The 61,489-nt window shown below is 40.0% G+C and overlaps 5 protein-coding genes and 1 non-coding gene across 6 annotated transcripts; 3 read left to right on the forward strand and 3 right to left on the reverse strand.

The window, feature by feature from the left end:
- Positions 1-2,340: 2,340 nt before the first annotated feature.
- On the forward strand, positions 2,341-4,626 carry LOC106378448. The gene is made up of 3 exons (XM_013818573.1): positions 2,341-2,433; positions 2,519-3,758; positions 3,824-4,626. Exons 1-3 carry the CDS (start codon positions 2,341-2,343, stop codon positions 4,624-4,626), a joined length of 2,136 nt encoding a protein of 711 aa, XP_013674027.1.
- Positions 4,627-15,613: 10,987 nt separating this feature from the next.
- LOC106408647 lies at positions 15,614-16,580 on the reverse strand. The gene is made up of 2 exons (XM_048749138.1): positions 16,321-16,580; positions 15,614-16,226 (listed from the first exon to the last, which is right to left on the reverse strand). Exons 1-2 carry the CDS (start codon positions 16,578-16,580, stop codon positions 15,614-15,616), a joined length of 873 nt encoding a protein of 290 aa, XP_048605095.1.
- A 4,076-nt stretch (positions 16,581-20,656) lies between these two features.
- LOC125582562 lies at positions 20,657-20,763 on the forward strand. The gene has a single exon (XR_007320019.1). It is a non-coding gene; the product is annotated as a small nucleolar RNA R71 (small nucleolar RNA).
- Positions 20,764-39,283: 18,520 nt separating this feature from the next.
- LOC106378445 lies at positions 39,284-44,695 on the reverse strand. Its single transcript, XM_048747893.1, has 7 exons — positions 43,484-44,695; positions 42,787-43,402; positions 42,558-42,699; positions 42,044-42,509; positions 41,158-41,937; positions 40,861-41,121; positions 39,284-40,776 (listed from the first exon to the last, which is right to left on the reverse strand). Exons 1-7 carry the CDS (start codon positions 44,361-44,363, stop codon positions 40,187-40,189), a joined length of 3,735 nt encoding a protein of 1,244 aa, XP_048603850.1. The 5' UTR covers positions 44,364-44,695; the 3' UTR covers positions 39,284-40,186.
- Positions 44,696-44,938: 243 nt separating this feature from the next.
- On the forward strand, positions 44,939-57,031 carry LOC106378443 (disease resistance protein RPS6-like). Its single transcript, XM_048747894.1, has 5 exons — positions 44,939-52,042; positions 52,131-53,262; positions 53,349-53,654; positions 53,781-54,188; positions 54,600-57,031. The coding sequence occupies exons 2-5, from the start codon at positions 52,147-52,149 to the stop codon at positions 55,824-55,826; spliced, it is 3,057 nt and encodes a 1,018-aa protein (XP_048603851.1). The 5' UTR covers positions 44,939-52,042; positions 52,131-52,146; the 3' UTR covers positions 55,827-57,031.
- On the reverse strand, positions 46,895-49,077 carry LOC106378444. Its single transcript, XM_013818571.1, has 11 exons — positions 49,057-49,077; positions 48,876-48,984; positions 48,720-48,770; positions 48,536-48,632; positions 48,339-48,463; positions 48,170-48,254; positions 47,960-48,089; positions 47,676-47,857; positions 47,450-47,573; positions 47,148-47,348; positions 46,895-47,050 (listed from the first exon to the last, which is right to left on the reverse strand). Exons 1-11 carry the CDS (start codon positions 49,075-49,077, stop codon positions 46,895-46,897), a joined length of 1,281 nt encoding a protein of 426 aa, XP_013674025.1.
- Positions 57,032-61,489: the final 4,458 nt, after the last annotated feature.

A 61,489-nucleotide genomic window follows, 5' to 3' on the forward strand; every position in this document is an offset into this window, starting at 1 on the left:
TTCAAGGAATGACAAGAAATCAAAATGGTGTAATTTTTAAAGAATAAGTAGTAATTGACTATTCCCCTTAATTTCCTATATCACCATTTGGATCCATCCCCTGTATATTAATCCTGGAACAATACAACATATTTTTGTAGCTACGTGTCATCACGATGATGATTCTTAGAATTCTTAGAAAAATAAGTTGGTCCATATAAACATATACTATGCTTTTTATTAAACTAACTATCAAATTAATTAATTTTGTACAAAAGAATATTTTTTATTTCCTTAAATAGAAGCTACGGAATTACCTAATATGATTATCATATATATGACAATTAATGATTATGAATAATGCATATTTGATAACAATTTTTGTACCCTCTATTTTTTTTTGTTTAATTTTATATTATTAAAAGAAATTAAACAATTACATTAGCCATATAATAAAAAAATAGTTTTTTTCTTATATGTTATATTTTGAATTTTAAAAAACGACTATAAATTACTAAAAATGGTGAAAGTCTCACATTGAAAATTTTGTGATTAATGGTTTAAATTGTTTTTGTTCAAAGAAGATAAAAATGATCATATATCGTAGGGGTGGGCGTTCGGGTCCGTATCGGGTATTCAGAATTTTCGGGTATTTCATTATAAAGGTAAAGAAACCATTCGAGTATTTCTATACTTTGGATCGGGTTCGGGTATTTTATGTTCGGGTTCAGATATTTAAATTTTGAAGAAAAAATACATAAATAATTTACTGTTTAAGTTTTTTATATTTAAATTTTTTTTTGACAGCTTTTATATTTAAAATATACTTTTAACTTAGCTGGTTTTCTAATTTTTAGAAGATTAAACTATTAATAGGTTTGAAGATAAAACTTTAAAAATTAAAAGACACTAATTTAGTTGTTGTTTTAAAATTTTAGATTGCAACTTTTGTTAATGCAAAAAGCAAGAGCTTGATATGTATTTTAAGTGAATAGAAAATAATTTTGTTCATAACTATATGTATATTATCTATTTTGAGCAATGTGCATCATTAATATAAATATTTTGAATAAAATGAGAGAAGTTAAGTAGAAATATAGGGTTAAGTATACTAATATTTGGTTATCTCTGGATATTCATTCGGGTTCAGATATTATCCGTTCGGGTTTGGATATTACCCGTTTGGGTTCAAATATCCAGTCTCTCCAAATTCAATAATCGTACGAGTATTTTGCTACTTTGGTTCGGATTTTTGGATCAGATTCAGATACGGGTTCAGGTATCACATAAAATGCCCATTTTTAAATAAATCGTATGAATATGAAGTCTCATTAATAGATATTCATACTATATATATATATATATATACATTAATATCATTTGAAATAAATTATATACTATATAAATGAGACTTCATATATTGCTATATAAATATGTAAATTTCAAAATTTGTAGTGAAAAATTATTGAGATCTTAATATTTTAATTTTGAAATTTGTATTGAAAAATCTACATTAAAAGTTTTTTGATTAACGGTTTAAATTTTTGTTATAACAATATACAAATGTTAAAAAATCATATGAGTAGGAAGTGTCAATAATAAATATTTATATTAAAATATACTATGTATCTATATCAATATCACTAAATTTTAATTTATTCCATATAAAGTAAATAAAATAATTGTTTTGATTTATTTACCAAAAAACGTGATTGTAAATTAACAAAAAATATTGGTTTTGATTTATGTGCTTACTCTAATGTATATACTTTTATGCATACAAATTATTTTTTAAATAGGTGGTTTCTAATATCTTATTTGATCTTCACAATCCCAAAAACACACTTCTTCAAATCGAATTGATTTTTAATATTGGAAGCACTATATATATTATTTCATTCAGATTAAATAATTTAATCTTGATTTTTATTCCTAAAAAACTTTAAATGAAATATCATGACAAGATTTCAATCACCTCATTTTGAGTTTGTTTAAAAAATGAGAGATTTGATCATTCGTCTAATATTTGTTTCTCCTTATTATTGTATCTAGCTATTATAATTGTAAGAATGGAAGATTTGAACTATTTATTATAAGTTTTCTGATTTATTATTTAATAAATCAAATAGTTCTTAGTTTATACATAGTATACATATACTAAAAAGGTAAAGTATTATATATATTTTTATCTGTATATTTTAAGTAACTAAATTTCAAAAGAATAGGCTAATAAAATTGTATGGGATATATAAAATTTGGTGAAGCACAACCAATCGGCTTTTTTTAGGACACGTCAGCAAAGGGAGACACAAAAGGCGGGTTTTTTTAAGATTTTGGCTCACGTAACATCTTTTCCAGCCGATGCCGGCGCCGGAAACTCCTGTAGTTCCGGTGACGGATCCGCTGTTGAGTAAGGATGGTCCAGTGAAACAAGGAAAGGCTTCATGGGTGAAGGTAGCCGATTGATGGGAAGGAAGTAGTCAAGGTTCCAGACGACGTGATAGCAAACTCTGTTCCTTTTTGGGATGATCTGCTAGAGGGTCGTTTCCTCGCAAAGGCACCACATGTGGCGCGGATCCATTACATAGTGAATAGGATCTGGCCTCTTGGAGATAAATCGATTAAGATTGATGTCTATGAAGTTAATGAGGTCACTGTGAAATTCAGAATCAAAGATGAAGCAACAAGGAAACGAGTACTTCGTAGGGGGATGTGGAATATTGTGAATATTCCTTTGGTTCTCTCAAAATGGTCACCGGAAGATGAAGAAGAAGAGGAGGAAGAAATCACAACCATACCGATGTGGATCGTCATGAAGAATGTTCCTCGCAGAATGTTCTCTTGGAAAGGACTGGGTTTCGTTGCCAGTGCAGTGGGTAAACCTAAGAGATTGTATCTGGATACACTTCTGTGTAATAGCTTTGAAGAAGCGAAAGTTTTTGTTGAAGCAGATATGACAAAAGAGCTACCAACTCATCATCGTTTCAAGTCAAAGCTTTGCGTAGATGCGGAGGTGGAGTTTACCTACCCATGGTTACCGGACAGATGCACAATATGCTCTAAATGGGGACATTTGCATGCAGCTTGTAAGTCAAAAGTGAAAATCCTAACCAAAGACAAGCCACAACACGTGGAGAAGAATGGGCGGGAAATTACACAAGAAAGAGTTCTACACAATAAAGAGGCTGATACAGTACAAAGAAATGGTAAGGAAGTTGAGGTTGCGGTAAGTACTGAGAGTATGAAGGATTCTGAAGCTGCCATAGGATGCGCAGATGGAGAAAAGAAATCAGATGATCTTCCCACTACGGGAAACATGTCGTCAGACATAGAGATTGTTCACCCCGAAGTTGAGAAGTCTAATGGCAACATATCTGAGGGGGAGAACTCAGAATGGCTAAATGTATCACCTACTAAGACGGGAAGGTCGGGGAACAAGATTACTGCTCAGAATCATAATCTCAGCTCACCATCTCGATTTGCTATTTTATCTACGGCGGAGGATTCTGTAGAAGAGGTAGATGAAAATGAAGCCAATACTACTGGAAAGGAAACAGAGGAAGGGGAAATAATTCCTGAGAGTGTGGGGAATGAAACTGATGAAGGAAAAGTAGAAAGTGAAGTCAACTCTCAGGAAGTAAGAGAAAACAACACAATGAAGGAAAAAGTTGATGTGAGAGAAGAACGACTACTTCGCTCCACTATTCCTAGACCAACTCGTGGCTCCACTAAAGCTCAATCAGACACTCAAAGCACTAGTACTAAGGACACAATCCTAAGTACTGGTGGAAGAAAGAAAAACTCTAAAAAACATTAATTTCGGGTTTCTTCTGGAATATCCGAGGTTTTAATAAGAAGAAGAAGCATGCAGTTGTAAAGAAGTGGGTTGAAGATAAAGGGTTTCAATTTGGTGCTCTTTTTGAAACGAGGGTTACTGAGGGAAGAAGTAGGAGGATCTCTACATCAGTTTTCAATAGCTGGTCTATGATGTCCAATTATGAAGATAATTCTCTGGGTCGCATTTGGTTTGTATGGCGGTCTGACGTGCAGGTTACGCCTGTGTTTAAAAGTGATCAATTGATCACGGTGTCTATTGTTCTTGAAGGGGACGAAAAAGAGTTTTTCCTCTCTGTTGTCTATGCTCTTAATACAGAAACAGAGAGGCATGTATTGTGGGAGGATTTGAAGAATCATCAAAATTCTCCAATATTTCGAAGAAAACCATGGCTGGTGATGGGGGATTTTAACGAAACTCTTGACATAGCCGAGCATTACCTGTATGAAACGAGCCCAGTAGCCACACATGGGATGAGAGAGTTCCAGAGTGTCACACAAAATTGTTCTCTGCTTGATTTCCCTTCTCACGGTCCAGTTTATATGTGGAGTAATAAAAGGAGTGAGGGGATAATCTCAAAGAAGCTGGACCGTGTTTTGTTTAATGATTACCGGCTCAACTCTTTTCCTGGCTCGTTTAATGTGTTTGAAGAAGGAGGGTGTTCAGACCATTTACGGTGCAGGATACATTTGAGTTCAGAGCAGAATCGACCTAAGAGACCTTTCAAATTTGTTAATGCAGTGGCAAGTCTTGAAGGTTTTCTACCGATGATGGCGCAGTATTGGACAGCTTCGGTTCCCATATACTCATAGACCTCATCTTTATACAGATTCTCCAAAAAATTGAAAGACCTGAAGCCAAAGATCATAATTTTAGCGAAGGAGAGTATGGGGAACCTGACTAAAAAAACAAAGGAAGCGTATGCGGATCTCTGTTTAAAACAGGAACAATGTATGCATGATCCTTCAGAGAGAAATTCCGAAGAAGAAGCCAGAGCCTACGAAAGATGGGACAAAGTATCAGACCTAGAGGAGAGTTTCTTAAAGCAAAAGTCAAAGGTTCACTGGTTGAATGTGGGTGATAAGAATAATAAGGTGTTCCATCGAGCAGCCACTGTTCGAAACATTCAAAACTCGATAAAAGAAGTAGTCTGCTGAGATGGTAGAGTGGTACGAAAACCAGATGAGATCAAAGAGGAAGTAGAGGGTTTTTTAAGGAGTTTTTACAGCATAAGCCAGATGATTTTGAGGGCATTGAGGTGGAGGAGTTGAGGGATCTCTTGACATACCGCTGCTCTGACTCGGTGAACGAAATGTTATTAAAAGAGGTCACTGCAGAGGAGATAACCAAAGTACTCTTTGCAATGCCAAGTGATAAATCTCCAGGACCGGATGGTTACACGATTGAGTTTTTAAGTCTGCATGGCCAATCATTGGAAAGGAATTCATCATCTCCATTCAGTCTTTCTTTGAGAAAGGTTTCTTACCTAAAGGCATCAATTCCTCAATTTTGGCTCGGATACCTAAGAAGACTCCAGCCCGCGAGATGAGAGATTACCGTCTGATCTCTTGCTGTAATGTTATTTATAAACTCATCTCCAAACTCATCGCAAACAGATTGAAGAACACTCTTCCGGATTTCATTGCTTTGAACCAATCTGCGTTTGTAAAAGGCAGACTACTTATTGAGAATCTCCTACTAGCTACTGAGTTGGTGAAAGACTATCATAAGGACTCGATCTCTCGGCGGTGTACTTTGAAAATTGACATTTCAAAGGCCTTTGATACAGTTAAATAGAGTTTTCTCTTGAAAACTCTTGAGGCTATGAATTTTCCAGCACAATTTATTCATTGGATTTCTCTTTGTATCACCACGGCATCCCTTTCAGTTCAGGTGAATGGTGTAGAACCTAAAATCTACACAAAGTAGATAGTGATCGGGGTTTGATCTAGGGAAGACAAATGATGTAGGCAACGATATCTTTAGAACACAACGATGTTAAATAGTTTCCAGTAGGTGAAAATGGATTTTATTGTTGATTAAGATCGAATACACTGAATTGAACTAGATCGAGTGATACAAATGAGATCGGTCAAGAAAGAATCTAAGAATGGGAAGACAACAAGATCGATGTAAATGTGTAGCTCTCTCTAGGGTTTTCAACGTGTACTTCTTCCGTGTTTCTTCCTTCTCCTTTATAGTGAGTCGACTTCAAGATCCTTATGGTAGCTCCGAGATCTTTGCCTCTTGTTGCACGATCTCCACAACCTCGGTGACTCCTCCTCGAGCTCGCATTCTCGCTATGTGCTCAGGCACTTTAAGGCCCATGCCTTTGATCGCGGCCCATTATGTTATTGACCAAAATTTGGTCCAACATTTGTCCCCCAGCCCTTTTTGGTTTATTGGGAAACCGAAAAGGCGAGAAATGACCGTTACTTGGCGGTGTCGCGATCCTCGGGAAGTGGGATGCCACGCGCGTCATCTTGATTTGACTTGTCGGCCATTTTAGGATCGTGTGGTCGAGATTAAAAGTTCGTGGCCGGTTAGATCCTAGTGTTCTCGGGAACCGTTTTTCTTTCTATATATATTACCTATTACTGATTGGGTCGTCTTCTTCGTCACTTCGATCCTTATTCTTTCTTTGCTATCTTCTTCTTGGTTTTTCCTCTCCCTTTCGTGATACTTCTTCTCAGTCCTGAACTATGGCTGCCGAGAAATTTGGTCCTCATCTCAAGACGATTCTTAAAGGGAAGCATATCGACGCTATTTAAGAACTCTGGGGAGTCGATTACGCTGTAGAAATCAAACTTCCTGAGGACGGTGAGACTCCGGAGAACGTGAGGCCGGGGTATTGTGGGGCTTACGTGTCTCACTTCGAGGATGGGGGTTTATCGTTCCCTCTTCCTCGTTTCCTTCTCGAGGTGTTGGCTGAGATCAAGATGGCGTTTACCCAAATGGCGCCTAAATTTTTCCGATACTTCTTAGGTTGATGGGTTCGAGATCAGGAAGAAGGTCTCGAATTCGGTGTCAGGGAGTTAAGGCAATTGTTTGCCATAAAGCGAAACAGCGGGTTTCCTGGCACGATGATTCTCGCTCCTCGAGGTGGTCGTGGTATTATCGAAGGAATTCCTAATAGGGATGATCGATGGAGGGAGAAGAGGTGTTGCTCGATCGTCCCGACGAGTCTTCTGAGACCCGATCATCAGAGCGAACTCAGAAAGTCCATCGAGAGCGGGTCCTTAGACCGAGGTCGCAGGCTCAGTCTCCTGGTCTTCCTGCTAGGCCAGTGTCGGTCGTTATTCCGTCTGGTGGAGCTCGCAAGGCACCGGATACTTCAGCGAGTTCTGCTGGTGATCGTGCTCTTAATGACGAGATCGATTTGTCTTCTCGTCAATCTCGACGTCGGGTTTTGGAGGGGATTAACTCTGTGACTTCGGGATCGTCGAGCCCGAGACTTTCTCCGATGTTGCGTGCTTCTGGTGAGGGTACTTCGCAGGTTAACCCCGGTGTCCGTCCTTCGAGTGTGCCCGAAGCTCTTTCATGGCCGTTTGCGTATGACAGCGAGATCCCCATCCTTGAGAACCCCGAGTCACTTGCAACAATTTGGCGCAAGATCAGAGCAAAGGGGTGCGAGCTCCCCTCTTTGGAGCAAATGCGAGAGCGTGATGCCTATGTTCGGATGGCAGTTGCCAATGCCAAGGTACGTTGTCTTCGCTTGATTTTTATGGACTGGGATGCTTTGTTTTGATGCAACTGTTTTGCTTAGGCTATGGAGGCAAGCAATGATTATGCTGCTTTAATGGAGGGGCGCTTGACAAATTTTCCTAGTAAGGAGGAGACTGCCGGTCACCTTCTCATGATCCAACAGCTTCGGGGTGAGCTAGGTTCTGATCGGGAGGCAGAGAGACAGCGCAAAGTGGATTTTGAGGAATTGAGGAGGAAGATGGCGGCAGCTGAGGCAGAAAAGGTCGTTGCTCAGGGCGATCTTAACTCATTGGAGGAGAAGTATAGGCGGGAGATTGAAGGTCGGGATAGGAAAGCTCGCAAGGATCTCCATCTAGCTCGTGTCTCTCTCGCGAAGGAGCACGAGGGGGGTTTGGCTGTAGTCAGGAATAAATTGAGCAGAAGAAGAAGGAAACGGCCGCGGAGATTCTTTTGCAAGAAACGCGAGCTCGTATGAAGCTTTGATCGAGTATAGTGAAGGCGGCTTCGAGCTCGGGGAGGAGTTGGAGCGTCTCAAAGACCTGGAGGTTTCACTCGACGTCAATTATGGTCTTGCTGCGGTGTCGGACCTTTCTCTTGGTCGTCTCGATCTCCCAGAGATTTCCGGAGATTCGGTCAACCAGGATTGATGCAAGGATTATTTTGATTTGGTTTGAAGTTTGCTATGTTTTATATGTATGTTTCTTTTGTGTTGTGTTTTTTTTTTTGTTTGTTGTTGGAGAAACATATATATGTTTCCAACGGATTTATGGGATAATACCTCTTTAATCGTATGTTTCTGATTTGTTTTAAGCCTCATTGAGCTTGTTGTTTTACCCTTTAGAAGGCGTGAAACAGAGACTGATCAGTAATCTGTTTTATGGGCCTTTATTATGGCCTGATAGCAAGTTGGTAAATTGGCTATGCTTAGGAATTAGATGTTCAAAGTGATGAAAGAAAACTAAATACTGTTTGTTTGGTTGTTTGGGCTGCGCTCGGTGACGAGTTGCCTACGTACTCCTTTCGAGGGATCAAGCCTTATCGTAGTTCCATTTTTGACTGAGCTGTAGGTATCGAAGGCCCCCTAGCTCGAAGCTTTGATCGTTATGATTGAGGTTCGGTGTTTGCGTTATTTGTAGTATTTCTTTAAGTTGTAGGTGTTCCAAGGTCTCATTTCTGGGAGGCTTGTCTTGACTTTTTCTAGCTCGTATACTCCCGTTCGGATTTCTTTAGTTACTTTGTATGGTCCTTCCCATTTTGTTCCTAGCTTTCCTGCTCCTGGCTCTTTCGTTCCGTCGAACAATTTCCGGGGAACTAGGTCGCCTACAAAGAAGGCGCGGTTTCTTATGTTTGAATCATAATAACGTGCCGCGGCTTGTTGGTAATTTTGTACGCGTATTGCTGCTTTTTTGCGTCGTTCCTCAATCATATCCAGCTGATGGATTAGCAATTCTTCATTGAGTTTGGCGTCTTCTGGACATATTCCTCGTCGCTGACTCGAGACCTCAATTTCGGCTGGGATTACGGCCTCGATTCCATAAGATAGTGAAAATGGGGTTTCACCGGTTGCGGTGTGGGGGGGTTGTTCTGTAGGCCCATAGAACGCCATGCAGTTCTTCTCCCCACCTCTCCATGTTGAGGTCAAGCCTTTTCTTGAGGTTGTTCATGATAGTCTTATTTGCGGCTTCGGCATGACCGTTGCATTTTGGGTATCGGGGGCTTGCGGCCTTAATCTTGATTTCCCATTTCACGCAAAACTCGTCGAACATTTTGGAAATGAATTGTGGACCGTTGTCGGTTACTATTTCTTATGGTAGACCATGTCTACAGATGATGTTTTTCCAAATGAAGCTGATTACCGTCGTGGAAGTGACATTCGAGAAAGCTTCGGCCTCAATCCACTTGGTGAAATAGTCGGTTAATACCAGAAGAAATCGCAGCTGGGCTGGTCCGGAAGGTACTAGCGGGCCTACCACATCCATGGACCATTTCATGAAAGGGTATGGTGAGGATATCGTGGACATTTTTTGAGTCGGATGATGTATCATCGGCGCGTGCCTCTGGCATTTGTCGCATTTCAACGCGAATTGCTCGCTGTCATCGACGATTGTTGGCCAGAAGTAGCCTAGTTTCTTTATCCTGATTGCTAGGGATCATCCCCCGGAGTGGCTTCCGCACGCTCCCCCGTGAGTTTGTTTCAGGATTGTGAATGCGTCCTTAGGGGATACGCCTAACAGATAGGACTCGTCTAGACTTCTTTTGTACAGTCTTTCCTCCATGATACAATAACGCGAGCTCCGGGATTTTATTTTTCGAGCTTCCCATCTCTCGGCGGGGAGCTCGCCGTCCTTTATATATTTAAATATCGGGGTTCTCCAATCCGGCATGGCTTCTAACTCCTTCTTGAAGGCTTCGTGCGCCTCGTTGCTGGTTTCATGGACGGCTTCTTCGGGGACAGCTGCGGTGGTCGCTGTTCTTTTGGTCCTGGCACGCGATGTATTCGGGGCCGATTGACTGTCGGGCTCGTCGCCCTTTACGTTTTCGAGACCCTGGCTTTCTCTTCGTGCCCCACTTCGCGTAGTGATTGCATCAACGCGCGGGGGATTGTTTTCTGGAAGATCGATTTCTTTTGGTGGGAGACTTATGCTTGATTTATATATCCCTTCTACTGGTATTATTCTTTTCACCGCTGGATTGGAAGTTGAAGCCAGTGCGGCCAGCGCATCCGCTGATGTATTAACTCCCCTTGGGATTTTTGTTAGTTCGAACTTGTCGAACTACTGAGCGATTTCTTGCAGGACTGATAGGTATGCTTCCATTCTTTCGTTTTTGGCTTCGTATTCTCCGTGGAATTGGCTTGTGACTAATTGCGAGTCGCTGAAGGCACTGATTTCTCGGGCACCGATGCTTCTTGCGAGCTGTAGTCCCGCGGTCAGGGACTCGTATTCGGCGTCGTTGTTCGAAGCACTAAATCCTAGGCGAAATGATTGTTCGATCATTTCTCCTGTTGGGGATTCGAGCTGTATTCCGATTCCGGATCCTTGTTTCGATGACGTTCCGTCGACATGCAATCTCCATTTAGTATTCGAGCTCAAGCTGTCCTCCTTTGGGACGACTTCGATGACAAAATCTGCTAGTACTTGTGCTTTCGAGCTCGTTCGTGGTTTATATTTCAATGTCATATTCACTGAGCTCGATTGCCCACTTTGCGAGCCTGCCGGATTGGCTCGGACTATGGAGTATTTTTCGAAGGGGTTGTGATGTCATGACTATGATCGAATGAGACTGGAAATAAGGTCTCAGTTTTCTGGCGGCAGTTACTACTGCTAGTGCGAGTTTTTCAATTACGGGATATCTGGTTTCGGCGTCGACTAGCGACCTACTCACGTAATATATTGGTTTCTGTTTTCCGTTTTCTTCGCGGATCAGGACTCCGCTCACCGCATGTTCAGAGGTTGCAACGTAAAGGAAGAGGGTTTCTCCTACGATCGGTTTAGACAACCCGGGCGGTTCGCTGATGTACGCCTTTAGTTCTTTTAGGGCAGAATCGCATTCGATGTTCCATTCGAATTTCTTATTTCCTTTCAACAATTTGTAGAAAGGAAGGCATCTATCGGTCGATCTGGATATGAAACGGTTTAACGCGGCTATTTTCCCGGTGAGGCGTTGTACATCTCGGACTGATCTCGGGGGTAAGGTATCGACGAGTGCTACGATCTGCTTCGGGTTGGCTTCGATTCCTCTTTCGGTTACCAAGTAGCCGAGAAACTCCCCGGAGGCTACTCCGAACGTACATTTGGTTGGGTTTAGTTTCATTCCGAATTTGTTGAGGATGTTGAAACATTCTTGTAACTGGGGAACGTGGTTGCTTGCTTTTGATGATTTCACTAGCATGTCGTCTGTGTAAACTTCTATTGTTTCCCCGAGTTGCTTGGAGAACATCTTGTTTACTAATCTTTGGTAAGTAGGTCCGGCCTTCTTTAATCCGAATGGCATTACTTTATAGCAGTATGTTCCTCGCTCCGTAATGAAGCTCGTTTTTTCCTGGTCTTCGGAATTCATTAGGATTTGATTATAGCCTGAGAATGCATCCATGAAGGAGAGTAGTTCATGTCCGGCTGTGGCTTCTACTAGCCGGTCGATATGGGGTAGATGAAAGCTGTCTTTCGGGCATGCTTTGTTGAGGCCGGTGAAGTCGATACATACTCTCCATTTTCCGTTCTTCTTTTTAACCACGACCGGATTTGCGAGCCAGTCGGGGTATTGGACTTCGCGAATGGAGCCGATTTTCAGGAGCTTATCCACTTCGTCATTTACGGCTTTGGCTCGCTCGGGACCTAACTTCCTTCGCTTCTGTTTGATGCTTCTGTTTGATGGGTTTAAATGTGGGATCGACGTTTAGGTCATGGGAAGCAACATTAATATCGATTCCTGGCATGTCCGCCGCGGACCACGCAAACGTTTTGATATTTTGTTTGAGAAATGATAAGAGGTCGCGCCTTAATTCTGGAGGTAAACCGTTCCCGATGTTAACGATTTTTTCAGGGGAATTTTCGTCCAGAGGGACGGTACTGGATAGATCTTTGGCGGGGTCTTTGACCGAAAGGTCGCGCGTGAGTGGGATATTCTCCTCCTTCTGAGGTATTTTTCGGAATTCGGACATGTAGTAGGCTCGAGCATGTTTCTGGCTTCCGAGTATGGTCTTTTCTCCGGTTGGAGATATAAACTTTACGCATTGGTGATAAACCGAGGGAACTGCCCTCATCTGGAATAACCAGGGGCGCCCTACAATGGCATCAAAAAGCATGGGAAGGTCGACTAAAGTGAATTCTGTTTTTCGCTTCATGTCACAGGCTTTCGTAGTTAACATCACGACCCCGAGTGGAAGGATCGATCTTCCTTCGAAACTGGCGAGGGGGTTTGCTTCCCGTCTTATTTTTGGGGCTGGTTGTTCGAGCGACCGTAGTGTTTCTTGTGAAATGACGTTAACAGCACTTCCGGTATCGACGAGAATTTTCGAGAGGGCGATACCTCCTACTTCTAACGCAATCACTAAGGCGTCATCGTGGGGCATATCGAGCTTTACAGTTTCATGTTCGTGGAAAGTCAAGATTTCCCCTTTCTGTGGTGTATCTTCGAATGCGGTGATGGTTGGACTGTTAATCGTTCCCTGCAAGGTATGGGTGCGTTTATCGGAATTATCGACCTCCCTTGTCGTGATCGATTTATCCGATCTGGGGAGTTCGGGATCGGTAGATCCGATGCGATCAGGTTGAACTCGGTTGGGATCCATAGCCGCACTTAGGAAACTTAGATCGGTTTCTTAGAAAAGATGTTTTTCGTTTATCTTCCCCACAGTCGGCGCCAAAATGTAGAATCTAAAATCTACACAAAGTATTTGATAGTGATCGGTGTTTGATCTAGGAAAGACAAATGATGTAGGCAACGATATCTTTAGAACACAACGATGTTAAATAGTTTCCAGTAGGTGAAAATGGATTTTATTGATGATTAAGATCGAATACACTGAATTGAACTAGATCGAGTGATACAAATGAGATCGGTCAAGAAAAAATCTAAGAATGGGAAGACAACAAGATCGATGTAAATGTGTAGCTCTCTCTAGGTTTTTCAACGTGTCCTTCTTCCGTGTTTCTTCCTCCTCCTTTATAGTGAGCCGACTTCAAGTTCCTTATGGTAGCTCAGAGATTTTTGCCTCCTGTTGCACGATCTCCGCGACCTCGATGACTTCTCCTCGAGCTCGTATTCTCGCTATGTGCTCAGGCCCTTTAAGGCTCATGCCTTTGATCGCGGCCCATTATGGTATTGACCAAAATTGAGTCCAACAAATGGTGAGCTTGCTGGATATTTCAAAAGTGAGAGAGGCTTAAGACAAGGATGCGCTCTCTCACCATACCTCTTCGTCATATGCATGGACGTGTTGTCAAAGCTTCTCGACAGATCTGCCCAAAGACATCAACTCGGTTATCATCCTAAGTGTAAGAACTTGGGCCTCACGCACTTAAGTTTTGCGGACGATATCGTGGTCTTCACGGATGGGAGAGTAAGATCAATTGAAAGAATAGTGGATGTGTTTGATTATTTTGCGAAAATATCTGGCTTAAGGATAAGTATGGAGAAATCAACAATATATTATGCTGGAATATCTGAGGAAGAACGAGAGGAGCTGATAAATCAGTTTCAGTTTGCTTCGGGTAAACTACTGGTGCGTTATTTAGGTCTGCCTTGCTCACTAGACAGATGCGTGCGGCTGACTATCAAGTGCTTATTGAAAAGATCAAGATCCGTATTTCTTTGTGGACAAAACGGTTTCTCTCCATGGCTGGGAGATTGCAGCTCATTCGTTCAGTACTGATGAGTATTGTAAACTTCTGGATGACGGGTTTCAAGCTGCCGAGTCAATGTATCAAAGAGATTAATAGTCTCTGCTCAGCTTTCTTATGGTCGAGACCTGTTCTAATCACAACGAAAGCGAAAGTATTATAGGATGTTGTGTGTTTACCGAGGAAAGAAGGAGGTCTGGGCCTTAGAACACTCAAGGAAATTGATGTAAGATAAGTTTAATCCTCAAACTGATGTAGTATTTGAGGTGTCAATCCAGTCCTAAGATGATTCTAAGCAATGAGAATGCAAGACATTTACTTAATCTAAGTGCAATCAAAGATGTGTTGGAATGGTAACCAAGTAACAACAATGAAACTAAAATTAAGAACTAAAGTAACAGAGAACAGAGCAAGTTTTCAATCAATATTAAGGGAGAACCCATGGGTATAAGGCAATCGATCCAAGATGACTAGCTTCCAAGTCAAGGTGTTATCCAAACAATCTACTAGTTCTATAGATCTAGATCTCATTCAGATAGATTAATCCACTTCCGTGACAGAAACCTCTATGCTATCATGAATTAAACATCAACTACCGTTGGCCTAACGCAATCTAGCATGCATGAATTACAAGTCTAATAACCATCTAGCAGTCTTAACATCAACTTCTGTTGGCCAATCATGCAAGAACTTCACTAAGTTCGTTCAAGCATTTCAACGAACACCTTTCGGGTGTGAAATAGCTTAGAATCTAGATGTGAGAGATCAAGTCAGATCTAACATTAAGAACCCTTAGCAAGCATAGAAACAAGTAGATCTAGTAACAAACACCTTAACTCTTCAGTAATCAACTCGGATCTGCCTAACCCATAGATTCAAGATGAGTCTACTCACTAATTGTCATGATAGATCTTAAAATCATGTTATGTTCAAGACAAATCATGTTTAGAGAGAGTTCAAGACAAATCTAGAGAGATAGATGATCAAGTATCAAGAGCCCATAAGGTATCCATGATCAAGTATAAGGAGCCCATAAGAGAATTAAGTTCATTAGGCTCAAATAGATTGGAGTTCGAATCAAGGACAAGCAGTTTCAAACAAAGCAATGAGTTCAAGTGGAGTTTTCAAGGCTCGAAACTTGCAAGTCTTTCAAGAGATGGTCATGCTATTAGCTATGATTAAAACGGGGTCACACTGAGTTCTTAGCATGAGTTCTTTGCATGGCCTTTAATGCAGATGAATGCAACCTATATGCTTCTAGACTCGATCCTAACAATGAAAATGCAGCAAAATGAATCTAGATGCTCGTTTTGTTTTTCAAAATTTTAAATTTTTATGGGTTTTTCCATGCAATAAATATTAACAATGCAATGCATGAGACTTACAAAAAACAAAACAGAATATGAGATAACAGGTCTCTCCCCCAAACTTACTTCACTCAGTCCCGTGTGTGATAGTAAAGAGGAAGAAAAGACTCAAAGGAAAAATAGAAAGAAAACTAAATATGCACAGAGGTAGGGAAACACATACCTGAAGCTTTTGTTGGACGCATGGGATAGCAGATAGGGAGGGATCTTCTTTTTGACTCGTGGCGATTGACCCTCTGGATTAGATGTAGAAATCCCCCAAACTTGTTGGTTGACCTCTTCCATCTATCCAATAAACCCTAATCACAAAAACATTAGTAAAACATAGATAGATATATACATAAGATAACATGGGATTGCCTCCCAAGTGCGCTTGTTTTAAGTCTCTAAGCTTGACTTCCTTTTCTCGTTCTAGGCTGGGGTTGGATCAGAGAGAGGAACCGAGGTTCCCTCTCTCTCTCTGTTGTTGTTGCCATGTAGGGCTTTAGTCTATGCCCATTCACTGTGAAATCTCCACTGGTCTTGTTCCACAACACAACAGCTCCATAGGGCCTTACTTCCTTGATCTGAAAGGGTCCATACCATCTTGATTGGAGCTTCCCGGGAAACAGCTTTAACCGAGAGTTAAACAGCAACACCTGATCACCAACACTGAACTCCTTCTTCAAGATCTTCCTGTCATGGAAGGCTTTAGTCTTTTCTTTGTAGATCCGAGAGCTCTCAAAAGCATCAAGCCTGATTTCATCTAACTCATTCAGCTGGATTAGTCTCTTCTCCTTAGCAGTTTTGATATCAAAGTTCAGGAGCTTGATTGCCCATAAGGCCTTGTATTCAAGCTCAACTGGGAGATGACATGACTTTCCATAGACAGGGTTAAAGGGAGTTGTTCCCAGAGGTGTCTTGAAGGCAGTTATGTATGCCCATAGTTCATCGTTGAGTTTTAGAGACCAGTCTTTCCTTTTTGTCCCCACTGTTTTCTCGAGGATTGCTTTAATCTCTCTATTAGAGATCTCAACTTATCCGCTGGTATGGGGGTGGTAAGTTGTTGCTACCTATGCTTGACCCCGTTCTTCTTCAGTAAGCTTTCAAAGACTTTGTTGATGAAGTGAGAGCCTCGCCTCCATCACTGATCACCACCCTTGGAACTCCAAATCTTGGGAAGATAATGCTTTTGAATAGCTTAATGACGACCTTAGCATCATTGGTTGGGCTTGCAATGGCTTCTACCCATTTGGAAACATAGTCAACAGCTACCAGGATGTACTTGTTCTTGTAAGATGAGGGAAATGGCCCCACAAAATCAATACCCCAGACATCATATATCTCAACTTCCAGAATTGGGTTCTGAGGCATCTCGTTCCTCTTGGTGATATTGCCTCTTCTCTGACATGTGTCACATCTGGAGACAAACTATTGAGTGTCTTTGAACATGTGAGGCCACCATAAACCTGCCTGAAGAACCTTTGCCACTGTTTTAAATGTGGTGAAATGACCACCATAGGACGAACTGTGACAAAGCGTAAGGATCCCTTCATTCTCTTCCTCGGCTACAACTCTTCTGTAGAGTTGATCCTTACATAAAGTGTACAGGTAGGGCTCATCCCAGAAAAACCTCTTCACATTTTTGAAGAATTTCTTTCTTGCATACCAAACAAGCTTCAGCGGTTCCTTTCCGCAAGCCAAATAGTTTACCAAGTCTGCGTACCAAGGCTCTCTCTCATGAGTAGCCTTTACCTCCACAAGCTTCCTACCGGTCTCACAGACATCAACCACCGCCATTATTGCCATTATCTGTTCCTCAGGGAGTCCCTCATCAATAGGGAGCTCATCCTCGATTCTCAATCGAGATAAATCGTCAGCAACTCCATTTTCAACCTCTGGTTTGTCCTTAATCTCCAAATCAAACTCTTGCAGCAATAAAATCCACCTCAGAAGTCTTGGTTTGGCATATTTCTTGGCCAGGAGGTGTCTTAGTGCTGCATGGTCAGTGTAGACGATCACTTTAGAGCCAACCAGATAGCTTCTAAACTTCTCAAAAGCGAAGACTATCGCTAGGAGCTCTTTTTCGGTGGTGGCATACTTCATCTGAGTATCATCCAGCGTCCTACTTGCGTAGTAGATGACATGAGTCTTTTTATCCTTCTTCTGCCCTAACACTGCTCCTACTGCATAGTCGCTTGCGTCACACATGATCTCGAAAGGTAGATCCCAGTCAGGTGCTTGTACAATGGGAGCACTGATCAGTTCATTCTTCAGCCTTTCAAATGCCCTCAAGCATTCCTCATCAAAGACAAAGGCAATTTCTTTGCACATCAACTTAGTCAAAGGCTGGGCTATCTTTGAAAAGTCTTTGACGAATCTTCTGTAGAAACCGGCATGACCAAGAAAACTCCTTATCCCTTTCACTGAGGTAGGCGTCTGTAACCCAACCATGACATTGATCTTAGCTTGATCTACCTCTATGCCCTTCTAGGAAATCTTGTGCCCCAAAACAATTCCTTCATTCACCATAAAATGGCACTTCTCCCAGTTGGGCACGAGGTTGGCAGCTTCGCATCTTTGTAAAACCCTGCATAGATTGGACAAACACGAGGCAAACGAAGAACCATACACAGAAAAATTGTCCATAAAGGCCTCCACTACATCCTCAATGAGGTCAGAGAAAATTGACATCATTGCTCGTTTAAATGTCGATGGTGCATTGCACAGTCCGAATGGCATCGTTTGATATGCGAAGGTACCATAAGGACAAGTGAATGTCGTTTTCTCTTGGTCATTTGGATGTATGGAGATTTGGAAAAATCCTGAGTATCCATCAAGAAAGCAATAGAATGGATGATTTGCAAGGCGCTCAAGCATCTGATCTATAAATGGTAAAGGAAAATGATCTTTCCTAGATGCAGAATTCAACTTCCTATAATCAATGCACATTCTATGTCCTGTGATTGTTCTGGTGGGAATCAGTTCATCTTTGTCATTTTTAACAACAGTGATACCTCCTTTCTTTGGCACAACATGGACAGGAGAGACCCAAGAACTATCAGAGATAGGGTAGATCACTCCAGCATCCAGGAGCTTAAGAATCTCTTTCTTGACGACATCTTTCAGGTTGGGGTTTAACCGTCTTTGATGCTCGACAGAAGTCATGGATTCATCCTCAAGATGTATCCGATGCATGCACAAAGAAGGAGATATTCCTTTGATGTCATCTAGAGAATACCCAATTGCTTTTCTATACTTTTCCAGTTCAGTTAAAAGCTCAGACAATTGAATCTCATCAAGATTATTGTTGACAATCACTGGATAAGTTTCATTCGAGCCAAGAAAAGCGTACCTTAGTCCCTCATGGAGTGGTTTGAGGTCGACTTTGGGAGCTTTGAGCTCGCTCCAGTCAGATTCCTGAGGCTCTTCTTGTGAGTCAACTGAGGCAACGAGGCCAAGTACTTGTGGCAACTCGACAAACCGGTTTTCTCCATCCATTTCCTCATGAGAGTCTAGTATCTGTGCATACCTCATGCGTTCCTTGTCATCAATCAACTGATCCTCTTTGTTGATGGTGAGAGCGTGCTGAAGAGAGTCTTCTAGGGCCAGCTCTTCCAAGTAGTCATCAGCAAGGGCATCCATTTCCACAATGTAGAACAGCTGACCTTCAATGATGGGCTTCTTCATGACTTCATTGATATCAAAGTGCAGAATATTTCCATGCCCAAGGTCAATCTTCCCTTCTTTTACATTCACAATGGCTCATGCGGTAGCCAAGAATGGCCTTCCAAAGATCAAAGGATCTTTTGGATCCTCCTCCATCTCGAGTACCACAAAGTCAGTGGGTACTTCATAATTTCCGATCATCACAGGAAGATCCTCTAAGATCCCGACGGGGAGTTTCACAGAGCGGTTAGCCAATATCAAAGATAGTCTGCATATTTGAACTGGGTGAAACCCAATTTCTTTGCAATAGAGAGTGGCATAAGACTGACACTTGCTCCTAGGTCACAAAGACATTTCTCGAACTCTAGAAGTCCAATGGCGCACGGTAAGGTGAAGCTGCCAGGATCTTCAAGCTTCTTTGGAACACTCAGCCTCTGGAGTATCGCACTGCATTCATGAGTGAGGATGACCATGCCTTCCATATCCTTTTTCTTTTTTGCTACAGCATCTTTCAAGAACTTGCTGTACTTAGGAACCATCATAAACGCATCAATGATTGGCATGGTGATATGAACTTCACTCATTTTCTTGTCGAAGAGGGCTTTGTACTTCTCAATCAATTGCTATTTAAACCTTCCTGGAAATGGCAACTTGGGTTCATAAGGAGGAGGGGTGAATGTTTTTTCTTTTGAAGAACTAGCAGCTTGCTTCTTGTCTGAACTATTCTTCTCTTCTCCAACTTTTCCTTTTCCTTTAGCTTGTACAATCTTTTCCAGTATCTCCTGATTTTTTTTCTCATCAATAAGCACAACATCATCATCAAGATTGATGACCACCTCCCCATCTTGTTTCTCATTATCCTTAATGAGAACTCTAGGAGGTAACTCTCTACCACTTCTTAGGGTGATTGAGTGCATTGTCTCCTTAGGGTTTTGCTCAGATTTTCCGGGAAGTGATCCCATCGGCCGCTTAGAATTGGAGCTCATAGAAGCAAATTGATTCTCCAAGGCCTTGAAACTAGACGAGATGTGAGAAAACTTGTTGTTAAGATCATTGTAACTGCCATCAACTCTATTGTGAAGATCTCGCATTTCAGCTCCAATGTTTGCTTGGGCTTTCTCCAAGTTTGCTTGGCTTGCCGCGAAGGTGGTGTTGCTCTTCTCCTGTCTGGCCAGAGATTCTATAATCTGTTTAAGCATAAGATCGGTGCTGCTCTCCTGAGGGGCAGAGCTAGAGGAGCTGCTTTGACTTTGGGTGGGCTGGTTGCTCTTGTTGTAGAAACCGGGTGGGTAGCTGGGTTTGGGTTGGTAGCCACTCTGTTGGTTGTTGTAGAATGGTTTTTGTTGGTAGTTGTTCTGGTACTGGGGTTTGCTCTGAAAGTTTCCTTGAAAATTGTATCCCTCTTGTACCAAGTGCCATTGGAGCTGACAAAATAAGCTTCTTCCTGACCTTCCAGACCGTCGACTTCCTTAGACTCAGTGGGTGGTTGTTGATCACCAACAAAGTTGACTTGTTGTGATCTTTCTGAAAGAAGTAGGTCTATCTTATCTTCCAAAGTCTTCATTTCTTTCTTGGTATAGACATTATCTCCTCCACCACCTCGGTTGCTTCTGTCATACACATCACATTGAGTAGAGTCGCTATGCGCTAAGTTTTCCACCAGTTGCATCCCTTCATGCTCGGGTCTGCCCAAGAAGTTTCCATTACTTGCAGTGTCCAGCATATTTCTGAAAGTAGGCAAGACTCCTCGGTAGAATGTGCTCAACAAGCTCTCTTTATTGAAACCATGATGGGGGCACTGAGTTGTGTAACCTTTGAACCGCTCCCACGCTTCACCAAAAGTTTCAAAATTTTGTTGATGAAAGCCAGAGATCTCGTTTCGCAGTTTTGCAGTGCGAGAGATTGAGAAAAATTTGGTGAGAAAAGCTCTTTTACACTCGTCCCAAGTTGTAATCGAGTCAGAGGGTACATTCTTCTCCCATAAGTGAGCTTTGTCTCCTAGAGAGAATGGAAACAGTGTCAGTTTGAAGGCATCTTCAGGAATGCCATTTATCTTTACGGTCCGGCAGAGCCTGTCGAAGTTATCCAAATGGTCCAACGGGTCTTCCATGGGCAGACCATGATACTTATTGCTTTGTACCATGTTGATCAAACCTGACTTGATTTTGAAGTTGTTGTTCGCTACTGCAGGTGCACGAATGCCCAATTGAGTACCGTGGATATTTGGTTGGTCGAAAGTTCCAATCACCCGAGCATTACGCAGTGGGTGTTGTGGTCCAAGGTTGGCAGCTCCTTGACCATTGTGTCCTTGAGTAGCAGCTCCAAGAACATCTTCGTGTTGAGGTTGTTGTTGTTGATGTTCCATCTCAAACCCCAAACGATCGAAATGAGCATGTCGCTCTTCTTCTCTTCTCTTTCTTGCAATTTCCCTTTCCAATGTTTTGATGTCGTCTACTGGTTGTACAAAATTCGTTGATCATGTACTTCTCAGGTTCATGCACCTGACATTGACAAAGGACTCAGAAAGAGAATTAGTAGTCAATAACAGAAAGTAAGACTTCGTTTCAAGCAATGGCTAAATCTCAATGTTAAAATCAATCTTAGAATTGGCAACGGCGCCAAAACTTGATGTAAGATAAGTTTAATCCTCAAACCGATGTAGTATTTGAGGTGTCAATCCAGTCCTAAGATGATTTTAAGCAATGAGAATGCAAGACATTTACTCAATCTAAGTGCAATCAAAGATGTGTTGGAATGGTAACCAAGTAACAACAATGAAACTAAAATTAAGAACTAAAGTAACAGAGAACAAAGCAAGTTTTCAATCAATATTAAGGGATAACCCATGGGTATAAGGCAATCGATCCAAGATGACTAGCTTCCAAGTCAAGGTGTTATCCAAATAATCTACAAGTTCTATAGATCTAGATCTCATTCAGATAGATTAATCCACTTCCGTGACAGAAACCCCTATGCTATCATGAATTAAACATAAACTGCCGTTGGCTTAACGCAATCTAGCATGCATGAATTACAAGTCTAATAACCATCTAGCAGTCTTAACATCAACTTCCGTTGGCCAATCATGCAAGAGCTTCACTAAGTTCGTTCAAGCATTTCAACGAACATCTTTCGGGTGTGAAATAGCTTAGAATCTAGATCTGAGAGAACAAGTCTGATCTAGCATTAAGAACCCTTAGCAAGCATAGAAACAAGTAAATCTAGTAACAAACACCTTAACTCTTCACAAATCACCTCAAATATGCCTAACCCATAGATTCAAGATGAGTCTACTCACTAATTGTCACGATAGATCTTAAACTCATGTTAAGTTCAAGACAAATCATGTTTAGAGAGATAGATGAACACTTAATATTAAAGATTCAAAAGACAAATAATATAAAAAATGATAAAGATTGTGTCTTTTACTCTAATGGTGATTGTCTTAAGGGAGAAAACAAGATATGATCTAAAATAATTAGGGTTTACATATTTATAGTGTTCAAAAGTAGGGTTCAATTGCGAAACGCTGTTTTTTATTTCGCGATAGGAGGTTGCGACTGCGTTTTGAAAACGCGCGTTTTGTACCAAACTGCGTTTGGCCTTTTTCTGCCCTTCTACGCATCGAGCTCGAGCTCGAGCTCAGGGACTGTAACCGCGCCTCGGCCTTCTCTGTCGCTTCACCGCATCTGCTCGCCCTCGTCTCTCTCGCGTCCAAACCGGAGCTTCCGGTCTCGCCGTCGATCTACTGTACCAGAGTCGCCGTGACTCGTCTTCTTCGTTCGTTTCGGGTCGCCATAGATCGAGGAACTTCGTCGTTGGACTGAGCAAACCACATCGAGCCATCTGATAGGCATGAAGCGGTCGATTGGTGCTCACGGATTGAAGCCAAGGTCGAGGGCATTGAAGCGAGCAGCTTGGCCTCTTCACATCGAGCACTTCGTCTTCGTCGAACTGGGGGCTGGACCGAGAGTGACAGGTCGCGAGGCTCAGGTTTCATGGATCGGTCGCTTGAGTCTTTGCGGGTCTCAAGCTGCAGGCTGGGCGTCGAGGCTGACGGATCGAGCACTCATCTTCTCCGCGTCGAACACTCCAAAGCTCACGACAGAGACATGACCAACTTCTAACATTTTGCATACTTGGTCCCTGTGTTTTGCTCCATTTCTATTTTTGACCCCAAAACTTCTGTTTCGTACAGTTTAGTCCTCAAATTGCCCCATAACTTTAGATTGTACATTCCAGCCCCTGTTTATGCAATATGTACAAATGCAACACCTAATGACACCTAAATGCAACTCCTAAACACTAAAAATGACCAAAATCAATAGCTAAAAACATGTAAAAATGCTATATACATCAGAAATGAACAAGTTACTCTGCCTGAAACTGGTGTGGAGATTACTCTATGCTCAACCTTCTTTGTAGACCAAATGGATACATACATACTTGCAGGTCATGGATGTGGCGGAAGTTGTTAAAGTACAGAGACATTGCAAAAAAATTTCATCGCAAGAAGGTTGGTGATGGTAATCAAACATCTTTTTGGTTTGACTCCTGGTCCTCACTAGGATGTCTATTTGATCTCACGGGGCCCCGAGGTTGCATTGACATGGGTATCTGCTTGACTGCGGCTGTCTCTTCGGCTCTGCAACGATGCCGGCGTAATCATCGCAGGGAGATTTTCAATAGTATTGAGGCTGTCATGGAGGTGCAGAGGAGTAATCTAACGAATGCGGCTGACTACTCTGTCTGGAAGAGTTCTTCTGATACATACAAGTATGTCTTCAGTACAAAAATACATGGAATCTACTCCATCAGGAAGGAACCACAGTTGAATGGTGCAAAGGTCTCTGGTTCAAACATCATACTCCAAAGTTCGCTTTCTTCCCATGGCTTACTCTACACAATCGGCTCTCAACAGGAGACCGTATGCTTCAGTGGAACGCATGAGTTAGCTCGGCATGTATCTTCTGTAACCAATTTGAAACTAGGGATCATATATTTTTCTCTTGCACTTATTCGGGTGCTGTCTGGTCTCAGCTGATGAGAGGTTTGCTGCGTGTAGATGGTAAATTCGACCATCCCTCAAGGTCCGAAGAACAGATGGCCCGGCCCACATGAAGCAGAGCATCGGCTCGGCGCGGCGGTTTGAAGGGTCGATCTCTCGGCGTAATGTGAGAGAGCTTTCGATGGGCTTCTCGACTAAACGCCCCGAGGAAACGACTCCACAAGACAGCATGGGCTTCTCGGCCCAGCGAGTTAAAGTCCACAGAGACGATACAAACTAGGTCACGGAAGAGTGTGAGGTCAGCTATAAAAGGGGAAGGAAAGGCAACGTAAGGGGGATCCGAAATCACTGATACACACTGGGCGGCTAGATTAGGGTTTTACCTTTGTTATCTCGCCTTGTCGTATCTCTCCGGTAAAGCCTTCAAGGCTCCGGTACCTTTCTTTTCACGCATCTCCTTTCCTTGTAACCAACGAAACACTCTTCCGACTGTTAATAAGACGTATTTGCTTAAGCCCACATCTAAAAACTGAACGTTCTCTCGTTCCGTACCGTTTCCCGATCAAACAGTTGGCGCCCACCGTGGGGCTTTTAGCAAAGTAACGTCGACAAGATGGCGACGAGTAACGACGGCTCTTCCTCGGGAGAAGATCGTGAAGCCGCTGAAGTAACACCGGCGTCTTTCCCTGTGACTCCGACACCACTCCAACCCGCTTCAATAGAAACCATCATGGCGCGCCTTGCGCAACAAAATGCGGCCCAGAAAGCGGCGACCGACCAAAATCGCAGCGCTCGCAAAGATCTTAGCCCACCTCACTGCGAACATGGAAGCTTCGACGGTGCAGTACCGAAGACATCTGTTAAACACACAGAGAGCGACTGGTGCAGCACCAACGCAGACTACCAACCAAAATGTCGCCGATGATGATGTGGCCCAAACCCCCGTGGGTCTTGATGCGCAGAAGATAAACGAGCTCGCCGCGCTGAAACAGTCGGTGCTGGATATAAGCTCCAAGATTCATCATGTCACCACGTCCGCCCCTCAGATCGAGCGAGTCCTAGCAGAATCTCTCCGGACACTGTTCACCGAAAAGATAACGAAGGTCCGCCTCCAAAAGATGGAAAAGCTCCGTCTTCCAACCTTCGACGGTGTATCCGACCCTTCTGCTCACGTCACATCCTTCAATATCGCGATGCGACGGGCGAACCTCTCTGATGAGGAAAAAGACGCCGGCTTTTGTAAACTTTTCGTCGAAACCCTAGAAGGCATCGCTCTTAACTGGATCACCGGTCTTCAGGAGAACTCCGTTGATAGTTTTCACGACCTCTCGACGGCTTTCCTCAAAAATTACATCATGTTCAAATCCATTGTCTCGAAAGTCGATGTACAAGACCATATAGCCTTGGAGTCGTTGATGAACACCCTCCACATTAAGTCACCATTTCGGGCTGATCTTTACCGACACCCGACGAGATCAGTACCGGATACCATCGCTCGATCCAATAACTTCATTCGAATGGAGGAGGATACTAGGGCCAAGGCGGCTAAAGAAGCAGAAGGGAAACAGACTCCCGCCCGGACGAACGACGCTCGTCAAGAACCGCGCCAACATTCCACAAGTGGCAAGCCTAACCAAAAGAAGGGCTACATGAATGCTATAGACGATGGCGAACCATCGGGTTCCGCCGCAATGGCGCGAGAGAAGGGGTGGAATCATTGGGATCGAGATACCAGCCAGCCAAAGTCTAGTTCCCCCGAACCAACAAGCTCGGACACCATCGAGCCGAGTAAATGGTGTTCCTATCATGAGGTCAAATCACATGATACGAAGGATTACAAAGTCTTATACGGACACTTCCTCAAATCCATCGAAAGCGGGAAAATCGAGATTGAATCTCCACATAAGCCGAAAAAAAATAAGAGTTGGAGCAAAAACAAAGAGAAGAAGATTCAGAAGCCTCAAGCAAAAGCCCCTCAAAAAGAAGAACGAACCAGCCCTGAGAGACCCGCCGTAAACAGTCTCAATCTCGAGGGTAAATCAACTGACGAAGAACCACCTAAAAACCGACGGCGAGTGGAAGTAATCCTCTCTCGACAGGCTAATTCCTCGAATGACGAAACCCTACCGCGGCAACAAAATTTGCGCGAAACGTTGGATAGGAAAACAGATTCGAAGGATCTGCGTACCTTTCTAAAGCGGAAGGCCGCAATGATGCACGAGAGCAAGACGGACCTTCGGACGTCCCTTGACGAATCAAAAGCAAGAAATACCGCACACGACGGGGCGGCAGCAAACTTTCAATCCCTACCCGCAGATTTACGTGAACAGATCAACTCCAAAGCGGAAGATTTACGCGTTAAGCTCAAGCAACACGATTTACAACCGTGCATCGAAGCGAAAAGGAAAGCGCAGCGGGAGTTGATGGAGGCTACGAACACCCCGCACCTTAACGTCATAATGGGTGGTTTACCTCCCTGCGGGGACTCGGTCAGAGCAGTTAAGGATTATAGACTACAGGCCGTCACTGCCCAAAACTGGCCTTCACAAGTAGAAAACGACCATCGAATCTCTTTCTCGGCGGCCGACACTCACGGCGTTAGTATGCCGCATAACGATCCGCTCCTCATTGATATTGGAATTGGTGAGTGCCATGTCACAAAGGTTCTCGTCGACACTGGCAGTTCAGTCGACCTTATCTTTCGAGACACGCTCGATAAAATGGGGGTCGACCTACGCGACATGAAGCCCTCTTCACGCACTCTCACGGGATTCAACGGCTCCTCGGAACAGATGATTGGGACGATACGTCTCCCAGTACGCAGGTGACGTAACCCGCACTGTTAAGTTCTCTGTCGTCCGGGCTAGGGCACCTTACAACGCCATCCTCGGTACACCCTGGTTACATTCCATGAAGGCCATTCCCTCCACTTATCACCAGTGCGTTAAGTTTCCTGGGAAAGACGGAGCAACACAGACAATCCGTGGGGACCAACGAGCGGCGAGAGACCTGCCTATCGCCGCAGTCAAGTTACAACAGTCAACCTCACTCGTCAGCGCAGTCAACAAACCAATCCATAAGATCGATCCTCAGAAGGAAGAAATCCGCGAGGTACCCGTCAACGAGGCGGACATATCAAAGGTCGTGCGCATTGGCGCTTATCTCTCCAACGAAATGCAATCGCTGATCATTTCCTTTCTTAAAGAGAACGCCTCAACCTTTGCGTGGGTAACTTCTGATATGAAAGGAATAGATCCCGCAATAACATCTCATGAATTGAACGTAGACCCGACGTTCAAACCTATTCGACAGAAGAGGCGGAAGCTCGGGCCCGAACGGTCTAAAGCAGTAAACGAGGAAGTTGATAGACTGCTCGACGCAGGATTCATAGCCGAAGTACGGTACCCAGATTGGCTAGCAAACCCCATCATCATAAAAAAGAAGAACGGGAAGTGCTGCATTTGTCTTGACTTCACAGATTTGAATAAGGCCTGCCCGAAAGACAGCTACCCCCTCCCGCATATCGACCGCTTAGTAGAGTCGACCGCCGGTAATGAGCTCTTAACCTTTATGGATGCTTTTTCGGGATACAATCAAATTATGATGCATACGGATGATCGCGAGAAAACGACATTCATATTAGACAGAGGGACATATTGCTACAAAGTCATGCCATTCGGCCTGAAGAACGCATGGGCGACATACCAGCGTCTAGTCAATAGAATGTTCGCCGACAAACTTGGCAACACTATGGAAGTCTACATCGACGACATGCTGGTCAAATCACTTCGCGCCAAAGACCATCTGGACCACTTGCGAGATTGCTTCAAAACGCTGAACGAGTATAAAATGAAGCTCAACCCAGCAAAATGCACCTTCGGTGTCACATCAGAAGAATTCCTTGGTTACATTGTTACTCAGCGAGGCATCGAAGCAAACCCAAAGCAAATAACGACAATCCTTGATCTCTCAAGCCCTAAGAACACCCGCGAAGTTCATCGTTTAACCGGAAGGATTGCAGCCCTTAATAGGTTCATTTCAAGATCTACGGATAAATGCCTCCCATTTTAAGAACTTATGCGAGGAAACAAAAGATTTGCCTGGGACGAAAAATGCGAGGAAGCGTTCAATCAACTCAAGCATTACCTCATGACGCCTCCAGTTCTGTCGAAACCCAAAGTTGGGGACACCCTATCTCTATATATTGCCGTCACCTCCTCGGCAGTCAGCAGCGTCCTTATACGAGAAGATCGAGGTGAACATAAGCCTATTTTCTACATAAGCAAGTGAATGACGGAACCAGAGACGAGATACCCGACCTTAGAGAAGATGGCCCTCGCTGTCGTCACCTCAGCAAGAAAACTCCAACCTTACTTCCAGTCACACACTATCGAGGTACTCTCCAACCAGCCCCTTCGAACGGTAATGCAAAATACTAATCAATCAGGGAGGCTAACAAAATGGGCAGTGGAACTAAGCGAGCACAACATCGTGTACAAGAATAGAACAGCAGCTAAGTCGCAAGTTCTTGCTGACTTCTTGATCGAGCTAACACCGGAGTTAGAACAGGATCTCATGCTACCAAGTCTGAAGTGGATATTGCACGTAGATGGATCATCCACGAACAAAGGTTCGGGGGCAGGCGTACAGCTCCAATCCCCGACAGGCGAACTAATCCGGCAATCGTTCAGTTTTGGCTTTGCCGCATCCAACAACGAAGCCGAGTATGAGTCTCTCATCGCAGGCCTTCATCTCGCAAAAGCAGTAAAGGCTAAACGAATCAGCGCATATTGCGACTCCCAACTCGTAGTGAGTCAGTTTCTTGGAAAATATGACGTCAGAAATGAGAGGATGGATGCCTACTTAACACCTGTCAAAGATCTTACACGAGATTTCATGTTCTTCGAGCTCACAAAATTTCCCCGCGGAGAGAACGTATGCGCGGACGCCCTCGCAGCCCTCGGAAGTAAGCTACATGACCAGGTAAAAAGGATAATCCCGATACACAGGATCGAGACACCAAGCATCAGCCCAGCGACAGAGCCGCTTGCCATTGCAGCATCTATCACCGACGCCATGGATATTGATGAAGGGGAATCTCGCGCAACGGAAGAACAGCTCAACGATTGGCGAACGGAATTCATCGAATACCTATCCAACGGCGTATTACCCACAGAAAAATGGGAAGCACGACGACTCAAACGGCGCAGTGCGGATTACGTCGTCATGGATGGCGCACTTCATCGATGGACTGCAACAAAGGTACTCCTTAAATGCATTTCCGGAGACGAAACGAGACTAGTCATGGCCGAAACACATGAGGGGGCAGCAGGAATCATTCGGAGGGACGAGCTCTCGCATTAAAAGTGAAAAGCCTTAGTTTCTACTGGCCAACTATGAACACAGATTGCGAGTCCTATGCCGAGAAATGTGACAAGTGCCAGCGACACGCTTCAACCATCCACAGTCCGACGGAGTTACTCCATACCTTAACGGTGCCATACCCCTTCATGCGGTGGGGAATGGATATCATTGGACCAATGCCGAGCTCTCGACAAAAAAGATTCATCCTGGTCTTAACAGATTACTTCACCAAATGGGTGGAAGCAGAAGCTTACGCCAGCATCACCGACAAGAAAGTGCAGAAGTTTATTTGGAAGAACATCATCTGCAGACACGGGCTCCCGTATGAAATAGTTACCGACAACGGATCCCAGTTTATCTCCCATAACATCAAGGAATTCTGCGACAGATGGAAGATTCGACTCAATATGTCCACACCGAGAAACCCGCAAAGGCAACGGTCAGGCCGAGTCCACAAATAAAACAATCATCGACGGACTTAAGAAAAGACTCGACTTGAAGAAGGGATGCTGGGCCGAAGAACTGGATGGAGTCCTCTGGTCCCATAGAACAACGCCTCGCGGAGCGACGAAAGCGACCCCTTTCTCGATGGCCTATGGAGTCGAAGCAATGGCACCTGTCGAGGTAAAGGTGATGAGCCTACGCCGTTCCAAAATGCCGCAAAACATCGAGCTTAACCAAGATATGCTCCTTGACGCACTGGGCGATATCGAGGAAAGACGCGACCAAGCGTTACTTCGTATCCAGAACTATCAGCACCAGATCGAAATCTACTACAACAAGAAGGTTAAGTCCCGCCCCCTCGAATTGGGAAATCTGGTCCTCTGAAAGGTGTTCGAAAACACTAAGGAGTGGAAAGCCGAAAAACTCGGAGCCAACTGGGAAGGACCCTACAAGATCATCGAGGTCGTGAAACCCGGAGTCTACCGCCTCGAGACTTCAACAGGCGAAGCGGTACCACGAGCCTGGAACTCGAAGCACCTTCGCCTCTTCCACAACTAAAAGTAGCAAAGGCAGGTGAACGACCAACGGTCACGTTCACTCTAAAAAAAACCCGAGTAAATGCGCTCTCAGCCACTTTTACTCGGAAAACAAAGAACTATGAATGGCTTGATCTTCCACAAAGGAGGTACGTAGGCAGCCTTAACGGGTCCAGCTGTAATCAAAAAAAAAAAACATCCCCGAGAAGTCGCGCTTCCCCGAGAAGTCGTACAACTCATGCGATACCTACGTGAGTTCGCCCTGGCATCTCAAAACAAACGTACCAGTACTCGCACCTCACGGCCGAGTATGTCCTGATCAGACACATACTCGCGGGAATCCGGTCATAATCGTAGTATTAACTAATATGCCAGAGACGATGCTCCTATCCATTTCATGATTGCTAAGTAAGGTTTGGCCGACCGAACGCTTAGAAATTACTTTGAGATCGAGTTAGGAACCGTTGTCGTTTAAAAGATGTTTTTAACGGTCTAAAGTAATCCTATATTGACTCGTATCTAGTCGACGTACGTCAAGCAAACAAGGGAACTTGACAAAACGACCAAATAAAACTCGAACAAGAGTTATTAAAATTCACAGCCCGTACTATATCGCTATCTCGATACGGCGCAAAGTCACACACTCTATAATCATTTCCATATTTCTTGCAACTCCCCGATCTACCGAATACTCAAAGAAAGAAGCGAGACGAGTGATGCAGGATTCGTAAAGAGAAGAAATAAATAGAGTCTTAAAAAAAAAGGGCAAAGGACAACACAAAGCCAAGTCGTAATACACAAGAGCAAGAGTGCTTTGAAAAGTTAAAAGAGACAAAGCGACAGAGTTACTCCTCGGGGTCTTCAGCCTGCTCCTGCGCAACGGTTCCACCACCAAGGGACGGCTCCGAAGGATCAGCACGCACCAACCGATCCGCATCGACGCCCTCAACAAGAATCATCGCCTCGCCTTCACGAACCTCCGGATGACTCTCGGGAGGGTGAGCTTCGGAACCAGTCGTCTCTCCACTATGCTCCTTATTAACCTCCTCACCGCCACCATCTTTATCCGACCCTTCACCCTGATTACCCTCTGGGTTCGAAACAGAGGAGTCGGAGGCGAGGGCCGGCGCATCGGACTTTGTTCCCTCGTCAAGAGCTTCAGAGGGACTTTGTTCCCGACGGACTTTGTTCCCTCGTCAAGAGCTTCAGAGGCGAGGGCCGGCGCATCGGCTTTTGACGATTCCTCCCCTGCAGAACGAGATGGAGCGATCGAGGCTCCGGGAAGATTAGCGGGGCTTCGGAGAACTACAGCAGTCCTCGGATCAACCAGCTCTGCATTGGATCCATATGGGTCAAGGCCCACAAAAGCTCGCATATCGACGAACTGAGAATCAAGGTGAAGTGGAGAAAGAGTCAAGTCAATCTCCGGGATCTCGCCGGGATCAAGTTTCAAGGCTTCTTCCTCAAACTGCTTCTCGCGGGCCACGAACGTATCAATGACATCTTGAGGGATATCACGACCACCAGCCTTTAGAGCCTCAAGGCATCTCTTAGTTCCAAACGCCTGGCTCTGAAGCAACTGTGCTGTGTCGAAATGACCGCGGCGAGTCCACCATTTGCGCAGGTTTCCAAAGTGCCTGTTGAATTTCGCAATCATCTCGATCTCAACCCTCATCCTCTCCTTCGTAACCTCATAGACACGCGAATCCCTAAGCCGACCCAACTCTTTCTTATGTTCTTCGGCTTTGACCCCCATCTCTTCCATCAGACTGGCCTTCCGAGACTCCAAAGTCACAATGGTCACATTAGCGACAGAGAGTTCGGCCTCGGCCGCGTCAGCTCGCTCCCGCTGAATCTTCTTCCGAGCAATCGCTCGTTCTCTCTTCTCGGCCATCCTCACGAACTCATCCCTCCATTCCGCTTTCTTCCGGCGGAGAAGCTTACCCTTGGCCGCCACTACTTTCTCCGACTTTCTCAAGGATTCGCGAGTCTTCTTCAAAGCTGTGTCGTATTTCTCAACAACGAAATTCATGCTCCCGTCGCCCTAACAAGACATGAAAACAGAATATTTAAGTTTTTTTTTTCACATAAAAGGAAGACAGTCAAAGGAGGTACTTACCAGTAATTTAGTGTGAGCAGCATCGACGTACTCATCCTTAAAGATCAAGTCCGACACGGATGGAAGAGGCTTCGGCCCGCATTTGATCTGGCTAACCAACTCAGCACATTTATGAGGAGCATAAATAAGCGGGGTGGGACCATCGTACTCGAACGACACGTGATCAGGAAACTCGACCCTCGGAGTCTTCTTCCGAGATGATGCACCGACGGCTGATGTTCCAGGGATCGACGAAACTAGAGCACTAGCGCCCGTCTCTCGATCACCCGTCTTTTTGGATTTCTTCTTCTTCCGCAGCGTAACTTCGGGAGAGGCGTCGGTGGTGTCGGTGGTGTCGGCAATCGGTGGTGTCGGTGGAATCTTGATGACGAGGGCTCGCGTCGGTGGTGTCGGCAATCGCCATCTCGTTAGAGGGTGCAGGTAGTTCGACACTCGGCAGATTAAGTTCGACCGTTATCATCGCACTCAGATCTGGAAGCCCTCTCATTTTCCTTGCCTCGTTGATTCTCTTCTGCTCTTCCTTTGTGAACAGCGAGATCCGCCTCTAAGTCTTGTTGGCAGAAAGAGGATAACTCGAATTCCAATCTTCTGCGAGAAACTCGAGTCCAGAAGCCCGACCATGAGGGCAAAGTCAAAGAGTCATATTGAAATAGGAGAAAAGTATGGACTTACTCCTGGAAATACGACCGATCGAACGGTGAACCCTCTCCCAAGAAATATTCCCCCAATGCTCTTGAGCAAGTCTCGCAACGGCACGAGCACTTGAAAGAAAGTCTTCCGGATAATCACAAGAAGTCGGATGGTCGGCTGCATAAACAAAAAACAACAAAAGCAGAAAGCAGTTAGTATACGAAGAAACGGTACAAGTTAACGAAGATGTCTGCCAAGCAAAGTGTTCCATAAGACACGGTAGTCGTCATCTGGCGGGTCTTCGAAGGCAGAGTCATCACATTTAACGAAGAAATAAGATCTCTGCCAATCCGGCGTCTTATTAGGATGCCTTCCTATCACATTGTAGCTGGGATGCATTTTTATCAGCAGAAGCCCGTCGTCTAACGAACTGACGGACGTCAACTCCTCGAAGACACGAACGCTCAACGAGACATAAATTTCAGCGGCCATAACCATCAGGGCCACCGCGATACGCCACAAACCATTCAAAAACTGACTTATCGCTGCATCTCGGCGCCTCGCATACGATGTGATTAGTCGAGGAATTGGGAACCAAAGCTTCGTATCGTCTCGAAAATAGGATTCGTAAACGCACTGATACCCAACTGGCGGTGACCAAGGCCTCTGGTTTTCCGAGGGAATCAAGAAAGTTACCCCTAGTCCATGATGTTCCCTCAGAAGCTTCTTCACGCTATTGGGAGTTGACTGAGTCTTAGTGACGTTCTCCCAAGCTTGACCACTCACATCAGGAGAGCGCAGAAACTCGGAAGCTATCGCCGGGAGTTCCTCAAAGATCCCTCCAGGATAATAGCACGTCGGCACGTAATTAACAGCGAAAACTCCGTCCCCCGCACCGCCAGAACCGTCTCTCTCGCAAGCCTGTGGCTCATCTGGATTTCCTCTCACTTCTTGCCGATACGAACGCGCAGATTCGGAGACTAGGACTTGAGACAGATCTAAATTCCCGGTGTCCATCATCGCGTCGTGATGAATCCGTTCAAATTCTTCAAGCGGTGCTTCGGTCGCATCTCTCGAAGGACTAGAGGAGGCTCTGATCTCTTTTCCTCCCTGTTTATGAGATAACCCCCCGCCAGACGACATATCGCTATCTATGTTGCAACAACAACCTAGAGAGAGAAATAAGAAGGAGGAGAGAGAATACCTGAGAAGTGCGGAGAAGAATGGAGAGAATGAGAAGGAAGCGAGTATTTATAGGAAAAGAAGGGGTGCCTCCCCGAGGCGTCATCATTTGGCCTACATGGGCCTATGTGGGCCTAGGAACAGTTACCTAGCCGCCTAAGAAATCGAAGCGTCGTTTCGACTTCCCGTTTTAACCGGCCTCAACCCTGATCAGAACCAACGGTTAAGGGAAAACGTAACCAAACCAAAGCCGGTTCGGTAGAGATTTTACTAAACCACCCGACAAAGGGGAAACGCCTAACGATGCCTCGCGACATCCAGTCAGAAGACATTCATTCGAAACGTTCCGTCAGTCCTCCCAAACCTTTAACTTCCTAAATTCATCGAGTCCGACAGGATCTTCATCTCGATGAACTGGGGGGACAAACTGTAGATGGTAAATTCGACCATCCCTTAAGGCTCGAAGAACAGACGGCCCGGCCCACATGAAGCGGAGCATCGGTTCGGCGCGGCGGCTTGAAGGGTCGATCTCTCGGCGTAATGTGAGAGAGCTTTCGATGGGCTTCTCGACTAAACGCCCCGAGGAAACGACTCCACGAGACAGCGTGGGCTTCTCGGCCCAGCGAGTTAAAGCCCACAGAGACAACACAAACTAAGTCACGGAAGAGCGTGAGGTCAGCTATAAAAGGGGAAGAAAAGGCAAGTTAAGGGGGATCCGAAATCACTGATACACACTGGGCGGCTAGATTAGGGTTTTACCTTTGTTATCTCGCCTTGTCGTATCTCTCCGGTAAAGCCTTCAAGGCTCCGGTACCTTTCTTTTCACGCATCTCCTTTCCTTGTAACCAACGAAACACTCTTCCGACCGTTAATAAGACGTCTTTGCTTAAACCCACATCTAAAAACTGAACGTTCTCTCGTTCCGTACCGTTTCCCGATCAAACACTGCGTACTCGATACGCAACAATATGGGCATAATTGCTGGAGCTCACGCTTGACAACAGTCTTGATATGATAACCACCTTTCTTACACGATATGCATTTCGGATCACCATACATACTCTATGGCGTGAGAGAAATGATAGACGGCACGGGGCAACTCCGATCTCAGTTCAAGCATTAGTAAAGATGTTGGATAGGCAAATCAGGAACAAATGCTTATCTTTCAGGCAGCTGGGGGACTTTACTTACGCTGCAAGCTTAAGCGAGTGGCTTGCCACACGCTAATAAAAGACTAAACAATGGGGCTGGTTTTTTAAATCTTTCTCTTCATTTGAATTCTGTAGCACTTGATGCAAACAATGTGTATTTTTATTTTTGAGTAAATTTAACATATATTCAAAAAAAAAAAATTTGGTGAAGCATCCTTCCACTATTTAAATCTTGGATAATTTAATTACTTTTTTCTTTAAGCACTAGAAGATTATATTCATCAAAGTGAGAACATACAGATTGATACAGAGCCAGCGAGTTTAACCAAAACCCCCGGAAACAAAGCCAGCGGATGAAGGACAATCCCTGGAAACTAAAGCCGGCGGAAAGAAGATAATTCCCCGGAAACTAACCCAAACAAACACAGTGATTATACATTCATACAACTCAAACATAAGTAAAATCATAAACAACAAGACACTCAAGAAGCTGAAGACGCTTGAAATCAGGAGGAGAAGAGATAAGCGTATCACCAAAGTCGAATTATTGAGGCTGGATCTTCAATATGGGTCTCATTATACTGCTCCAACGATCAACAAGAGCCACGAGAACAAACCATTTGAATCCAAACCGGGTAGACGAGGAGAAGAACTTGAATTACCAATCGACATGTTGACTAAGAGCCAAGGCTCCAACTCCTTTAGCATAGCCGGAAAACTCTGATGGAGAAGAGAATAATGACATGCACAGGAACCGGACATCGCAAACGAAACCAAGGAGAAGCGCTCCTCCTGAAAACGAGATCTTCAACTCTTGAAGCAACCAACCAAAGCATAAAAAGCGCACATAAAAAGGAAGCTTGAACCAAATTCAGATCCGTGAATCTAGAAACAAGACCCTTCAGTGCTTAGATCAACCGAACCCGGAGCCAGCAGAGGGACGAGATCATGCACCAGAAGATCTACCACCAACATTCAAGGATAACCGAGAAGGGATCTATCGATCTGGATCTACAAATGTTTAGAGCATGTATGAAGATAATAATCACTGGTAGACAAAAAGAAACCAAAGATACAGCTAAAAAGAAATAGGAAAGACAATCCGACCGACGATGTGGCCAAAGGAGCGCACCACCGCCGGCCGAAAATACAGACCAACGATACAGAGAGTTTAGAGTAGGGCTGTCAACTGGGCGGCCCAACACCCAGATGGGTGTGTCCAGTTGGGCATATATTTTTCTAGACCCAAAACATCCACATCCATGTTTAGCCCACACTCAATAATACCCAAACCCAACTTCACCCAGCTGGACAGCCCAAACCCGCCCAATTATAACTAAATCTGTTTAAACTCAATCTAAGTCCAATTTTAATGTCGATGAAAAATTATGAATACAAATGTGATGTAAAATAAATTCAATAGACTTCAATTTTTGATAACTGTGTTTTATGTAAAAAAAAATTATAACTCTCTCTTTTATATAAAAAAAATTATACTCTCTGTTTTATGTAAAAAAAAATTATAACTCTGTTTTATATAAGGGAAAAATACCTTAGGATAGCACTAAAAATTTTTTTATCGCAAATATAGACTCTAATGATCAAAATGACCAAAATATTTCATTAAAGAGGTAAATATACACTTATACCCCTAGGGTTAACTAATCCGTTAAGGGGTTGTGATTTGAGATTGAGATTTAAAATTTTATAAAATAAAAATAAATATTAAAAATTTGAAAATAAAAAATTTAAAAATAATCTGAAAAACTATTTTCGAATTACAAAAAAGAAAATATGAAAAAAAATTAAATTAAAAAAAAAAGTTTTTATAAAAAATTCGAATTTAAAAACATATAATCTAAAACTATATAATTTTTTTTTAATTTTTTTTAATATTTTTTAATTTTCAATTTTTTTTTTAATTTTTTTATATATCTAGAGTATTATGGTCCTTTTACTTATTAAATGAAACATTTTTGTTATTTTCCTTCTTATGGTCTATTTTTGTGATCAAAACTTGAAAATGGTCTATTTAGGAGAATTGTTCTTCATATAATGGAGAAATCTGGTTCAGACCGGAGAATCGCAGATGAATCGTATAATTGATTTTTCAATTTTCTCCCAATATTAAAAAAATATGCAATTAGATTGGCCCAATTGCTCATGGGCAAATTTGGTGTTCAGCCTAACTGGACCATGAAATACATGAAATTACCCATTACCCGTCTAACACAGTCTGCACTGGGCCACACCCATGGACACCCAACCAATTGACAGCCCTGAGGCGAGGAGAAGCTTAGAGAGATGAATCATTTAATTACTACTAGATCATGACCCGCCCGACCGGGCGGGTGTTTATTTTTGTTTCAAATTTGTTTTGTTTATATTCATGATTTATTTGTATTAGGTAGTATGTATTACATTGAATAGTAATTGTATCCGTGTTAGTAATTAAATTTTATCAACATATTTAATATGAAATCGAGATAGTGAAAAATAAAAATGATGATAATGATGCATTAACATAAGAAATATAAAAAACAATTTTGCCAATTTAAAATATAATGAAATAAATAATTATGAGTTAGTATGATATATGAAAAGGAAAATTAAGGTATAATTTTTTATTGAGATATATTTATTCTAAGGTTATGGAAATATAACATATTAAATTTTTTATTAAGAGTAGTCTAAGAAAAAATAAATTTATGATCAATCATAGTTACAATTTAATTAAAGGCTTAAGTTTGGGTTAAATAGATAACTAATTGTGTCCATTTGATTTAAAAAAGCCCGAAAATTTTAAAAGCCCATCTGTAACAGTTTTTTTTCCGGGAAACGAAAAAAAAAATTGTTGGGAACTTCCAGAGAAACAAACTGTCGGTGTTCTCTATTCTCTCTCTATCTTCTTCGATCTCTCTATCTTCCTCAATAGAAACAAAAACAAATTCAAAGATTGTGTACCAGAGAAATATAACCAGAGAAACAAAAACAATTCCGATCATCACCCTCAAAGTAATTCTTATAAAGAAAGATATCGAGACAGCAGAAAAGCTAATTGAAGGTTATCAACTGTAGCCCTAATCGAGTACTTAATTAACTTTTTTGTTTACATATATATATTGAACTTGCGGATCTTACAGTGTTTTACAGATATCAGACATGGAACAATCAGATCTTCAAACTTATTAGATCCACCAATGACTTCATCTCATAAGATCTCTCGGTTTACTTGTTAAGGCCGATGAGCAGGAGATGGTTGTCGACTATCGACTTTAGTATCTCTTGGAGAAAGTCATGATACTTTTTAAGGACACCTCTAAGGTAAATCTAATCTCACATAAGACTTGAACCTCGCACAACTACAACTTGATCTTAAATTTTGGACAACCAAATATTGGAATGATTTTAAAGAGTATGAAGAACACCAGCAGCAATTAAAATATGATCCTGCTTGGTTGAATTCTATCAATATTGTAAACTTGTATCCTGCTTGGCTTAATCTTATCAATATTTTAAACTTGTAAAATAGGAACTGTTAACTAATCTTTGTTTTTCATTTTACAGAGCAAAATAAACTATTGTATAATGATTGTCTCTATCTCATGACTACCGTGTTGATTCTTTACTATAGGTTCTATATGGTGCTGACCTTGAAACTGAGGTATTTGGTAGCAGATTCCACAAGATATCATGCAGTCAGGAGGCTTCTTCTTCGGATGAAAAATATGCAAAATCCGGATGTAACTTAAATAACTTCTCAAGGCTTCCAGGATCCCTTCTTAAGCATGAGGGCAGTGACATCTCTGGTGTTCTTGTATCATTGGTTGTATGTTGGAATGTGCTTTTCTTCTTCCTGCTGGGTAAGATTGATCTCTGCGAGTTGCATAGTTAACAATATTTTCATATCTAATCTATTTTATTACATCAGTGGATGTGTTTCTCTATGTTACATCTCACTCATTTTATTGTTTTTCACTACTGATTATCTCGTTTTATTGTTTTCGACTACTGACATTCATTATTTTGTTTCCGCAAAATAGCATGTTGAAGATCACCACTTGTATTCGAGGAATTACATGCACTGGGGCGCACCAAAACTATGATATAGTGTTGCGGGGAAGAATGCTGTGAGACTCCAGGATCAGATGCGAAAGCATTTGCATGACCTTTTTGAAGAACAGCCTGATTTGCTTCATAAGCTAGTAAGGCTTAGATCTTTGATGAACTTAATAAAAACTTTGTCTTCTATAATCCTACAAGTTAAATTTTTTTAATTGTCTTATAGTATAGTTAGATCTTTAGTTTCTAGATTATAGTGAGATAAGTTATCTATGTATATATTTATGAACAGGTGTCTGATGCCATTTATAGAGCCAGAGCTTTGTCAGGAGGTGAAGGACATGGGAGAGAGACAAAACATGATCCAATTCGTTTTCAGGTTAGTACATTTCCAGTAGTTAATTTATAGGCTGTGAACTGAGAAATGGTAGTTAGGATTATAACCGGAGATTGTTTGATGAATGTTGATTGAAGTATGGTATTTTTAAATGTCATTTTGATTGAGTGTTTAAGTTGTTTGTCAAAGTACGATAGATGGATTATGTAAATTAAACTTCTTCCAAATAAAAATCATCCTAATAGTACATATATGAGTTTAGTAAATAGGAAGCAGTAGAACATGAAAAAAAAACAAAGAGAAAAATCCAATCAAATATTCAATAGTATCTCTTTCAAAGCCACGGTCTTCCTGATGCTTTGATGTCTGACTTCACAAACCAAGATCAAAATCTGCATTTTTAAAAATCACGCTAAAAATATAGAAATTGAGTTTGTGAACAAACACCCTTAGTATGAAAGTAAAATTACATACCTTATCACGCCCCTTTTGATTCAAGGTTGTTGAAAACTTCTTTGAAAACAACATTCATAGTTTTCTTTTGAGGTTTTCCTTCTTTGTCTACTATCAGAATTTTCAATCCTTTCTTTGATGTGACCCTCGAAATTGCCACGTATAACTGTCCGTGTGAGAACACAGGTCTTGGGAGAAAGAGACCAACTTCGGAAAGTGATTGACCTTGACTTTTATTTATTGTCATTGCAAACGCCACAGCCAAAGGCAATTGTCTTCTGCGCATTTTAAAGGGTAATCTTGTGTCTGATGGTGTTATCAGCAATCTAGGAATGTACACAATTTTCCCAACTTTTTCTCTAGTTATTATCCTAGCTCCAACCATAAAATCCATAAGTTCTGTGATCTGAAGTCTTGTTCCATTCATTAACCCAGCAGTCGGATCAATGTTTCGCAGAACCATAACAGGACAGCCTATCTTGAGTCGCAGACTATGGTTTGGCAAACCAGAAACCTTAATAGTATTAAGAAAATCAGCACCCAAAGCTTCATTGTTCACTGAACTCGTATCAGACGGATCAATACTATCTGCACTGAGATAGATCTTTTCTTCACCTAGAATTTTCCAAACAGGTCATGTTATTTTATTATGTAATATATTACCAGAAAAAATATAAAGACCAAAGATTAGAAATTTACCTTCAAGTTTATCTAACATGTGCTGATTAATCATATTGACGTCTTCATTAGTTGGACATAGGATAGCTCTTTGTTGAAAAAACTTAGGATCTTTGTTCTCTTGCAATGAAAGAATGTCTCCATACATAGCTTTGCTGATTGCTTCAATAGGTTCATCTGAGTCCATAATCAAAAATTCAGAAGGAATTTCTATCTCTGCTTCACCATCGTTTGGTTCATTAAGTTTCCCATCCCCAACACTTAATATCCACTCAGAAAACTCTTTAAGATCATGTGCATCCTCTGACGACAAGGAACCAGAGATCAATCGCATGTTCTTTGTGAGTTGTAGGACTCTGCAGTGTTCCCAAAGATATGATGAATTCAGTGCAGCCAACACAATTTCAGCTCTGCCTGCTCCATTTATAACAGGAAGAACCTGTCTAAAATCACCTCCAAATACAACAACTTTCCCACCAAAAGGACTATTGCTATCCTTACCAATAATGTCAGTCAAACTTCTATCCAAAGCTTCAAAACAATGTTTGTTCATCATTGGTGCTTCATCCCATATAATGAGTGAAGACTCTCTAACTAAATTAGCTTGATCAGATCCATGAGTCATTGTACATGAAGAAAATTCATCTGGATTTAATGGAATCCCAAATCTTGAATGTGCAGTCCTACCTCCTTGCAACAACAGTGACGCAATGCCACTTGATGCACAATTCAAAACTATATCCCCTCGACATCTAATAGCTGCTGAAAGTAATTTCCAAAGAAAAGTCTTTCCAGTCCCACCAAATCTATAGACAAAAAACATTCCACCTTTATCTTCATTCAAAGCAGTAAGAATCTCATCATATATCTTCTTTTGCTCATCTGTCATCTTCTGAATATCCCTTTCAAGAGTTTCTAACAATTCTGCACGTGAATAGTTGCGCTCGTCTAGGATCAACACGTTAGAATCAGCTCTACTTGTCCGCTGAACCTTGGGCATAGACTTAAATCTACCAAGATATGTACCATTACGCTTCAACAGATTGTCAATCTCTTGTAGAACATACTTCTTTTTATCCTCATCACTTAACAGTAATCCTGCAATTCAAAAACATGAATGTAGTGGCCATATCAATTAATGATTTCATTCATATGTTTAAGAAGGCTGGCTTTAAAATATGATTTAAAAATAATCTAAACGAACCTGGCCGATTGAAATATCTTCTTCGGTTATACTCAATATCTTCAGAAAGGTGCTCCCATGTACGTTCCCAGACAACTTCAGGCGCAGATAAACTATTATTCATCAGCATTATAACAAAAATCTGTCGCAATTCACTTGCTGAAGAGTGGTGACTTCTCCTTAAGATATCATCTATGTACTCTTGATCATCGTCTAATAGTCCTCGAGCAGAACATGCTTCCTTGTAGCTAGGGTAAAGAACTCCCTCATATGTTTTAATGTCATCGTAACTTGTAGGACCTTTGACAATGTTAAGCAACACACGCAGAAAATAGGCATTTTCCTGGATCCTGGGAGCATAGTTAATCCTTCCTATGCTAAAACCTCTTTTTCTCCTATTCCACTTCTTCTTTTTCTTGTCATAGGTAAAGAAATTTGGTATCTGAGCATATGTTAGAGTTTTTGCAAGATCATCTATTTTATTTAACTCAAACCATGCCAAGAACATTGTATTCTGAATGAGTTTACGACTGACGACAGCTTTCAGTTTATCTTTCCCCTTGAATATAACATTTTGTTTACCGGGAAGATGGAAAATAAGCTTCTCCACTGAAACAGACCGATAGTAAATGGGAAACTTGAAGATTCTCCATGTCCCTTCACACGCAGACACATATCTACAATAAAAAAAGTAGTGTTAAGATCTGATTAGAAACATAAACCAAATATCTACAATAAAGCGTGAAGCAGACATGATTTTATACCTGCAATCGAAAAAATCCTTTATTTCATTCTTCTTTTTCTCTACATTTCCTTCAGTGCTTGTTTGAGCAGTTCCTTCACCATTTGCCATCATACTATCAACGATATGAGCAGGAGGTTCAACAGCCACTGTGACACGATCTTGTCCTTTGTTGATGTACTTAAATAAATACTTAATTGAACCAGCTTGGTTGCACCACTCCACATTAATGTGAGCTCGATAGCGAAGAGAAAGTTTCTTGTTGTAAGGAATAACAAATCGGTTATCACATCTAACACCATTCTTTTCAACATAGCAATCTGATTGCTCTCTCCTTCTGTAAATCGGAAACCCTTCTTTATTTACTGATGTCTTCTCAGCAAATGATTTTGGAAAGGACTTTGAGCACACTCCATTCTCCATACATGGAGAATTCCTATTAGCAGCTCCACATGGTCCATGAATCATCATATCTTTAATGACAGAATAAAGTTCGGGTTCTTCATCCTTATTTGGAATTTCTGCAGATATAATCTTGTCAATATCGTCTGTATTAGGAAGCTTGCATGTGGGGTGCATGAATAACAGGATATGTGCATGCGGTAGGCCACGTTTCTGAAATTCAATAGTGTACATAGCTGTAACCAAAACACAACTAAAGAATTAGATCAACTATTTACGATCTTAACCAACAAATTAAATAAAGCTGTTAAACTTACATGCCACAGTCTTTCCAAGAAGGTGATTTTTGGTTAAGTCTTCCATTAATGCATCAAGTTTCATCTTGAATATTCTACAAACAATGTCTGGCCTATCTTCCACCTTTAAATTCCTTTTCTCACAAAACCTCGTGATCTCAGGCCATTTAGGATTGCATGTAAAAGTGATGAACAGATCTGGAAATCCAAAATGTTTACAAATGGTCATAGCGTCCAAGTAATTGTTCTTCATATATCTAGGACTCCCAGTGAAAGATGCTGGCAATCTGAATTCTTGGCCTTGCTCCTGCATATCAATCTTTCCAGAATTCTCAGACTCCTTAATAGAATCATAACTATCTGACCGCAAAGTAGCCTGGTTGAATTTTAGATAGCGTAGACGGTTAGACTCTATAGTTGTGTAGGCATCAACAATAAATTGCTGAAACAGCCGTCTAGCATGTAAGAGACAATGTGATTCATTTTCACGCTCATGTAGACAGAAAGCAAAGAACTGCCTCATACTGATATTAGGCTTCTTTAGCTTTTTGGATCGTGCTACTGTGACACCTTTCTTTATACCCAATCTGAATCCGTCTTCTCCATGAGTAAACAATAAAGGATATTGAAGTGCTAGATATGAAGCATGTATTTCGTTTATCCTCAACAGCTTGCCTGATTGTTGCTGAAGAACAATATCCCTGTTGTCCATATCTAGATTAAAATCACCAGGAATGAGTGCAGCAACTTCAGATGCAGTGGGGGTATTATATGTCCTTCCATCTTGTGCCCGATCACTAACAATCCGCATATGGAAGGCATCATCTGGATCAGTGTGAAAACGATCTTTTGCTGATCTAAACTGCTTTACATAAGGATTGACCTCATCTAACATCTTCATTAATATTCTGATAATTTCAGGCTTCAGCTTATCTTTCTTCTTCACGTTGAAATTCACTTTTCCTGAGCTGCAATATATATAAAAACGTTTACTTAGAAGATCAATGATGAATAAATACAAAATTTTAACATTTGCCCAATCTTTATAAATATAAGTATACGCAGGTTACTATTAGATTTTAAATTACCTTAGACACTTTGCTCTATTTTCAACTTCATTTTCAGTGTCAACTATATATAGTTGACCAAACTTGGCATCTTTCCCTTGATTAGGTTGTAAGCTCCCCATTAAATGATAGTTTTCCCCCTGAAGTTGAAACATAGAAGGTCCTACACCTTTTTGGACTGATCTATCAACTTTTCCTCCAAGTGAAGTAAATGAGAACACCATGTTGTAAGCTCTCATATTGTTCTGGAAATGCTTGCTTAATTTATCACCTCCTTCCATCAGCCTTTTCAATTCCTTTGGTGGTTCCTTCAGTAATGGTAATTGAACTTGTCCTTGCAAGCAACACAGTGCAAATGTAGGGTTCTTAGCGTTTCTGCGCTTGTTAAGGCGTTCTCCAAACCACATAATAGCACCACAGTGAGAGCATTTGAACGTAGGATCACCTTCATCAATATATCCTATATATGTCCAAAAAAGAACCCAAACAGTGAAAATCAATATTTAATTATTTTATAATAAGAAAAATTACTCATGTGTGTTGGTCAAGATTGTCAATGAAAGTACCTTCTTCCTTTCTCTTCGGCTCTTTTTTTCTCTTAGACTGTCCATTATTCGACATTGACACACCTTTCTTGCATTGTTGCAAAATTCTAGACATAGAAAACGATTCTGGTTGATAAGGATTTGTTGCTGGTGAAGCATGGGCAACTATATCCATCATTTGGTTATCTAATCCATCATTTTCTGAATCTGTACTTTCTTGAGAACTGTAGTCAAAATCAAGTTCACCTTCTCCATCAATGTTGCCTACAATATATTTAAAATAAAACAAATTCACAAATCAAATTAAATTAATGAAACTCAAATAAAACGAATCTTCACTGGCATGATTTATTTTTATTACCTTCGTTTAGATCATCTTCAGCAGCTTGTTTTTTTTTGATTTGGAGTGTGATGTATTCCAGTAGATGAACTGACATTTGGATAAGCTAAAGAATGTGAAATGTTGGTAATGTCATTCAAAACAGCACGTGATGTATTCCTTTGTCTCTTTGAATGAATGATTTGTGCTGAGGTTAGACTTGAGTTGGGCAAATTTGAAACTACAAAATGGAGAAGAACACTTTTTAATAAGATGGTTTCACATGTCTCTACTTGCTGTGTCAACCCATTTGTAGTCATATTGAATCTTTGTACTTACAATAATGAGATGTCAAACAACTCATGTTGATTGGTGTATATGACGTTTGTTTGGACATCAAATCCACACCTTTGGCCGTACATGAAAATTAAACATATTAGTCAGATAATTTACCAACATAATTGGATAATAAAGTAGAACTGGTGATCTTTATTTTACCAAAGAGCCGAACTGGTTTATAAGTTGGTGTTTGCTCTATATTGTTGCTCTCATGATGTGGCTGATTCAGTGGAGAAGATGATTTTGAAAGTGGTGAGGAACCAATCTGATGAAAAACCCTACTAAATATCGATCTTAATGGAACAGAAGAACTTGTTAACTCTGGACTGGCATTAGCATTCCTTGGTACTTGGGAAATTGGAAGCATGTTTTCCCTTTGATCACCATTACCATCCCCTCGTTTTCTTTTCATATCGAGTAATCTTTTTCCCCACACGAGTTCTCTAAGCGCAGCAGCAAATGAAATCCTATTTTTTATTATAGATTTTAGTGATCGCCTAGAGTAAAGGATATGGTTATTGTGGATATTCAGATATGGCAAATAAATTATATAATAGACGATTGTAATATTTAGTATATTTTAAACTTGGAAAGTAAAAATTTTTTAGTATTTATGAGAGCATTTGTATAATAGCCGATCAATCCATATAGTAAAATAATAATGTAGACTATTTGTAAGATTATTCGTCCATATAATTATTTTTTCCTTTTAAAATATTAAAACATTTGATCATGGTGGTTTTGTAGGCAGTTCACACCATATTCGTATTCCGGTGAAGAAGGTCATGGAAATATGGCAATTAAGTAGTCTCTTCTGTCATCAAGTATCAGGTTACGTCCCTTTACGATCTTTTTTATTTGTCCAAGTGATCCGTTGAATTAGTTCTCCTACGTGTGTGCTAAGTTGTTTTGGTTGGATATATATATGGAATAATTTTTAGATAAACCTTTAGAAACACTAATTATGAGAAGTTGTCTTATTGATTATTCAAAGCATCAAAACCAATAGAACAAAATACTTCAATAACCGAAAACCAAAGGAAAAAACAAAACAAATAGAGTAGAACTGAAAAACCAATAATCTAATCTATTAAAAACTAAAGCACTGAAAATAGAAAATAAAGCAAGGAAATGGTGAAACAATTTTAAACAACGCCCCCCCCTAATCGGTCTTAGTCTTCTCGAGCTTGATTGGAGCTGGGCATATCTTTTTTGAAGTTGAAGTGAGCTCTGGTAGATTAGTATCAACTTCTTTTCTTTTAGATATTGGAGTAGCACATTCAGAAGATTCTTGAGTGTTTCCTTTGATTGCCAACATCTATTTAAAAAAGTATTAAAATTGCTAATATTATAATAAGTTCTTCAAAGTTGGGATATAAACCAAGGAATATGAACAATAAAACAATTAAAATTACCCCTCCGGATGACAAACTTGAAGACACCCCTTCAATCTGGGATACTGGTTCCGAGTTAGACTCAACTTTCTGAATGAAATCACCTGACCAGACCTCTGAAACTTTATATATGTCTGTTCCATCTGAGCAAGCAACTCCAAAACAGAAAGATTTTCCCACTAAAGCTTGAATAGGTAGAGGTAAAATCTTTGGATCTTCAATCTGAAAAATATAAATTAGTAATTAGTATATATTTAGAGCCATATGGGATCAGTAATATTTTACATAGAACGCTATAAACTATAAAAGATTGGGTAACTCACCTCTTCATATGAACCATCCCATAGATTTTTAGCCTCGTCACCAATAATGGTTTTAGCCACAGAATCTAGCAACATAATTTTACACGTTCCAGTGTCATCTTCAACAATCAAATGGAGCTTGAATCTGAAATATAATATTTAAAAATGTACCTTCCATTACTAATTGTAATGATTAGAAAAAACAACTTATTTTGGACAGAAAGTGAATGTTTTTAAACAAACTTACTTTGGCTCAACATTAGAAACGGTGGCACGACAATCTCGGCAACGGAATAAAGGCTTGTCAGTTGTGTTACCCTTTCCAGTGATCATAGTAACACTATGGCTACACCTCTTACATCCAATATAGTACCATCTCCAGTCTGTGTCAACCGTCTTAATTGAACATATGATCTTTGTCTTCTCCACCTAGATAGGGATACAATAATAACTTAAGTGTATGAATAAGAAAACATGACTAACTGACATAGGAAATATCATAGATACAAAAATGAACTTAGAATAAGTCACCTCAGTGATTTGCGACAATTCACAGATCATGTTAATCCCAATGTCATCCCAATCGTCTCTCACGCTTACGATTTCTCTTTTCTCTTCTTTATTTCCATTAAGAGACAGAGGCCGAAGATCATCCTTCATTCTGTAAATAAAGAAAATTTTAAAAAAGTCAATCAAATAGGATAATCAATAAAAGATAGGATAATAAAAAAAAAGTATTACTTGTCTTTGAAAACATCAGCCTCAGGAACTGTTGGGTTGAGATCAAGTACGGTAGCATCAAATGCATTCGTGACCTGTATGTCGCCTACAATATTGAAAATTTCAATACCAATGTTAGACAAATACGGACGAAAAAACAATATAAACATATAGTAGATTAAATATATACCTCGAAACTCAGTGATTTTTGCAAATCTTAACAAAAAAACATTGTTCTCGATATCTGATTCTTGTGCATATTGTTCAATTTTTTCCGCATATGAACCCCAAAGACAACATGCAACTTCGTTACCACTGTTGAAAACGACATTCGGATTATTAAATCCCAAATACATCAACAACCAGTTTCGATTAAGAAAAAAATACCATGTATCTCTCATACGAAACTGAATCATCTTTCTCTCCTCATTCTTCACTTGAACGATCCTAACTTCAGTCACGTCATAAGGTTGACCAAGTATATCTGAATCATACAAAAATATAATGGTTAGATAGGATAGAAAACGTTAACACATTTCAATTATTGAAAAATAGAAACTGAATAAATTACCAATAAGGAGTTTTGTATCAAGCTTTCCTTTCGAAAGCTCATCGAAATTAGCTAGAGATAAGAAACTCCTATCATCATGGTAGTCAGATCCAGTAAAAACGGTTTCATTGGTAATATTGATCTTATAGTCATGTCATGTTGGTCGATATTTCCCACCTGCTTTGGAAACCTTAAAATTCTCAACAACACGCCACTCTCCAATTGGAAGGTTACGTTGAGTACGAAACATGTGAGCTTTATTGCAGGATGCATGAATTTTACCACCCTGAAATTCACGAAATAGTATTAGAAAGTAGTAGTATTGACAGATGGGTAATTTTGTGTATGAATGACTTACTGCTTCATCAGCTAAGACCATTTCAAATGTTTCTTGGGCATAGGGGGTGGTTTGTTTCCACGAATGTATCAGTTTCACTCGCACACGCCATGCCGACTTCCAAGGTTTGACACTGGAAAGCAAAGAGAAACTTTTGTTTAGTGACATGATTGTTTTCAAACGATGAAATGTTGTGGTGACTATTGGTGTGAGGGAAACTATATATAATGGAGATATGGAACCCTATGAATTCTAAAACTACACAACGCCCACTTTGCCCACTTTGCAAGTAAACCGAATATGCTCTGCATATAAAATATTTTTTGTTACCAAGAATATAGGTAATCGTTTGATAGAAATCAATTATCTTTGTTATGTTAGATATTCTTGTTACCAATAATTGATAACTTTTAATTATAATCAATGTTGATTGATGCGCAAGGTTAGGGGATGAATGATTCTGGTTACTAATTATATGCAATATATTTCGATGGTAACATGAATATAGTATTGATTTCTTTTTGGTTAAATCAGAATCGCTTTCCAAAAATATAAAATATTTTTTGTTACCAAGAATATAGCTAATCGTTTGATAGAAATCAATTATCTTTGTTATGTTAGATATTCTTGTTACCAATAATTGATAACTTTAATTATTTAATGTTCAAAATAAATGTTGATTGATGCGCAAGGTTAGGGGAGGAATGATTCTGGTAACTAATTATATGCAATATATTTCGATGGTAACATGAATATAGTATTGATATCTTTTTGGTTAAATCAGAATCGCTTTCCATTTTTTTTGGTAACTAATTATATGCAATATATTTCAATTATGTTTTCAAATTTTGAACGTGTTGTAGAGACTTCCGGATGTTAAGGAAGGAAGAACTCATTTGGAAAAAAAAAACTACACCATCTAATATTAACGTAAATACCAAAAACAATTATACGATACATTAGTATAGTTTACGGTACCAGTAACATGATGTTAATGTTAATTAGTGTTTTGGAGGAATGTTAGATGCTATATAATTATACGATACGAAAGAAAAATTGAATTGATGATTTAATTTGAAGTCATCCGATTTATAACCTAACATTCCATCATGTTCAATACTTTAAGTCATTGTTTCCGTTTTTGTAGTGTATAGTATAGCATTAAATAATCGATAAAGACAAGCTAATTTTAAGGAAAGAGTAATAATAGTTTCAGTGGCATTCGAAAGTAATTAACATTGAAAACTCAGGGTTAACTTAATTTTGTACTCCTGTTTTAATAGATTATAAGATAGATAAACTGCATAAATGGCTTCCACATGACGGTTTATTTATTTCAAGACTGGTACATGTCCTATATATTATTATCCATTAATCTATTGGAACTGGGCTTAACGATGACATGTGGCCAACAGTATAAAATTGTCGCCATATAAATATAGTACATGAACAGTTTCCTATGATTGCTCAATGATATTTCTTTCTAGCAATAGTAATTCGTCAAAAGTTACTAACGCATTATAATGACCATTTCCAATTGTCAGAAACCAAAAAGTTTAATATATTTTCCGAAAAATAAATGTTTTGCAAAGTCATTTGTTTATAAAAAATATGTATTTTACATTTTCAATATATTCTACATAAATTAATAATAATAAATTATAGTTTTTTAAAATTTAATTGTATTTACTAAATTACTACTGATTTAAAATTGTTGAAATGATTCATTATCAGATTTTCATATGTTTTAATATACATAAATACAAAACATTTATTTTTTTAGAAAAGTACATATCTTTTAAGCGCATGAACTTTATTTCAAAAATTATTTACACTACATATCTGATAAATTTTAAGAAAACTTCAAATATATAATAGTTTCTATTAATTTTATTAATCAGGCATATACGTTTCTATTAATTAAGCTTCCGCCATAGGTGTAACTCGTCCTCCGTTTTTCTATTTAACAATTTTATTAGTTAGGCAATACATTTAAATATATAATTGTTTCTATTTAACAATCAAGATCATACATATATATGCTAATTGTAAATTTATCTATTTCAACTTGAAGTTATTGCGAAATTTTTTAATTTATTTTTTTGTCAGCAGAAAAGTTTTATTTAAAACTATGTTACATGGGATGCCATAGCCTACTGTTGTAGACATGTACTCCATTATCTTGCAAATTAATAATTTAATAACTCTGTTAAATAGTTATACTATGGTTTAAGTTTTAATAAAGGATTTAAGAAAACTTAATTGATTAATGAGAAAGAAAAATACAGACGCGTTGTCCCTTTCCCTGCATCTCTCTTGGTTGTCTTTGTTTCCTGACATCTTAGATTCATCGTATGAAGTATACTCACTTTCAGAAAATAAAAGAAAAGAACTTTTATATCAACTTTCAATCTTGTTGACTAACGAACTTTCAGACAAAGCATACGAGAGGAGTGATCAGTTTCACCAAAAAAGTTCTGCATTATTATTTAGATTAGATCATTGCAATCTTTCTCAGGTTATTTGTTTTGTTTCTCTTCATGTCTTCTTCTTCATCGTCTTGTGATTGGGTATACGACGTCTTCCCGAGCTTCAGAGGAAAAGATGTCCGTAAGTCATTCCTCAGCCATTTTCTCAAGGAGTTGGATCGAAAACTCATCAGTGCTTTCAAAGACAAGAAGATCGAGACAAGTGAATCACTTGATCCCGTCCTTAAGCAAGCCATTAAAAAATCAAGGATTGCGATCGTCATCTTCTCCCAATAATACGCTTCTTCTAGCTGGTGCCTTAACGAGTTGCTGGAGATAGTGAAATGCCAAGAAGAGTTAAGTCAAATAGTTATACCCGTTTTCTACGAGGTTGATCCTTGTCATGTCAGACATCAGACTAAAGAGTTTGGAGAGGTCTTTAAGAAGACATGCCTGAGAAAAACAGAGGACGAGATACAACTATGGAAGAAAGCTTTGACCGATGTTGCAAATCTTGTCGGATATCATTCTCAAAACTGGTAAGACTTTATCTTTCTTTTTTTTGGTTCATACTTGACATTTTACTATTCATACTTGTTTATGTATTGATATTTTTCATATTGTTAGGGAAAACGAAGCAACAATGATTGAAGTAATAGCCAATGATGTTTTGGGTAAATTGAATTTAAATCCGTCTAAGGATTTCGAGGACTTTGTCGGGATCGAAGATCATATGGAAAAGATGAGTTCACTTTTGTGCTTGGAATCCAAGGAAGTGAAGATGATTGGGATATGGGGTCCTTCCGGAATTGGCAAGAGTATTATTGCAAGAGCACTAGAATCTCGACTCTCTCGTCACTTCCATGGTAAAGTTTTCATAGACATGCGTTTCATATCCAAGAGTAAGGAATGTTATCGCAAAGGTAACTCAGATGATATTAACATGAAGCTGCACTTGCAAGAAAACTTCCTTTCTAAGATATTAGATAAGGAAGGGGTAAAAGTAGATACCTTAAATGCCGTGAGAGAGAAGCTAAAGCGCCAAAAAGTTCTTATATTTATCGATGATTTGGATGATCCGGTGGTGTTAGATGCGTTGGCTGGTGGAGACGAATGTTTTGGTCCTGGGAGTAGGATAATTGCAATTACAAAAGATATGCAGATACTAAGGGCCCATCGGATTACATGTGTTTACAAGGTTGAAACCCCATCTAAAGAAATAGCGCTTCAGATGTTATGTCGATCTGCTTTCAGACAAGATTCTCCGCCTGATGGGTTCATGGAGGTTGCGTCTGAAGTTGCAATGCGTCTAGGTGGTCTTCCTTTGGGACTTAACATTATAGGTTCGGCCTTGAGGGAAAGGGACAAAACTCATTGGGTAAATATGTTGCCAGCTCTTCGGAAAGGTCTAGACGGAAGAATTGACGAAGCACTAAGCTTCAGCTACAAATCATTAGAAAGAAAAGAATATAAAGCATTGTTTCGTCACCTCGCGTGTCTTTTTAACGGTGATGAAGTCAGTTACATCAAGTTGATGCTTGCAGATAGTGAGTTGAATGTTGACATGGGTCTTGAAGTTTTAGTTGATAAGTCCCTCATACGTGTGGTACCATTTTGGAATAATACGAACATCGTGGAGATGCACTGTTTAGTACAAGAAATGGGTAAAGAAATTGTTCGTGGACAATCTGACAAGCCTGGAGAACGAGAATTTCTAATGGATTCAAAGGATGTTTGCAATGTTCTTAAAGATCGTACCGTAAGTTTTGTCTTTCTACCTCTGCCTAGTGTGAATGAGATTAATTTTTTGCCTTTCTTAAAGAGAATTATTCTTGTATTTTTCAGGGTACTGAAAAGCTTATAGGTATATCAATGGACTTAGATGAAATTGATAAGGTGAAGATACATGAGAAGGCTTTTAAAAGGATGAGTAATCTCCGTTTTCTAAAATTCTATAAAAGGTCATTGCAACCGAAGAAAGAAGTTAGATGGCAAACACCCAAAACACTCAATGATTTTCCGGATGAACTCAAGTTACTAAGTTGGCCAGGATATCCTATGGAATGCATGCCTTCTAATTTTTGTCCTGAATATTTGGTTGAACTCAGTATGCCTAACAGCAAGCTTAAAAAGCTATGGAAAGAAGTTGAGGTTAGTGTCCATTAATTATTAGAATGTGGTTGATTAGAATTATAGCATTCCAATACATTGACATGGAATAAGTATGATATTATTACTTGTATGGTCCAGTTTATTTCTTAGTCTATTTTGGTGCAGGAGCTTACATACCTGAAGGATATGGATTTGTCAGGATCTAAAAGCCTGAAAAAGATTCCAGATCTTTCAACGGCGACCAATCTTGAGACATTGAATCTTCATGGTTGTTCAAGCTTGGTGGAGCTTCCCTCTTCTATTCAAAGTCTCAATAAACTGACGGATTTGAACATGTCTGGATGCACAAATCTGGAGACACTTCCAAATGGAGCCAACCTGAAATCTCTAGTTCGCCTCGTTCTCAATGGTTGCTCACAGTTGAAGGTTTTCCCTGATATTTCGAGTAAAATAGAATCCATCATTGCAAACAAGACAGCTTTTGAAATTTTCCCTTCTAAATTGCGTCTTGAGAATCTTGTTGAACTTCGCATGGAGCACAGCATGAGTCAAAGGTTATGGGAGGGAGTTCAGGTATGACATACTTATTGAAACTTTTTTTTTGGGTCAATGTATCAAAATATGTTCAAGGTTATATTTTTTTTATCAATAATTCAAGGTTATATCTATAAAAGACTAAAAAGCTTATATATAAACAGTATAAACTCACCAACATATAAGCTATTATCTCGGCTTCACAAAGATAAATATTTTGGAAATTTTATTTCAAAAATAGCCTTTTGTGTGTTTCTATAAATTGTTTTAGTATTTAATAATTATAAATAGTTATTTTGAGGGAACCAATTAATTTTATTAAATATTTACCGTTTTAACAAATGAAAAATTTACATTTGTGATACGGAGGAATTATTTGTTAAGACTTAATTCCAGATCTTTATTACTATCTTTTCTGTTGTCTTAATTATTATTATTTTGTTTATTCAGCCTCTTACAAGCCTCACAAAGATAGTGTTGTCCGGATCACAAAACCTGAAAGAAATCCCAGATCTTTCACTGGCAACAAGTCTAGAGACACTAAATCTCAATGGTTGCTCTAGTTTGGTGGAGCTAACTTGTTCATTCATTCAGAATCTTAATAAACTAACCACCTTGGAAATGACAGGATGCTCAAGTCTAGAGACTCTACCAACTGGCATCAACTTGAAATCTCTCTACCGCCTCAACCTCAATGAATGCTCGCAGTTGAAGAGTTTCCCTGATATCTCAGATAACATCTCCACCCTCTATCTAAACCAAACGGCGATAGAAGAAGTTCCTCGATGGATCGAAAACTTCTCCAAACTTGAATCCTTGGAAATGTGGAAATGCAAAAATCTAGCGACTCTTCCAACTGGCATCAACCTAAAATCTCTCTATCGTCTCAATCTCAGTGGATGTCCACGGCTGAAAAGTTTTCCAGATATCTCAAGCAATATCTCCAATCTTTATCTTAACCAAACAGCGATTGAAGAAGTCCCTCCATGGATAAATAACTTTTCTAGCCTTGAAGCCCTGGAAATGTGGGAATGCAGACAGCTAAGATGCATCTCACCAAACATCTTCAAACTTGAAAATCTTGGCGAGATTTTCTTCTCGGACTGCGAGCAATTGTCTGAAGTTAGCTTTCTAGACTTTCCACTGGAGGAAGCAGAAGACACCAGTAATACTTGCACTAAGTTGTCATTGATAAGTTTCACCAACTGCATAAATTTGAATCAAGAAAACTTCATTCAACAATCAGCTTCCAAGTATCTGATCTTACCAGGTGTTGAAGTGCCCCCTTACTTTACGCACAGATCTGCTGGGAGCATCTTTAACATCCCTCTACATCATTCTTCTCTTTCTCAACAACCAGTCTTCAACTTCAAGGCTTGTGTCGTGGTTTCTGATGTCGATGCGGTTACTGAAGGAACAGAAACCGCCGACCATCATCTTTGCTTTATTGACATTGAGGTAAATTGCCGGTTTAAAGACAGCCACGGGAACTACTCTGGGTCAACAGAGTCAATAGATTTCTCCTTACCTCAAGAGTATGATCATCTGATTATATTTGACTGTCCTTTCCGTCAAAACCAAGACAGTGGTGAATCGAATTGCGAACAAGTTGAGATAGAGTTTAGTCTTGTTAGTACAGGGCTCAGACTAATAGGATGTGGTTTAAAACGCCAATGACTGCATGTACCATCTTCTTGTTAGTATCTATTGGCCACTGTAACGTTTTTCATACATATATGGGGTTAAAAATCAAAGTTTAATTTATTCAGAAAAAAATGAAAAAAGGTATTGCATGATATTAGTCTTTAGGGCAGCTCAAGAACCCTTTAACTTGCACACCGTGAGGTACCATCATCAATATATCCTCTATAAACTTCTACGAAGAAATTTCTTCAAGTTATGAATCTATTAACAACGATTACCGTTGCTTCTTTCAGACATTTTAGTTTTTCAGAACAATAAGCTAAGAAATGTATTGTTTTGAAAGTGGATTAAAATCCAGTTCTTCCGCGTTAACTTTCATTTATGCAATATGGTCTGTGAGCTGCCAACTTGACTCTTCAAAAAGTTGATCTTGGTGTCTCTGGCAGCGATAAAACAGTACACGCACTTTCAAATTCAGCAATTTTGCGTCAGTTGGTTGTTAGCTCCACGTTGACAAACATGCTCTCTTTGTGAAGAATCAAACTCTGTCTTTACATAGTTGATGTTTTGTGTTTTTATCAGTTTTAAACTCGGTTTTTGACAAAGAATGATTGGATTTTTAAGGTATTTTGGTCTTTTCAGCTCTTTTTGTCGTTCTTCTATACCTATTACAGGTTACAGGTTAGCTTACTGAAAAACGCATTTGGAAATGAATTTGGAGAAAAAAGGAAGAACACGATCGAACTGAGCTAGAAACATGAACCTGTTGGAATTTATACCGGTTTATAACAATTTATAAATCAACCTATGAATTCAATTTGCCTAGAATCTCATGTCAATACTGAAATAAACTTAGATCTTAGGGTCTTAAATATACCTGAAAATTTTACAGCGGAAAGACAAACAAACAAAGTCGAGATTTAGAGCACTCCAAACGTTGTGCCTCTACCGGTATCCACATGCACACGAACTGGATCGATACGGAATGCTAGTACAGTTGAGATCAAATCTCAAAGCCTTGACAAACTCTTTTTGTCTCTTTAGGGTTTTAGCCGTCACATTTATTTTTGTGTGTTTTTGTATATCACACAAAACGTCAACGGTATGACCTTATATAACGTGCATGAAACCTAATTATAATCACATTAGAATTATGGACTAAGCCCATTTGTATTAGTTAGCCGACGTGCAATCACTATTGCATACGCATATATAAGTTACCTTACATATCGCATATGTATTTATTATATGTAAATTATATATCATATATATAACATAAATATAAACCCTAAAATATTTATAATCCAATTCGTTTAGGTGTGTGGCCCTATATGATCATATAATATTAGTAATAAATTCTAATAAATGATTTTAAGACATTCCCAACAATCTCTCACTTGTACTAGAATCATCTATTTTCATAATCCCTTTGTCTCTATATCTCGATCTCAGCATAAGACAAGAACTAGTGTCATCCTTATTAAGCTAGATCATGTTTATCGAACTCTGATTTATACTGATCAAACAAACGACTGACATTCACCTCGTTTGAGAAAGGCTATGCATTTCTTAATATCAAATCTTCGATAGGCCTAGAGATATTTGTCTCCCGTTATATGGGAGGGACAAATCCCATCTTGTTCCATCCCTATTCCTTACAAAATTCATAGAACACCTAATCAATGCCTTTATAATCACCAGTTACGGTTGACGTTTGACAAGGTCAAAGTGAACTAATCCACAAGTAGAGAATCATGACGAACTCAGGTCTAAGGACTATACTCTATAGTCGTAATGAGAAACTCTTATGACACTCATATAACAATCTTGTAGAGTTCTCATTAGCGGGTCAGTCCGATCATGTGTTCCCTAACACATATCCATGTGATTGACTTCAATACCACATATTGAATGACTCTATGAAACTTAGTCATCAATCACCTCACATACTAGTCATTCTTGGTTATTAATGTCCCATGTTAACAACCTTGGACCTCAATAATTTATGCCATTTTCACTAATAGGGTTCCATGATCAAGTCACTTACTTGATGACCTATAAGAATGATATAAATTATTTTGGGACTTTTATTTAATTATCCAATAATCAAATAAATCTGAAACAATTTCATTATTTTGAATACATAATCAAATGTATGTCAAAATGAACATCATATCATAAACATAAAGCCTCCCACTAAAACCAATATCATATCTTAAGATACTTAGTACCCATGGCTGCAGTATGACTCTCATACTTAAGCCATGGAAGAGGCTTGGTCAATGGATCAACAACATCTGCATCCATTGAGACTATACTATGGTGCTTTGCTTGGAACTCTTCCAACCCACCACTCTCCATTAAGGCAAAAGATGAAACCAACTCGTGATCGAAAATCACCTTTGTCATTTAAAAAAAATTGGCATACATGATAGATCCTTTAGCAGAAGCATATGGGATTTTACTCATGCGCTCTCGCTCATCCTGTGTCGAATGACACTGAGTCTTGCTAAGAGTTATGCCGTGAGACATTGGCAAAAAGTGTTTCTTGGAATCATGCATCTTGAATCTATGTAAGACCTTATCGATATAAGTATCTTGAAATAATCCAATAGTCGTATTTAATCTATATTTATAGATTCTTATTCCAAGGATATATGTAGCTTTTTCCATGTCTTTCATTAAGAAACAACCTCAAAGTATGTCATCTACATACAACACCAAGGAAAACTGCGCTCCCACTAGTCTTCTTGTAAACGCAAGGTTCTTCTTTATTTCTAATGAAATCAAACTCTTTGATTGCCTCATTAAAACGAAGATTCCAACTCTGAGATGCTTGCTTCAAGCAATATATTGGAGTCAGGGCCCATCACAGCTTCCTCAAAGGACGTAGGTTCATCACTTTCTATTATCAATAGATCATGATGATTCGCCACCTAAACCTCATATCTATCAGGTTCGTGACGAGTCCTTTCGGACCTACGCACTTCAGGTTCCACATGTGTAGATTCTACGACTCTTCGTAAATCTAATTGATCATCTTCCTAAGATGATGAAACCATCTCCTGTGTTTCTCGAACCTCTTCGAGTTGTACTTTACTCCCACTGTTCTTCTTAGAAAGAAATTCTCTCTCAAGAAAAACACCACTATGAGCAACAAACACTTTGTTCTCGGTGGGGTAGTAAAAGTAATAACTTTTGGTTTCTTTAGGACAACCAATGAAGTAGCATTCATCAGATTTAGGTCCAAGCTTATCAGTAAACATACGTTTGACATAAGCATTAGAACCTCAAATTTTCATAAAAGACAGATTTGGAACCTTTCCAGTCCACATCTCATATGGTGTCTTCCCAACTGATTTTGATGGACATCTATTTAGTGTAAACGCAGACATTTCTAGAACGTATCTCCAAAAAGATGGTGGAAGATCTGTGTGACTCATCATAGACCGAACCATATCTAATAAAGTTCGATTTCTCCTTTCGGACACACCATTCAATTGTGGTGTTCCTAGAGGAGTGAGTTGTGAAAAAATTTCACATTCTCTCAGATGATCATTAAACGCTTGAGTCAACTTTTCAAAAGATTCAGACTTATGTTTCATTAGATGAACATAACCATATCTACTGAATTCGTCAGTAAATGTAATGAAGTACTGATAGTTTCCTCTAACATTTATACTCACTAGTCCACATACATCAGTATGTATAAGTTCCAATAAGTCTTTGGCTCTTTCACCGTGTCCAGTAAAAGGAGCCTTAGCCATTTTACCCAATAAATAAGATTCACATTTTTCATATGATTCATAATCAAATGAGCTCAAAAGTCCATCACTATGAAGCTTTTGAATGTGTTTCTTATTTATGTGGCCCAAACGACAATGCCAAAGAAATGCCAAAGAAAAGTCTGATTCGTGTCGTTAGACTTGAATCTTTTGGTACTGATATTATAGACATACATGCTTTGGTCTAGAATATAAAGTCCAATCTCTAATGGACAGCTACCATAAAAGATATCATTACGATCAAAAGAGCAACACTTGTTTTTGATCGAAAACTGAAATCCTTCCAAATTCAAACAAGGAATGGAAGTAATATTCCTACTTATAGCAGGTACATAGTAACAATTCTTAAATTCTAAAACCAAGCCTGAAGGTAAAGACAAGTGAAATGTTCCCACAACTAATGCAGCAACCCTTGCTCCATTTCCCAAGCGTAGGTCCACTTGTACTTTCTCCAAAATTCTACAGTTGCTTAGGCCATTCATATTCTTACAAATATGAGCACCACAGCCGGTATCTAATACCCAAGAAGTAGAGCCAGAAGTAGTAACATTTACTTCTATAACATTAATGCCCCTAGACGATGTTTCAAAAGTCTTTTTCTTTTTTTTCAGATCTTCCAAGTAGGGTTTAAACTTCTGCTTGAGAACAATTCTCGGGTTTTGAAACTAATGGAGGAAATTTGATTCATTCAATTTGTCCTTCTCAAGGGCATATTGGAATGAAAATGGTTTGTGAAGAGTTAACATTGCTGGAATAGAAGAATAGCGAATATTAATATGATGTTCAGGAATTAGAGAAATCTCAACAATTAAAAAACTCATATTATATTCAAAACATTTTCCTCAAATGAATATAATAATCAAAGATCCATATTTCACTAAAATCCGAGTGAGCTTTGGCTCATCGCCCGAATATAAAGCTATTTAGATAAGCAACACTTTGCTAATTATATCTAATATAATTCTTGGTTGTCAGAAGACATCTTATGTCTTATCCAACCTATGTCTCTAAACCAAAAACCGTTTTGATAGCCTAATCAAGTAAACCACTCTTGTTTCACATGGTAACCGTTACCATCCACCTCACTCATGTAATTGCAGACACCTTGCTTTGGCAAGCCCATCTTACAACGAAACAAGCCTTGATGGTTGATAAAATTGGGTAGACATAAAAAAATACTTGAAATTAATTGAGGAATTAATTTTATCCAATTTAACTTTATATTTAAAATTTTATATCGAATATAAAAGATAAATATAATTAATACATATCTTATATGTACTTTAATTGGATTATGAATAATTATATTAATTTTGGAATCTAATCAAATTAGAATTCTAAATCATAGGGACAGAAACGATCGAATCAAATCGTTCAAGCTAACCAAATAAACCAGAGAACTGGTTTAACCGGTTTAAAAGGTTCAACTAGGTTACAATAACACACATGGACTTCTGAAATCAATTATACAGAAACAATATCTTTGACGTGCGCATGTTGTTTGAAAAATCGGTTTCAAAAACCAATTCTCGGTGACGATCACACAATCACATGATTCCATGATACATATTACTTTATCTAAAATAAATTTAACAAGTATTACAATAACACGAGTGCTTTCTTTAAATTATATATGTATGCATAAACCATGTGTAAACAACATACATAATCATCACATGACAACGCGTATATCTAGATATTCTTAAATCACTTGCAACTGATTAATTGAATTAGGTGGATATATCAGATCAAACATAATTTCTTTTGTTCATAAACAAACTAACAACGAACGTGTATATCTCTATAAACACATTGAAGCTATCTCAATTTATTTTCAGTATTATGCAAGTACGCTCCGATACCACTGTTGGAATTGATACCGGTTTATAACAATTTATAAATCAACCTATG

This window comes from Brassica napus, chromosome C2 (genome assembly GCF_020379485.1).
Source record: "Brassica napus cultivar Da-Ae chromosome C2, Da-Ae, whole genome shotgun sequence".
NCBI classification, from domain to species: Eukaryota; Viridiplantae; Streptophyta; class Magnoliopsida; order Brassicales; family Brassicaceae; genus Brassica; species Brassica napus.

What these genes read in the sequence shown, in the direction of transcription:
- LOC106378448 (XM_013818573.1), top strand. Translation starts at nt 2,341, where the DNA reads ATGCCGGCGCCGGAAACTCCTGTAGTTCCGGTGACGGATCCGCTGTTG. An exon ending in GAAAGGCTTCATGGGTGAAG is followed by an intron (nt 2,434 to 2,518) that starts GTAGCCGATTGA and finishes GATCTGCTAGAG; the next exon opens with GGTCGTTTCCTCGCAAAGGC. An exon ending in TACTAAGGACACAATCCTAA is followed by an intron (nt 3,759 to 3,823) that starts GTACTGGTGGAA and finishes GGAATATCCGAG; the next exon opens with GTTTTAATAAGAAGAAGAAG.
- LOC106408647 (XM_048749138.1), bottom strand. Translation starts at nt 16,580, where the DNA reads ATGCCTCAGAACCCAATTCTGGAAGTTGAGATATATGATGTCTGGGGT. An exon ending in GCTCTCACTTCATCAACAAA is followed by an intron (nt 16,227 to 16,320) that starts GTCTTTGAAAGC and finishes GATCTCTAATAG; the next exon opens with AGAGATTAAAGCAATCCTCG.
- LOC106378445 (XM_048747893.1), bottom strand. Translation starts at nt 44,363, where the DNA reads ATGAAGATGTTAGATGAGGTCAATCCTTATGTAAAGCAGTTTAGATCA. An exon ending in AAGATAAACTGAAAGCTGTC is followed by an intron (nt 42,510 to 42,557) that starts GTCAGTCGTAAA and finishes GCATGGTTTGAG; the next exon opens with TTAAATAAAATAGATGATCT. An exon ending in AAGATATTTCAATCGGCCAG is followed by an intron (nt 41,938 to 42,043) that starts GTTCGTTTAGAT and finishes TTTGAATTGCAG; the next exon opens with GATTACTGTTAAGTGATGAG.
- LOC106378444 (XM_013818571.1), bottom strand. Translation starts at nt 49,077, where the DNA reads ATGGTCTTAGCTGATGAAGCA. An exon ending in TTTTAAGGTTTCCAAAGCAG is followed by an intron (nt 48,771 to 48,875) that starts GTGGGAAATATC and finishes TCTTATCTCTAG; the next exon opens with CTAATTTCGATGAGCTTTCG. An exon ending in AATTGTCGCAAATCACTGAG is followed by an intron (nt 47,858 to 47,959) that starts GTGACTTATTCT and finishes ATCCCTATCTAG; the next exon opens with GTGGAGAAGACAAAGATCAT.
- LOC106378443 (XM_048747894.1), top strand. Translation starts at nt 52,147, where the DNA reads ATGATTGAAGTAATAGCCAATGATGTTTTGGGTAAATTGAATTTAAAT. An exon ending in ATGTTCTTAAAGATCGTACC is followed by an intron (nt 53,263 to 53,348) that starts GTAAGTTTTGTC and finishes TGTATTTTTCAG; the next exon opens with GGTACTGAAAAGCTTATAGG. An exon ending in GGTTATGGGAGGGAGTTCAG is followed by an intron (nt 54,189 to 54,599) that starts GTATGACATACT and finishes TTGTTTATTCAG; the next exon opens with CCTCTTACAAGCCTCACAAA.